This window comes from Enoplosus armatus, chromosome 3 (assembly GCF_043641665.1).
Source record: "Enoplosus armatus isolate fEnoArm2 chromosome 3, fEnoArm2.hap1, whole genome shotgun sequence".
NCBI lineage: Eukaryota > Metazoa > Chordata > Actinopteri > Centrarchiformes > Enoplosidae > Enoplosus > Enoplosus armatus.
This window is the reverse complement of record NC_092182.1, coordinates 19,281,241-19,332,558: the sequence shown is the minus strand read 5'-3', so window position 1 is coordinate 19,332,558 and position 51,318 is coordinate 19,281,241. Positions and strand designations below refer to the sequence as shown.

The 51,318-nt window shown below is 40.3% G+C and overlaps 1 protein-coding gene across 1 annotated transcript; it reads left to right on the top strand.

The window, feature by feature from the left end:
- Nucleotides 1-12,667: 12,667 nt before the first annotated feature.
- On the top strand, nt 12,668-42,052 carry snta1 (syntrophin, alpha 1). Its single transcript, XM_070903096.1, has 8 exons — nt 12,668-12,950; nt 19,467-19,652; nt 37,268-37,463; nt 37,767-37,956; nt 38,218-38,348; nt 38,837-39,033; nt 40,916-41,103; nt 41,792-42,052. Exons 1-8 carry the CDS (start codon nt 12,668-12,670, stop codon nt 41,882-41,884), a joined length of 1,464 nt encoding a protein of 487 aa, XP_070759197.1. The 3' UTR covers nt 41,885-42,052.
- The last annotated feature ends 9,266 nt before the right edge of the window (nt 42,053-51,318 follow it).

Below are 51,318 nucleotides of genomic sequence, written 5' to 3'. Positions count from 1 at the left end.
CAGTAGTAAATCTGTTGTTTTATTTATTTAAGTGTTTTCTGTTTTTAAGGTAAGATTGTAAATGTATATTATCTGTTAGACCTATTTGTAGGCTAAGTATCAGTGAAGCTTTAATGTACCATATCTAGAGGACGGACGATGTTATACTGTATTAAAATAAATTAACAAAATGTTCAGTCTCCTTGCTGCTTTTGCTGTTGCATTGTTGTTAAGGTTATTACGTTTTGTATTTCTCTGTAATGTAGCACAATGTTAATTATAATATTCTTTCTCAGCCCTGGAACTCAAACCATTTTCTGATGCCCCAAAGAAATCTATATCTAAGTAATTAAATGAGTCGACTAATGGCTTGAACTAACAACTACTTTGGTTGGGGGCAGCCCTAGAAACTACATTTCTCATGCATGCAAACACATTCAGACACACACACACATGCATACAGACAGCCCACAAAGACAAGAAATGGTGCAGGGGTGATTCAGAGAAGATCTGCAGGCACCTCTCTCTACCTCCAGCACAGGCAAATTCTCCCACATGGCAAAACACAAAGGGCCCACGTCTGGCAACGCTAACAGCCCGCTCAAGCCAAAACCAATTAGGTCTCTAATGCAAACCTGCAGGGCCCCTTTGTCGTTTATTTCCCCTTTTAATGTCAGAGGATTGGAATCTGACTCTATAACCCACCCCAAAGAAAAGAAGGAAAAAGGAAAAGGGGAAAATTATCGGGGCTTCCAAATTATCCACATGTTTTCGAGTAGAGCTAATTGAATCAAGGGAGAATGGAAATGATTGACTAGTGTGAGCAATGTTGTTCTTTAACACATTTTCTCCCAGTGTACACACAGCATCCCTGCTTCCCAGAGGGCTATTTAGCTTTCTTGCCTAACATCGAATTACTCCAAATAAACAACAATTATGGTAAAACAGAAGAATACACATATTTTATCTTTTTTGGGTTTTAGCTGGAACCAACTTTTTCCAAAACAGGAATTGCTTTCAAACCCAGAATTCATCATGTTTACAGTTTTATATTACAGTACAACCTCTGCTGCTCCCTGGTGGCAACTGTAGCACCATCGTCACCATCATCATCATCATCGCCACAACATCACCATCAGCATTACAGCCATGCCTTTGTCATGCGATTATTTGTTTCTCTGTGGTAAAAAGGGGACCAATTGGAGTCCTCAGGGGAGTCCCAGTGACACATGGGGGCCTACAGTCATGCCCTCGGGCCCCGCTGACCCCACTTGGGTTGCAGGACTGTACTATTGACCCCTGATGTAAAGCAGGCAGAAACCGCAGGCAAAAAGGGAAAAACCTCCTCCTGGCATCAAGCAGCAGCTCCAGCCTGGTTTCACACCGCCTGGTGTTTTTGTCTTAAAAAGCTGTAAACTCCAGATGGTGGAAAGAGAAAAAAAAAAACGTTGCCTGGTGGATTAAGGGCTCCAAATCCTCCACTGAAAAGACACATAGACCGAAAGCTGCTATTCAATCAAATGGGAGCATAATAGCTGTCTTGTGGGGGCTATATAAGGGATAATGCATCCAATAGAGTATATGTTATGCATAGTTTATTCTCACTCTTTAATGGATCCTAATGAGCGTAAGATCTCAGCAGACAAAGGGATGGCTGAGTTTTTGTTCGGTCATTATAATGATTTGATTGGATCTGAAGTAACACATTCAAAGGGTCTTCTCAGAAGACTTAGCCTGCTCTGGGAGAAGAATCAGAAAATAATAGAGTGGAGAAGTTTTGTTTTTTTTTCCTGTCCACATTATGTAGCTTAGATAAAGCCCAGTTCTGCTATGTTTTCATGAGGAGGCAGGGACAGCCTCTTCGGCTGAGATGCTGGTCCTTCATTATGTAAAACACATAAATGAGACATGTCACGGGACATTTGTTATGACTCAGCATATCGTCGCGTGCAGGTGCAAGTATACATACCTGTGAAAGATGTCATGTAAAAGTGACTCAAGTGTGGTGCTTCATTTTGCTCAGCATGTTAAGCACAATTCAAAATGTACTTACAATTTAAAGCACTCGGCATTCCGACCATGCTCCTCGTATTTTTGAGTTTTCTTCTTCTTGGCTGAATGATGGCTGACGCGATCGGTGTTTTTAAAGTCCTTCCGTTTCTCTTCAGCGGGGTCTCTGCTGGATTAAAACACTTTTAAAACACTTTTTGAATTAAATAGAGTGAAACGAAATCAGCAGGAGACGATCGATTCACCAGCAGGCAGCAGGTATCTTATTCTCGAGCGCAGCAGAGAATATTTGTGTGGGCGGCACCGATTGTGAACATTTAACCAGAGAGCCAGTAACGCTCCGTTACAGCCGGTAAACGGTGTCTCAGCAATGATTAACTCCGAGCAGCAACAAGACGACACCACAGCTCAGCTCTCGTAATCCTCACAGCAGACACACTTCCTTTGCCTTGAGCAAAGTCGTTTATGACCTCGGCTTGTTGGTGTATTGATTTTGTTTTCCATAGCCTAAATCTATAGCCTGGAATACCACCACAAATTGTCATTGGAACATTATCAAGGTCAGGGGGAGCCTGATGTAACTAAAAACGATGGATAATATGTGGCTCTAAGGGATGAATCAGCGTTGAACAATAGAACCATGCATACAGTTAAAAACAAAAGTTGGATATCATCTGTTGAGCTTCACAACACACCAAGCCAGAACTCTCCAAACACAAAAAAAACTCCTACACTGTCAGACTGATCTGGGATCTGGACTCCTTCCAGAATCTCACGTGTTATTCTTCTTTACAAGCAAAATATTTGGATGCTGCCTGAGAAGGTTGTGAGCGATACCACCCCCATCACTCACACACTTACACATCCACCATCATCTTTCCACCCCCACCCCCCACAGCCGCCCACATATGCCACACGCTCCTGTCCTCCCCCTCCTTCCCTCCCCCTCCAGCCCCCCATCCTCCGCTCCTGCCAGGCAGCCACCTGCTCTCTGCAGCATGCTGCACAGCTGCTCAGCTACAATAACAAATTAAGGTCCACCGTGGCAGGCAGGAGTCATTACCTACAGCTCCTGCTATGGAAGAGCCAAGGAGCCGTCAGCTACCGCCTCTGTGTGCTGGGATCACAGGTTTCCCCCCTTTTTGTGTAAAGCAAAGGGGCCAAGGGCCACTAATTGTTCTGATGTGGAGCAGAGGACCAGGGGGTGCTACAGTTTTGGGACACAGAAGCCAAGAGTCACTACTTGCTGTGTCAGTGTGAGGAGCATGTCACGTGCTGTCTTCATAAACAATGAAAGGAGAAAATACATGATATTTTTAACAACACATGACCAGATCCCTGCTTATTATTTAATATTTGTTTTATTTTTACCATAATCTATTCTTGAGCGATTGTTTGAGCACTTAGAAACACAGGTGCACATCCATATCCTCAAATTTAATTGGAGTAGCAATAAATGAATCAACAAGAAGATAACACGTTTGACTACTTAAAGCACTTTTTGTTTTACACAAATGCTTATTTTCAGTTACTTTCAAAGGGTGACAATGCTACTTTCTTATAATAATAATAATAATAATACAGCTATCACAGTGAATGGGCTGTATCCAAATGCTTGATTTGATTCCTGCATTAAAATCTTGCAATAAATGAATCCACTTGCGTGTCAAATGTAGTGAAACATTAAATTAAAATGTAAAGCATGATAAAGTACATCAGAAAGGTACAATCCACAGATGAGGTATGGGTATACAAGTTCACAAGCTTTATTAAGTACTGATAGAAGAAGATGTAGAAGAAAAAATGTTAGATACAATTTGCTTTGGAGAAAATGAAGTAAACTCAAAGTTACGTAGTGTCACTTGTAACATTTAAATAATGTTGCCAGTGCCTTCTGTCTTAATGAAAAGGGGGAGAGTCTGTGGTTCCGCATAACAACCACCCACATAGTCTCCAGCAGGTGCATGCAGTAAATGGAACAACACAAGACACAGCAAAATGAAGAAGACAATGTTACTGTGACACCCTGAATAAACTGTAATGACAGTTTATTCTTGGTAAAATATATCAGAAGAATGACTACTCTGTCTCAGTCAGGACACTTTATTTAATCAAGGTTTTAACCATTTATTGCATCAATAACATATTAATTCAAGAGAAGGCTGTCGGGGGGGGGGGGGGGGGGGGGGGTACTGTGAAGCATGCAGCAAAGAATCAGCAGTGGTGTATGAACACCAAACCTATTTATATGGGTCGCCTGGTTGTTTGAATTACATTGTGGCTTTGTATGATTGGACAGTGCACTGTGACTTTTAAATGAATTCTGAACATGCATGAACTACCACAACTCTCCATTGTAGACACATGTCTTATTTCAAATAATTAATTTCTGTATCACAGCAGGATCTTTTATTATTTTAACATGTTACTCCATCCATCAGTACAGTTTAGGTCTACATGTAGTATGTATTCAGTGAATTGCTCATACAATGAATCAATCCAGACTAAACCTTTGATTGTGACAACAATGTCCTATCTAACTCATCTTGTCAACCAGCTCTGTGACAGGTTAACAAAGAGATGACTAGTCAGTTAGCAGGAGGCTGAAGTCAAAGAAGAAACAGGCTCAGACGGTGGTGGGATTTGCTGTGGCCATTATGGTCCCTCAGTGTGACAGCTGGCCGTTGCCCCCCTTGATCGCCTTTCAGCGTCTTTGTCACAGCCCCTTTAATCACACCAGCAGGCCTGTTACACAGCAAATCAGCTGACCTGACCTACTGGCGGACTGTCTGAACGTATAACCTACTGAGCTGTAGCAAAGTTTTTACAAGACGTAACCCTCTCCCGTAATGCCCAAGAATTCAAACCATGCAAACGAATGTACAAGCATTTGGCCATTTTCAATTCAAAGTTCAGTTAAGATGTGTAAATAAAACGTCTAGGTGACAGCGGGTAATTGTATACTTCTTCATATGGACAAATAAAGAAGCTATAATCAAATATTTTGATATTTATATTATTTTTTATTATTTTATTGTTTAGTTTTTTGGCCTGCAACTTGAGGTTTTGGTTCATTCTCCCAGCTCTCGTAGTGGGCAGCTGTTTTCATCAAATGCTCTAAAAACCTATTGTAAGCTAGCTGCCCAGCACCTAACAGCAGACAGAGAAAGTTAGTGACTTGTAGCTGGTGAACATAGTGAAGCATTTAGCAGCTAAAGAGCCAAATATATTGGAGTTAGATAAGACCAAAAATAGAGCTAGAAAAAGTGAATATTGGACTGCAAACACAACTCCAAATGAATGCTAATGTTGCTCACTCCAAATGTTGCTGGATGTGTAAACTTGCAAGTCGCCAAAAAATAACTTTTTAAGCAAGCAAATTAAGCAAAACAGCTCACTTTCAGTCCAAAATCAACCAGTTCCAATGAAATTGCCACAGCAAGCATTGGCCTGCACAGGCAACTTTGATGTACTATGACTAATTGCAAACATGAGAATGCTAACCTTTGAGGGAAGTCTAAAATGGAGGTAGCTGTAATATTAGCTGTGTCACACAACCTGCGCGTAGTCTACGTCACCAAGCTTCAAGCACCACCTATTTTGAGAGGACACAAATGGATTTTGCTGTGCTATTTTCTGGTGTGACAGGACACGAACACAAGTGAGATCATCATCATGAGACCCGGCTGTGTTTCTCTTCTCTGTTTATAATCGCTCTGTATGTTTAATAAGCCATGCTGTGGAGAAGCTGCAGGTCTTTCTCCCATCCTGACCCCACACGTGTTCCCCTCAGCTTCAAGAGGAACTGGCTGCCCCTCCTCTCTGCCGCTGAGTTAAGTAATCACTGCCTCGGAGTGATCCGACAGTGCCAACAACACTGTGAAAAAGATGCCGTGAATATATGAGCCCACACATTTACCCTTTGCAACCCTGCTCACTTACCCTCTCCACTGTACAGTGGTTGACCTGACAGATTCTTAATCCCCGTGAAGGAATGTTTTCTCCAATTATTTGCTCTTTCACTTCACTGTACTGAGTCAAGAGGGGGCAAGTCATTAGCTGGGACTGTTTACCCTACTTTCTCAGCAGTCGTGCCATCTGCGTGAGCTCTGTAGGTTGCATAAGGCCTGGCAGATATGACACCTCCACAAAACCTGTTCCCTTTTATCCATTGTTTCAGTCTGCTCCTTCCAATATTATCTTTTCTCTCCCCTGTGCCTTCTTTCTCATTCTCACTATTGGCTTTTCATGATTTCACTTGTAGTGGGAAAATACAACATATCCCTTCCTCACCCTGAAGAGTTTATTTTAGGTCACAGGTATTTGCTGTGGTGCCCTTTGACCATAGCAAGGGACCATAGACTCTGAAATTCCCACGGCACACTCTCTTCACCAATTATCTTTTCATGATTTATTTTTCCTCACCTATTGTACATCTCCCTCATCTTCTATTATGTACATCCCACCCCTCCTCTCCTCCTCCTGTCATCCCCAACAGCTGACAGACCAGACCCTGCCTAGTGGTGACACTTCACCCACGCCGACCCTAGCCAGATCACTAGTCCATGTGGGAGCCAGAGCCAGGGCCAAGGCCAGGGTTTCTGCTGGGGGGGAGGCCAGCAAGATGGCCCTAGTCATCATAATCATTCATAGCCTGCTGGTCCTTCTGTCCTCTTCCTCCTCCCACTCCTCCTGTTTTTTTGTCCTCCTCATGTCAGGGCCACACGGCACGCGTATCAGCTGAGCCCAGGATGGTCGGAGTCAACGGGGTCAGGTGGCAGACGCCTGGTTAATTCTCCTGAGGCTGCAAAGTGCTTGCGTCAGCTCATACAAACAGACACTGAAATGCACAGATCGCACATGCATTCTCACAGATGCACACTCACAACATTCATCGCACAAAATAAGACTGTAGAGAGAGCATGATATTATTAGCAAGAGCTGAATTGTTGGGGGGGGGGGTTGATGAGGGTGATAGGGCATTGGGTCCGTCAGACAAACAGATAGATCGGCATTAAGAAGGAGGAGGGGAAGATTATAAACACATGACCAGATGGAGAGAGAGATAGCCCTATTATGTAGATCCTTCCATCCCTCAGCCCTGTCTCCTCTCCTCTGCTTGGATCCCTCATGCATATATATACCTTTACATTATTCAGTAGGTTATAATGAGAGTAACTGAACGTGGTGGGGGTTAAAAAAAATGGTCGCTGGGCGGTTTAGACAGCAGAAGGTGGGCCACAGGTGTACAAGCCTGAGACTTATTCTTCTGTTTGACCTCTCATTATCACCCCCAAGTTCTCATTCATTATAATCCCATGTCCTCGGGTGTTTAGGGAGCAGCGTGGTGTGTCTGTCTATGGCAGTCTGTTCACTGCACAGTCTGTCATTCATATTTTCAGAATAAATTATTCCATATTTTTTAATCTATTATTGTCTGTCCATCTGTGCTCATTTTGACCACATTTCCAGTGACTTTTCTAAAGGCTCGGCAGGTGCTTATCAATATAATGATTTACAACTTTTCATCAATCATCTGACTGTCACTTTTGATAGAAATCTTTGCAAAACCCTACTGTCACATCTGCATATCGCTCATCTCCCTCTCAATCTATTCATCTTTTTCTCTGTGATCAGTTCATCTATCTATCCACCAGCCTGTCCTGGACGGCCTGTAGCGGAGAGGTCTGGTCTGTTGTTACAGAGGAACAGGTGGGGCAGGCTAACAGTCAGCACAGGCTTGAATCACACACACACACACACGCACACACATGCAAGCTGCAGGGAGGCAGGCAGTCAGCCGCTCAGACACTGGCCCATATGGTAGAGCTCTGGAGCTGTTGCCCTTTGCAGAGTAGGGGAGGGATAGATGGAGGGATGCAGAGATGGTTGGAGGATGGCAGGAGCAGGAGGAGGCTGAGGAAAGCGGGGGGAGGTTGAAATTAATCAGCAGGCCACCCCAACTGTCCACTGTCTTTGGGGAGTTGAGACATGCATATATGTGGCTGTTTGAACCGGGGGTGAGGGGACGGCAAGTGGGGGGTTGTAGTGTGTTCAGTTGTTTGAGAGTGTGTGTGCTTTTTTTTTTTTTTTTACTATCTCACTTGATTTTATTTATTTAATAGAAATACAAGAATTCTTTAACATTTTCAACTTTTGAACACCCAGTGCATTAGCCTCAGCACATCCCATAAAGCCTTAATATTTACACAAATAAATAGATAATACATTTTAAAATGGTCAAATAAAAATAGACATAAATTGAATTATATGTAATGTGAAATGTTTTCTAAGTGGGCATAAAATTCTTGTTTTAATTCTTTGCTGATCTTTTACATACTTTGTCATCTGATGTAAAGAGCATGTTAATGTTGTTACTGGCCGAGGTGGAGTTAATTCTAAAAATGTCATATATGTTCTGGTAGTTAAATCTATAACAATGCCTCATTTTGTAACTAAAACTATCAAATAATTGTAGTGGAGTAAAAAGTACACTACTTCCCTCTGAAAGGTAATGGAGTGTAAGTATAAAGAAGCAGAAATTTAAAATAGTAACAGTAAAGTAACAGTACCTCAAAATTGTACTTAAGTACACTATGTGAGTAAATTTTGATACTACACAAACAACTTTTCAGTACCATACATGACTACATCAACTCCAAATTACAAATATGTCTTTCTATGAGAGGACATCTATTCTTTTGTGTGTGAGACATCCTTACAAATCCTGTTGTTCCATTAACTGAAGCCTTGAAAAAATATTAAGGCCTGGTACTGTGAAAGATAGGCTGGCCACCTGCCATTCACATCACAAAGGAACAGACTGACAGATGTACAGACAGGAGGTCAGATGGTCAAACACTTTATCATAATGCTAAACATCATTAGGTAGATGCACTGCTTAAGTCAAGCCCTGTCGTTGAAGCCCCCCTATTCATTGTTGCTGAGCTGTTTACGTGTTGTTCTATACATGTGCTAAATAGTGCAAGTGTTTTTGTCTGACCAAAGAGTTGTATAACAGTGGTGAAGGTTTATGGGGCAACAGGGAAGCATGTAAATAAAAACTTCATATATGCAATTTGTTTCCTCTATTAACTGAATTGAGTTTTCACCACAAACCCATCTTGTACGTTTTAAAGAGAGTCTGAACCTTAAATTGATTTCTGTGGCCACTAGAGGACCCAAAACACCACAACCTGACAGACATAGACCTGATTATCACCTCAAGAAGTTGTAATGTTAGTGAACAATGACTTATGTACACATCCAGCACGTAGCAACGCCAACATTTATTTAAGTCCAATATTCCTTCTCCTTTTAGCTTTTCTTTGGATTTCTACCGACTCCTTGGGGAAACATCTGGCTCTTTAGCTAGCTAAATGTCAGCTAAAAGTCAGGTAAATGCTCCACTGTGTATGGTCAAGAATACGGTCTAGACCTGCTCCATTTGTAAAGTGTCATGAGATGACTTTTGTTGTGATTTGGCGCTATATAAATAAAACTGAATTGAATTGAATTGAATTGAATTGCTAACTTTGTCGTTTGGTGCAGTGCCGGCAGCATACTGTGGGTTTATCATAGTTGTTTTTTGCTGAAAACAGCTGCCTGCTGTGGCTGGAAAGAGGTTAATGAGATCGCTGAGACTGAATCTTTCTTTGTGGACCATCACCAACGATGAGCTACAAGAAACTAAAAAGCTCAGAGTTGGGTAATAATTCTGTGAGTTTATCACTTTGAGTCACCCCTTTCATATTACATGGAGTAATTTGATTCTTTGTTATTATAAGTATTAAATATATAATTTGTCTCTTGTACAAAAAGAGTTTATATTACATTATATTATACATTACATCTTAGTTTGAGTCCGAACAAAAAAAAACCTTCCATGTTCTCAATCAAGTTGTGTTTTTAACTGCTTGACAATGTTCATCACGACATTTATATTCAAAGCAATTGAATATCTATGAATTCATTCATTCATTTACAATGTTTAAATCAATTAAACCAGCTGTTTAAGCAAGTACTTAAATCAGCCATCAGTAGTAAAACATTTTTATAGGCCTAAGTGCTAAAGGGTTACATAGTCTTTGCACTATATTACACATGAATAACTGCTCTTATTGGGAAAGACAATGCCAATGCCTGTTCTGCCACTCACACTCCTTGAGTAAAAATATCTCTTTAATGTTTTCAAAATGAACACTTCTTTAAAACCTACATGACTTGAGTTCTATGCAGAGCTGTTTACTTAAAGACGCATTTCTACAGGACATATGGTTAAATACATAAACTATAAATAATAACTGTGATGCATTTAATTCTGGGACAGATTGTGGTGGTGTAATGTAGTTGATGACAAAGTAATTGTATTGTTAATCTTATGCTCAAGAGATTAATGTATATATGACATATATTATTATCAATCTGTGAAAATAATGTATGCCTTAACAAGGTCAAATAGATTACAACCAGCCTGGTTTTAGATCAAGAGACAAATGATGTTGATATCTAGCAGAAAGCCAGAAATGTTGGCCTTAAAGCTGTTTTTGACTTAGTTTCTTTTGTTGTTTCTTGGCTTTCAAACAAAGGTAGAAAATATTGAATATCCCTTGCCAAATATCTGCCTCATATACAAACATTTGACCTTGTCTGACAGCAAGCTATTTATGTCTGTCTGTCTTGTAGTAATGGAGCCATTTAATCACTAGAGGGAGACAGAAGATTGGGAACCAACCTTTAACAAGTCTGTGTTGAGCAGTTTGTAGTCTGCACGTTATGTTCAATGGGTACATGAAATTGAGTTACAGGAAATAAAATTACAACTCCATAAATACCAAAGTAAATATTAACCAATTATACATTAATTCAGCAATTTACGTAGGGGTAGTCTATCTGCTTAGCGGCTTTTATGTCATAAGATTTTAGCAACAGATGAGCATCTTTAAACCGTCTGTATGTGTTGAGAGAAATTTTCAGTCACATATTTTCATTGAGAGAGCAACTGACCCTCGCCAACCCACCCAGAAGAGTGTTTTCTAAAATTGGGTGCTGGAACTTCTTTGCTATTTCACCTGTTGTGAAGCAGATGCAACACAGGCTGCCACACACACAGCTGAAGGGCTGGAAGATTACTTGCAGATGCAGTAGAGCATAGGAAATGTGGACTGCTTCATCAGCGTGTGCCAGTGACTCACGCATGTTCTTAATGTCGACTCTGCGCAATTAAGTGCACCTCTGCTGAGTCACCAAGACAGTGCAAGACTTATCCATGTTGAGCTGGAGTCAAGATCAAGACCAAATGACTTGGTCATAACGAATTACTGCTGAAATGATGGCTTATTACAAATCAGTTTCAAACACATATTAGACAGCATTTTCAGTGTTTTCCATATTATTTGAAATGTAGGTTATTGAAAGAAAAACTGAAAGGTTACAACTAGATGTTTGCACAAAGTTAACTGTGCATGAATTACTGCAAATCAACAATAATTGATTCTCGTTATTCAAAATGTAGTCTTGTGGACCAAAAATAATCGGAAAATAATCAGAATCAAGGCAGATAGAAACTGAGATCCCACTGGTTGGTGCATTTTTCTCCAAAGCTCTGTAGCCCCAAAGACAACCAATAGCAAACTTCTTAGCCAATAACTACATTTGTTTTCTCTTGAAATCTTTCTCTTCACTCTTAAGGAGTTCCTGGTCCCAGGCACATCAGGTCCTTTGGTTTTGGTCTGTAGCCAGTATTGATTCAGCTTTGTCAGTGCTCATATTCTGTGCAGCCAACTCATTTAGTGCCTACCGGAGGGAAGCTTTGGGCTAACCACCCTTTAGAGAACATCATGCTTGTCCGATTTTGTCGGGCATTGATTGGGAGGGTTTATTTTCCACAAGGAGTTTAACTAAGGAGCTGTTGTTGCCACAGCAAAGAATTGGCATGGTACTTATGAGCTGCTGTCATTTTCGTCTGCTCTTTCAAGGCAAAATCAGACTGAAAGTTTTCTTTATTTGTGAATTATGTTTTTGAACGAGAACTAATAAAGATTTATTCTTTGTTTTAAGCTGAGACATCCATACAGCAACATGGTACATTTATTTTACTCCGCTGTTTACATCACATCCATTGTGAGAATGTTTTCTGTCAGCAGAGTTCAAACTGACGACGATTTGTGGATTTCATGCCTGATATGAGCTGATCCACTGGAAAGGCGAAGCAGCATCTCTGGCCTGGGAAGCACTATTGATTTTATTTCCTTCATGACAGAGCGTCTGTATATATCAGTGCAGTGATTTTGTGTGTGTTGGGCACATTGCAAATTAGATCTGTGATCTGAGCCTGAGCGGTTCAATGCACTTGAAATAAATAAATAAATGAATGTATCAAAACTTAATTATGTGTGACTCAACCGCACACAGTTCATTAATGGAGAGACTCAACAAGAAGCTCTTTGAACTTTGAGTGTGTGTGTCAACACCGTTGCTAATCGTATCACCCTCAATTAACTTTACTTCTTACTACTGGATAAACCTCTTTGGAGGGGTACAAAGTCGGGGGGGGGGGGGGGGGGGTTGTGTGTGTGTGTGTGTATGTATGTATGTGCCCCCTACCCCAATCCCTCCACCCCCTATCTCTTTACAGGACTGCCAGCCCGTCTAGAGTTATTCCAGGAATGCGTTGAACATGGCTGCCGCGATGAAGGCGCAGAAAACGGGACTGCTGGAACTTCGAGTGACCGTGGACCGCTGGATCCGGGTGTTGGCCACACTTACCGAGGACACGCTGACGGTAAACCCCGGGGAGGGTGCCGAGGAGCCCGCGAAGCCCAACCCGAGTCCCGCCGGTGCTATCAACGGAGACCCCCCGAACCTTAGCTCGTCCCCGGTCCCGGAAACCATCACCAACGTGAAGCGCACCGTGCGAGTTACAAAGCAAGATGTTGGAGGACTCGGAATCAGTATCAAAGGTAAGGCAGTTAAAGAAGTGAACATCTAAACGGCTAAGTTCAAAAACGGAGAGTCAATGTCAGTTATCACAAGTTTTAGCAAGGAGTTTGAGTGCAGTTTCTGTCAACGAGGGCGAAAGCACAACCGTCGACTTGTCAGTTAACGTAACTTAGCTAACTTAAAACTGACAAGTCCCACTCGTCTTGGGCGGTTTAGTGTAGACAAATTCTTATTCGCATTTTATCTCACATTTAAGACATTGAGGGCTGTTGTTCGCACAGAGAGAAAATGACAGCTGTGATTATCTCAAGCCGTGCCTCACCTCAACGGGGAACCATTTCAGTGTCCCGGAGTCACCGGAGAATGAAATTAGCTTCTGTCGTGCAACGTTAAGCTAAGTGACGTATTATATAAAAAAACTCAAACTAACTTTGTTAAGTTAAGAAACGGAGCAAAACACATGTTAACTTATGTTATGTATATAAGTTATATGTAGTACTCGTTTTGGGTAAATAAATAAATCCTCAATTTCCGTGATACATTACAAAATCAGATGCTTCTTTCCTCAAAACACATAGACAAGTAGCTAAATGTCTTAAGAGAAAATGTATTTAACTCTAATACCAACCCTCATTTTTGTTGTTGTCGACTCACCAAAGCCAGAGGATAACGTTAAAATGAGGAACAAAATACTTCCAGCAGGGTCCCAACGTGTTATAAACCAAGACAAACAATTACACATCAACTGTGTGCAGTTGTTGGATTAGAATTTGATCATTATACCTCTGTTTTAAATTTGAGCCATATATCTAAAGTACTATATTAAATAATAATAAAGTACTATACAGGTGAAAGTGAAGTCACAGAAACAAGAGTAAATCCATCACTGTATATTTCTACAAAATATGAACTACTTTGGCTTTGTCTTGTCTGATAGTAGTTACACCCGCATTGCTCCTATAACCTCTCAATAGGAAAAGGTTGTGACCTCTCCATATCTTACAAGCCAGGCTTACATACCTGTGCTATGTACTGTGCAGCCTTTTCCTTCAACCTGCAGAAACAGGCTATTATCTCAATAGTGATCTCAATGTAAAGAACACTAGGAGGGTTGAGCATTGGGAAGTTATGTAAATACAAAAGATCAAATGGATAGCGCAGTGTTAATGCAGTCTGAGAAATATTTAGATTTTATTTCGTGGAGGTGACCAACATTGTTTTCCAAGTTTGTTTAGTTCACATTTGGTAGGCTGTTTGAGCAAGGTACATTCAAGCCCACATCATTTACTTTGCTTCCTTTATGATACCCTTTGCATCTTTTTATCGCTATTGCAATTTAGTTACCAATTTCATTTTAATCTTCCTGTGGTTCCATCTCCCTGGCTTAAACTAGACATGTTTGGGGTTATGATGGTGAAGTTGTGTTCTGTGCCACTTACTGTGGGTTGTGATTCAGGCACTGTCACAACAATAATGGTAAATAATCGATCGGGTCAATATGATTGACGGTTGTGGACTCCATTGTCATGTCGCATGTAGCTGCTGGTGAAATGCAAATTTTAGTTCCCCCCACGCTGACACCACCAACAACAACAGAGCCAGCCCTTAATGACATAAACGTAATGTCCATCTCTGTGGAAATGGGTAGCTTTGAAAATCAGACAGCATGTTATTAAAACAAAATCATAGCTGGCACCGTGCTGGGTTGTCATTGTTGTGATGCTGGTTGTTCAAAGGCAGCGATGAAGAGAGGGAGGAAGAAGGGTGTAGTAGAGGGATAAAAAGAGAAAGGCAAAGGCACAAAGAGCATGCTATGGATGAATCCAGACATGGAACAAGCCAAAGAAGTCAAATGAAAAGAAAGGGAAAAAGAATGAGAGAAGAAAAGTGTCAAAAAGAAACTGGGCGAAGCAAATGAAAGAACAGGGAAAAAGTTGTTGAGGGCTAGCTGACACCACATTGTGAACAGCTGAGAGGATCCCACAGCAGGCAGTTGACATTGGCCAAAGATGAAAGCTATGTGGCTGGGAGTGGAGTACTCCACGAGTGTTAATTTTAGGGAGCCCACCCCAGCTTGCAGGAAAGCATGGAGGCAGTCAACCTTTACTCTCACATGTCTAAATTTAAGAGGAGAGGCTAGGAAGCGAGGCTCCAGGTCTCTAGACAGGCCCACTGGTCAGAGTCAAGTCTGCTTCTGCAGACCTGGGTCTAACACATTTTATTTCCTGAGCTACTTAGATGTGAGCTTGGGACATTTTACCACAATGAGTCAGTCACAGTGACTGTGTTTGGTGAAGCATATCACAAGAAAACATTATTTTGATTTAATAGCTCCCCTGACACTGTTTAAATTGTACCAATGTGTTATATCCCACTTAGGCGGGACGTTGTGCACGTTAAAATCAATGTAGGATATTTAGGGCAAATATTATGAAACCATAACTCCTTTGTCTCAGACCTCCTCAGATTTGCACATAGACAATATTTTTTGTCAGTTAACAAGGCACAGGTGCAGTGTTATGCAGCCGATCTAGTATTAAAAAGGTATTCTCTCCTTATGCGGCTGTGCACGTTCATCAGGAATATGCAACCACATTATTTTGAAGTTTTGAGTTAAATCTTTTTTCCTGTTTGCTCCAGTGTTCATTAGCACTGCATGCAGCTCTGCTGATGAAGTTTGTTAAGTGCTGATCATACTGAATCCTTTGAAAGGGAGCATTATCACAACAAACACATTGTTAGCACAAAATTACCTAATTAGGTACATGTCAGTGTTGTATCAGTACCATTCATTTACCTGTCATGTAGTGGCTCCACCCCACCTCCACCACCGCCAACCCCCTGTCAACTGAGTGACAGGCTGCCAGCTGGAGGGTACTGAACTGTGTTTGACATGAAAAGTTGGAGGAAGAAATGTAGGGATGGGAAGGGAATATGGGAGGATTAAGGGTTGTGTAGGAGTGGCAGAAATATTGACTGTATTTTTCCTGCAATATGTCAAGGATGTTTATTCAGCAGTCATGCCATTAAGAGGCATTTCAGACTGGAAGTAAACCTGTAAGTATGTGAAGGGAGGAAGAGAAATAGAAGGGACATATAGAGGTGGAAAAGAGTTACTATGTAAAGTAGGTTACTTGTCACTGCTGTTGCCCCTCACCTCCTTTTGGCTGCCCCAATGTTGTCAAAGATGAAGGTGAAAAAAAACATCTTATATCAAGCCATTTTGTCTTTTCATTTATTCAAATATCTACTATCTATATGTGCCTACATTATTTTGGTGCAGATGCCAAGTCATTTTGACACCAGTGTCATCCTCTCATCACTTAAAGACTGACTTTGATGTCTCCATCATCCCCTGGCTGACTCAAACGACCAGGCTGTCTTCTGTTGTCCAACCATTTACATAGATTTCCACCATTCATCAGGTAAAAGGAGATAGCATTGCAGTTGGTAAAGGGGGAAGTGCTGTGGTGAGCACTCTATTAACATGGGTTTAGTACATGAGATATTAGCATGTCAGTTTTAATGAAGCTGAAAGGTCACTGACCACATCCTGCAAGACCCAACATCTACCATGCATCAGTGAGTTTTCAATTCAGTTCATTGAGTGGTTGGATCAGCAAGCCAAGCCGTAATATGGTATGTACTGTAGTTTTAATTAAGTTTTTATTCATTTTTTCCATTTTAAATGTTTCAATCTCCAGATGAGTGCACATCAGGGAACAGTTGTTTGATTATTTACTGTACAATAAATGTTCAATAAATACTTCAAATGAATTGGAGCTATCCTTCCCAATAGACCCGGTAGTCAATAACTGCTGGAAGTCTAGTGTTAAAGCTTTAAAGCCTTCATGTAGACGATTCAGACCATACGTCCGCAGTTTGTGTATTGCTAATAGCACTATGGAGACTTCATGTACTGAAAGTAGATTATTGAGCAATGTAATTCACTACAATTTATATGGTACAGATTGGGGGCAAAGGTAACCTGAAGGTTAGAGAAGCAACTTGTGACTGGAAGGTATTCAAATTTAATCCTCAAACCAGCTGGAGCAGGACACTGGTCTCAGAGAGCAGCAGACCATTTAACCTGACATTCAGGTGTATATCAGCATGACTCGTTGGGAAACAAGCTGTCATTACTTTATATCAGATTCACGTGTAGTCACTTTTTTTTCTCATATTTCATTTGAAACGTGATGTTTGAAAGTGGCAGCTCTTCTTTTGCAATGTGTTTCTTTTGCTGACCTACTGGTAGACCAATACCTCCAAAAAGCTTCTACAGTTGGCATGGCATTGTAGTGATTGCATGTGTCCCTGTATAATCTACTTTATCTGTTCCTAAAAGGGCTTCATGTCTTCAGTGTGTGGCCAAGTCAGCAACTTTCCACACAACTCTTTGTAATAACCTTCAAGTACATGTTGTCCTGTCACTGAGTCTCATCCATGTAAAATGTGTGATTGATTGCTCTTGGGGGGAAAAAAACATTTAGACTTTGTTTTTGGATCACTTGGTGCTGACTCATCAACAGAGCTGTCTGTGGGATTGCATTAGCACAGGACAGTCTTTTATTTTTAAATCATAAATTGATAATTTGTTACAATGTCACCAAAGGACATTGAGCTCAGGGTGCTTTAAATACACACCACTTATACCGACAGAGCCAAACAGTTTGGCTCTCCCTACAAACCCAACACAACAATCTCCATTTGTTAAAAAAAATTGGATAAGAGCTCAGACTTTTTAAAATGTTTCCTACAAGGTAACACAAGGCAACTTTATTTCTACAATGTATTTCATATATATATGGTAATTCAAAGGGCTTTACCTATGACACAGTGACAACAACAACAACAGACTCAAAGTCAAGAAAATAAAAGTGAAAAAAGCTAAATTTGTTTTGCACATCTCAAATAAAAAAGGTAAGGGTGGAATAGTCCGATAACATGGCGTCCAGTACATAAACCATTGGTTAGACCTAGGAATATAGATATATATAATATAGTTGATAGTGTGCTTATATCTTTTTGGTCCCTCTGCAGGTTCATCCATGCTGAACAGTCAGAAACACAGTGTTACAGTGTTAGGCACTGGCTAAACCTGTATATGAGGGTCTCCCCCACTGCTAAGCAGTGTTCAGTATTGTATTAATTTAGTTCTTGTCTGACAGTCACAGCTCCACTTCCACCTACAGCTGCAGCTGTGCGCTACAGTGCTTGAAGAGACAGAATGTACGTTCTTGGAAGAGTGCAAGACGTGTACTTTTCCTTTGCACTGTACAGAACTTTATTCGGTTGTTGTTGTCATAGGAAATTCTGCAAATTGTCTGTATGTCTCAAGCAGTTATTCAAGTTCATGATTTTGGTCGATACTCTGATTCAAAGTTTGAGGACATATATTGATGATAACCACCACCAACATTTCTGAAGGTTCATCCCTTCACCTCATCTCCACTTTAAAATTCCTATCAACACAACATGATTCAGACTCAGTAAGCACAGGGCATCACCTCACTTCTCATTCATGCAGCACACAACTATCTGATGCCACGGAGCAGTCAAGTAGCTGGTAAATCCCTCTTTCTCAGACTTGAACAGCATAGTGATCGACATGTCTAGTAGGAGTGTGTCAGCTCAGCCCTGGGGTTTTTTTTTCTCAAGAGCACCATAGTGTGGCCTCCAAAGGAAGATACATGAGTTAAATCCCAAGGAATCACCCAGAGGAAGCAACCTGTAGAAGATGTATTTGAAATGAATTAAATATAATCCGCTTTAAGATAATTTCTCACTAGCCTGAAGGCCAGAGCCCAGCTGCCAGCTGACATTAATGACGACATTTCTCATGAATGAGTGGAAGCCCACAGCAAGAGGCAGATCCATCAGCTTACTAGCTGACCTTCATTTGACGAGAGAGAAAAGGGAGGGAGAGGGAGAGATGAAACTGCAGCAGTTAGTACAGGAGGGTAATCGCTGCTGTCTGTGTCTGTCCTCATGTGCTCCCTGCAGTTTGGGGGGGCTGAAGTCACCTTAAATCAAATATGAGGAAAGCAGTGGTTGGAATCAAAATAGGTGTGGCATGCATGTTGTTGTATTTTGAGTTACAGCTACTCATCTGTCCCAGAGTTTTCTTGTTGTACAGCTAAGTTGGTTACATATGACATGTAGTTACTGGACAGTTAGTTAGACCATGGACATCTTAGCATCAGTATATGAACACTAATGAAGTTGGCATTTGCACCCAGCACCATACTCCACAGCCTTTAATAACACGGAATAGTCGATTTTGTTAGTTTTGTTCTGGAGCTCTCAGTAAAGGCACTTGCACTTTGCATGGATTATGTAAGTAGAAAGGAACTTTATTCCCAGCTGCTCTGATAAAGCTGATCAGGAGTCAGAAGTTGATGGGTTATGGTTGCACTGTGCAAGTATGAATGTATGTAACTGTATAATGCAACGTGTGTGTAAAGCAGCAGGTTCCTGAAAAACATACAAATGACATGATGAAATGACAACATTTTCCCCTTCTTGTCATGCAGGTGGGAAGGAGAACAAGATGCCAATCCTCATCTCAAAGATTTTTAAGGGCCTGGCTGCTGACCAGACGGAGGCGCTTTATGTTGGTGACGCCATATTGTCAGTCAATGGTTATGACTTACGGGAGGCCACACACGATGAGGCTGTGCAAGCGCTGAAGAAAACTGGCAAAGAAGTCATCCTTGAAGGTAACCTGTTTTTCATTCAGAAAAGAAATCAAACCCAGAATCAACTCTGACACTTTTGTATGTCCGTTGTAGTCTTTCTTTCGTTGTCTTCTTTCTATTTTGTCTCTGCTTTGCTGTTAAGACGTTCTGCAGAGTGACAGGAAACTAGGAGTTATCTGTAAGACACATTTGGAAAATGTGTCACAACTATCTCTGTTGCATTATAAAGTACAAAATTCTTGTCTTTCATGAGAAAGAAGGAGCACCACCACCTACTCTGTCTGCACTCCTCAGCTCCAAATAGATACACAAATGGAAACGATGGGATTTTTTGATAGTTGATACATTTCTCCGGCACTTTGGTTGATTTTTCCTTAAGGGCCATACATGATGAGCTGAGAGGTGAGACGATCTGTTAAATCAGAACTTTGATCAGACTTCCTCGGAAACCTCCAAATAATGAGTTGAACTGAAACAGCAAGAGGAAACCAGAGACTCAAAATTCAAGAATATTGTTGTGGCTCACACCTCTGAGCATCTCAGCATGCTAATGAGCAGTCTCTCAGAACATAAAACACTTTTGACACTGATAGAAAGTACTTTTAAGTTCATGTCAGAAGTGAGAACTGTGGAGAACTTACAGACTAAGACCTGCTGTGCATGGTAAGGTTTGCAGTGGAGTCAGCAGGTGTTTGTAGGTGTTTTTCTTTCTAACTCATTCACATGCCAGAGCTAATGTGCTGTATCTCTCTCTCTGTCCTTTTCTGTCTAAGTCATTAGCTGGATGTGTTTGTATGTGAACATTTGCCTAAAAGCATCAGTCCACCAGCAGGTGCGAACAACATGGTGAATCTGAGATGTGATCTTCAGCCGTGAGGACAGGGAGAGGGATTAAAAACAATCTTTCCTCTTGCCAGCTGATTGCATCACAGGAATTCTGCATCTCCCACCAAGCTGACTTCAAGTCACTGGTTTGCATTATAAATTCACACGCTACAAATGAGTGTCTAAAGGCAAAGGTTGAGTGTTTTATACTGGATGTTTCTATTCAAAAAGAATATGTTTTCATCAGGAACCATAAAACTAGATGCTTTGCTGTTTTGCTTTTATTATTCCTTCTATTGATCTGTATATTCTCTGTGTCAAAGTCCGTGTTTTGAAAGAGAGCTCACCCACAGAGCCTAAGCACAGGCTAACAGTTATGTTCAGTGATGTGAGTCGAACAGACGCTTCAGACCGTAGGCACTCTCAATGTATACTTCCAGATGAACACCTTGTGCGTGAGAAACAAACCCTGGTATTTATGTATTTGCAAAACAAAAAAACAGTTTCAATAAACTGAAATAAGAAAAACACGAAACATGACATAAACCTTCCGTTTGAGAAAATTAATTTTAAAACAGGAACACTAAAACCAGAGTTCCCAGTTTTCCATGTGGCGGCGTTTCTGTGGGTTAACTTGCACAGTGAGCTAGCGCCAGTAACTCCAGTCAGCAGAGCAGATACAGCTAGAGCTACAGCCAGGGGAAATCATTGCAAATCCCCCTGCCTTACTTGTCCACAGTCAGGCAGAAAAGTGTTGATATCAGACGGCTCAACCAGTGCTGCTCTGTGATCCGTCGTGTCAGGAATCATTTCATGGGTTTCCCTTCCCCCTGAGGACCTGACAGAGGAGTGAAGAGACGAAAGAGCCTTGGAGACTCACTGAGGGCAGAGGGTTGAGAGTGTGTGTGTGTGTGTGTGTGTGTGTGTGTGTTCAGTGAGTATTTCTTGATGTCCTGCGATTCCTTTGCTCGTGTTTGTGTGTGTACGCCTGTCTGACCTGGAGATTGCAGGACGCACATCTGTAGAGAGAAGCCCTGGAGTATTTTTAGGGAATAGAGGAATTATGGTTTCTGGTCAAAACTTTAGGGCTATGAGCTTTGCTGTTGCAGTTTTTAAGACTCAGATTTTATTTCAAGACTATTTGTGCATCATAAAAATACTTGTGAATACATATGACATGAAGTTCAAGTACAATGTTTATTTTGGTTTTGGCATTTTATCAAGATAGACCGAAACACAGTCAGAAGCAAACTCCTTCTTGGCAACGCTACAGTGTTAAAGGTCAGGGTAACAGTCTTTCTTACATGTGCACAGCAACAAACAGCCACCACTGCTGTGCTCAAGGCAGTTTTCATCGCTCTGCGAAATTCATAACACAGACGGCCTTGACTGAGATCAAGGAGAAACTGCCTCCATCACATTACAATATCTGGAATAAGTGAACACTTGAATCTGTCAGATAAGTACTTTAACAACAGTACTTTAAGGCAGTTATATTAGCGGCCAGATTGACATTCTGCAGGATTTTTCTTTTTTGACACTTAGAAAGAAATATTTTTAATAGCCTGTATTAAGCACATTTCTGCTGGCTTTGATTAAAGCAATTTTGATTGTTGCAGCAGCACATGTAAGGTATTAATGCTGAGCTCTGCTTCATACCTTTAGCATAATAATCAAGGTGAGGAATGTTTTTAATACAATGTATTTCTTTCAGTGAGTTTGCACTGATTAAAAAGCTGTCTCAGAATTGTCTACGTGCAAAAGATTAAAACATTGGAAAACAAGGAGATTGCTTATTAGATTGGTTTTGATGAGGGTTAAGGGTTTCCAGCTGCGCCTATGTGGCACACCATTGTTCACGTAATAGTTTTTTGAATAAATAATATGATTTTAATGTCCCACACAGTTGCTTAGCAGCCAACAGCAGAAGAAAGAGGCAGCACTGGGTAGCTCCCAGGTGTGAGTGTGAATATGTGTAAAACCATCCTCCTCTTGCTTTTCCCAAACCTATTATCATTTGTGCCAAGTCAATCTGTGTGTTTGAAAGGGGAAAAAAAGTAGACTTACTATATGTTCCCAATAGCATGCCCTCTGTTCCTCTTCTTCTGTGTTCCTGTCGCACTGTACATCAAGATGGTGATGGAATAATCAATGTGTGTGTGTGAGAAAGGAACAGTAAACACCTGAGAGGGTCAGATAAATATAACAGACCAGATGAAACCATAAAACCACAGCTGCCTTCATTTCCTCCCAACGACATTTACAGCCTGTGTGTGTGTGTGTGTGTGTGTGTGTGTGTGTGTGTGTGTGTGTGTGTGGGCGTGTGAGCACATGTGCCGTGTCCATACCTGCATGTGTGTGTGTTTTAATAGAAAGCAATCTATTGCATCTTCAAGTGTGTGTATGTGAGCAGAGAGGAGAGGATCATAGGTCATGTTGACATCTCCCCAGTCACACTCACCTTATTATCACACCTGAATGTGCCGTTATAGTAGAGTTATGGGTTCATTTCACAGGGGGTTGTTGTCAAAATAAATTGGGAGATTTATATGTCAATTTTGTAAAAATCACAGTATGAGACCATCGTCAAGCAATTAGACATGGCTTTATGGAGCAAAAGGAATAAATGCGAAATGAAAAAGAAACTGGGACAGAAGTAAAAGAGACTGCAGACATGTATGAAGCAGCTCTACAGGGACTGGATGAGCTTCACTATGTAGCACTGGTCTCTGAACTGCCCCACTGTGTTTCTACCCTATTTTAATTTGGATCCGACTCTCACTGAAAATGCATCCATCATTGCCACCAGCTTGCCAGCCAAGACGAGACGCGTTCCTGTTCCTTCCTACTGTATGAAGAAACCATGGAACAAGGAAAGCATCCGTGTGTGAAAGAAATGATGGGGGGTAGGGATAGTTCAATGGTAAAGCTGTTCCCTGGGCAACCAATGTCTGTCAGAAAAGCCCACACATAGTCAGCATACAACCACATACTTACACACACGCACAAGGTGTGAAGCAGAGAGGAAGGATAAATGGGCTACAAAGGACAGGTCGGGACACTGAGGGGCAGATAGAGTGTGTGTGTGAGTTTGTTTATGGGGACAGGTATATGACAATGTGTGTATGTGTGTGTGCTGTTCATGTATCCTACGTGTCAAAGTGCTGGTACACCATGTTTGGTAGCGTTTGGTAGAATGTAACGTTCTAACGAGTGAGCTGGTGAGGCCTGTTGTGCATAGTCTTGAGATGACCTCGTTAGTATACCAGTTTGGGTTACTGGTAGCATACTTTACCTTGTGGGTCAGTGGCTAAAGGCTGTGGTATTTTCGAAATAAGCTAGTTTGTACGACATATTGTCCGACCACATCTGAATGCAAAAGGGTTTCAGCAGATTCCAAGCGGCTACACTCAAAAGGGGGGACGAAAGACCTGCCACCATTGAGAGGGGCGAGATTGGGATGCAAATGGGAAACAGTGCCCAGTTTCTCCTGTTGTTTGTACACACGTAACATGATGGAACTAGTTGTGTAAAGAAGAAAAAGAGAGCTTAAGAGAGAAGTAAAAACTTGAATACCAGATTGAGAAAAATACTGTGATCTCTCTTATGTACATTAAGGCACAAGCAAATAATTGGTGATTAGCACAATGAAGATAAAATACTGATTCTATCATCTTAAATGACTGAAAAGTAGAATAATTGTATTTGTTTTGCATTTGGGGAGCTTTTCCCTCTTGGCACTTAAAAAGACAGAAATGCACCATTATAAAGTACGTTTTGGCATCAGTCTGATGAGAAAGTTTGACGGTCTTGTTCCATGTGGTTAGGTCTGATATCCAGGGGGACAAGTCTGTTTGTGCGTATTTGTGTGCACATTGAGAGTGAGGGACAGAATGAGGGAGAGCTAGTTTCCTCTGCCAAGACATTTCTGGACACTGCTGGTTCTTTCTGTCCTCTCCTTTTCATTAAGGTAGTTGTGCTCGGGCTCAGTGCACACACACATGGATTAAGTAGGCTTAGTTGTGGAAGCTTTCCCTTGTCTAGAACTTCTTTTAGCAGGGAGGGTACGTGTTTTGGACATGTCTTGTTAGCTGTATCAAGTCTCATGATTTCTGTTATCTACATTGGCTGTTGGCCAATGTGTAAGCATGAACTATTGATCAACTTTGTACAAAGTCCAATGTGTTTGGGAAAAGTGTGTCACATTTGAAGCAAAACAAAACAACCAAAAGATTTAAAGATGTAAATATGTCATTCTCTTGCAGTTCAGTGAAGATATGTGAATATATTTGTTGGTGTAAACAAAAGCCCAACCTTTAATATATTTAACTGTGGCTGGCGAATGGATTAAACAATTCAGTGACAGTAAATGTATAATTTCTCAAGGTTATCGAATAATTTTGTTTGGTTCATTGAAGTTAGCACCACAGTGAAGCAAAACATTTAACCTGCTCACAAATTTAATCTCACTTATTGTCGAATATGATCAGAACCTTTTGCCCGATGGTGTTAAGAGTTGAACCTCAAAACCTTTGTTTCAAGGTGTGTTTGAAAGATAGATCTTATCTTTAACTACTGCACTAATGACCAATGATGGAGGATGTTGGAGAGAGCAGCGCACTCATAAATCAGGTGCAATATTTTTATTTTCAATTCTATAAATCAACATTTTGTCACATTTTGCCTTCTTCAGGAGAAATGAAACCACCAATCCTGGTGATTGAAATCAAAGAGCTCACAGGGCAATCAACAGGAACATAGAGGACATAGAAAGGTAATTCATCAGAGACAGGTCTCCAGAATGTATTGCTTAGTTTGAATTTTTGCATCTACTTTATATTTAATCTGTGACTTCATACTTTGCTGATTCCTAGATTGTGGACATATGAACATTGGAGGCCTTTCTTTGCAATGATTTACTTACTCTATGTGACCTGTTTCTATGGTCATATTGATTGCTCATTGATTTGAATCACCTGTTCTATACTACTATACTATACTACTATCTATACTATCTATACTATATATGTCACTCAAAATGACTTGCAGTGTTTACTTGAATCCTAAATGAAGCAATATGTGTTGACACACAGATGCATAGAATTAAAACTAAATATTTAATCATTTATGAGTGTGCAGCTCTCTGCTTAAAAGAAGATAACCATCAGAGACAAACTCTGTTGAGCTAGACGTGTGTGTGTTGCCACACTGTTTAGATCATTCCTTTCATGCAGGCTATATTTTGAATCTGAGTTACAGACTTTAATGTGAAGTCCCTGTGGACACCGTGGTTGCACTATTGACTGTATTTAATAAATGTGACTGCATCATTTCTCTATAAGAAAGTGCGTTCTTACCGCTTTAAAGGAATGTGTTTCAGGAGTGCTGGAGGTGAGATTAGATTTGAAGAGGTTCATTTGTCTGTGATGAGTGTTAGCTGAAGGATGCTTTGTCAGCGTTCTCAACAAGAGCTAACAGCAAACTTACTCTCTCTCTCTCTCTCTCTCTCTCTCTCTCTCTCTCTCTCTCTCTCTCTTACTGACATGCACACAGCTCGTGCTTCTCCTTGCATCAGATCCTTTAACTGACTGCATTTGTATTGCACGCATGCATTCATACATACAAGTTGTGTTGATCTACAGCTGCAGCACGGTGCCCCTGTTAAACAGCACATGTCGGGTAGTCACTAAAGATCTTCATAATATCACTTAAATATTGTCTGGGTTTTTAATACAAGGACTGGACAGGCAGCCCTTCAGAAGGCTGAAGAGTGCAGACTAGCAGTTTAAGTTACATTTTGCTTTGAGGACTAAAAATCGTATTTCCTATCTACAAATCAAGCTCTTCAAGGACATGTGTGAATATAGCCCCTCAAAAGAAGATACATACCATATGGTCTTTTTAAGCAAGGCCAGCAGAGATACAGTATATACTCCAGCCCTATCTCCCTGCACTGATTCAAGTCTGGTTAAGTGAGTGATTTATTGAGTATAATGACTTTAGGGTGTAAGGTTTAAAGCTCTTCATTGGGATACAGCGTACTGCTGTTGGCTGAGACTGTCTGCACCATTCATTCTCTGTCTAAACTTCATTTTGTACAAGTTCCAGTTCTGTTACTGAAGCAGCACATGCCTCAGTTCTGTTGGCTGTTCACACATAATATAATCTGTAAATAGGCTGTGCACATGTATGCAAGCACATGCACATGAATGTGCACACACACACACAGCCTACTACTTCTACCTGCACTGCTGATTCAGAGGGTGGCCCATGTGTCTTGGACAGGTAGCCAGGGAGGCAAGTGAGATTTTTTTAATTCACAGTTTCTAACTGCGAATTCTCAGGTGGTGTCTTTGGGCCAAGCTGCCTCAGCCCAGTCAGAGATGTGAGAGTTTGGTGTTTCTGTGTATTAGCTAATCTGCTCATCTGGTGGGTGGCAGCAGCATGGCCTTGTGGTTTGGAGTGTTCTCTCCAGTAGCCCTTTTGTTTGACCATTTGTGTCACCAGTTTCTCCAGGAATGCACACCCCTTCTTTTGCAGACACTCTAGCAAAAAAGTGTGTTTCACTGGGAAATAGGAAATGGGAGTTCTCTAAAAGGCCATTTTACACAAATTTACAACAAGAACGGTGCAGATGGATGGTGTGAGCTGATTTGCCTCTGCTCTCATATACATTCTTTCTATTTATATTGTAATCGGACATTCCTCAAATTGATATCGTACAGTCTGAAACAGCTTGCAACCCAGATTTTATTAGACCCATCTCGCACAGTGTGACATGCATTAAACTTACACCATCATTGTTGTCGCACAGTCAAAAGGCACCATAAAACATCTTAAGATCTATTGTTACTCTTGGTTCCACTTAATCAGTAGCCCTTGTGTAAGACACTGTTGTCTGCAGCATGAGAATCATGTCCTTTTCTCTTCTGAGTCAGACCTGCGGGATTAGTACATTCCTCATACTGTCCCCCAACATTGCCTGGATAGTCATGCTGGATTGGTACAGTCACTGGTGTGTCCTCTGTCATAGTGGCTCAGTCTGCTGTCTTTGTCACAGTCCTTGCTTTGCTGACTTCCACTGCCACCTAATGAAATTTTTCCTCAGCAAAACATGTGTGCGATAGTGTCCATTAGACAAGGTCGCAGTGTTATCTGTTGCAGATAAAATTACTTCTGTCATAACTGGAAGAGCAATTTAAAGCCCTGGATTGGACATAGCCTTTTTTATTCTTCCTCTTTTTTCTTAATTTGACCTGCCTGTCAAATTTAATTGCGAGTTGAGAAGTGCATCTGCATGTGGCAATATTCCTGTGTAGACCATGTGAAACCAAACACGGATGGTTTACTGATGAGCCTGTGCACAATTAATACATACATGGTGAACTTGACTATGTGATCAGATTCTCAACTAGATTTTTTTCTGTCTGCTTCATACTTTTGGGATATGTCAGTGACGATATGAATGTATGAACCCAACCAGTGTTGATACTGGATCTACATGTATGATTGGAGGAAGCTTTCGACAGTGTGGTAGTGTGTCAGCCCTGCTTTAAGCAAACATGAGCGACGCCAATAACTGCCTACACTAACGTACAGTTGTGCCATTGACATGCATGTACTTCATCACCTAATTAAAACTTTCTGGCTCTCGCTCCCGTGACAGTATAATTATTACTTTAAAAATAAACCCCTTGAAGCCTGACTGAATCCACATCCCTCCAGTTTCTTACTAGCTATGGGATCTTTTTTCTCAATGCTCACTTTGCTCTCTTCTCCTCAGCTCTGATAGTCTTGATAAAAAGAAAAATCTTCTTAAGTGACTTATTTAACAGTAAAGAGATAAGGGCTTTTCTCTTAATTTCAGATGTATCACTATCTAGATATAGAATTGTTTTGTAGAGCAGTTCGGTGCAGAGTGCAGGTCCATTAAGTCTTCTTTAATTGGCAACGAAATTAAATTCTTTTTGATTTGGTGGTTCAGTTGACTGGTGTGTATTTCAGGTGACCTTCACTGATCCAAGGTAGTCTCATTTGGAGATAAAAACTTCTTTTTGCCGTTATTTTGTCTTTCATGTGGGATGAGTGAAGTTGTCTGTGAAAGTGAGGAATGAGACAGTATTTGTGAATATGAGTTTGGACAGAAATGTGACGCAAAGTTGCCTGTACATTTTCAGCTGAACAGACAGAAAAATACTGTAGTTGGCTGGTTCTCTTCTGTGTACATTTGACGCCAACACACACAAACAGACTTAAAGACACAAACGTAAAACTTAAACTTAAGTTGCTGACTTTATGTTATAAGATGAGCTCACTATCTTAAAATAATGCCGACTTTGTGAAAGAATACATTTCTACTCATTAGAATATGTGGTTCAATAATATTCTTTCTTTACACTGACCTAGATAAGTTGATGTTTTGCCCCCTTTTGCCTGCGCTTGTCGTCTTTCCTGGTTGAAAAACCTTCAATTTATGATTCCTACATATCCACCAAATCTGGGCCAAGGCGTACTTGAAAATACTTTTTTGTGTTTTAGTGCCTTCAGGTAGCACATGTGTGGGTCTTCTCAGGACGCAAGAAGGTGTGTGTGTGTGTGCTGTTATTGACAATGTGCTTGGCACTTTCTGAGAACTAAATCCCACCCATCTGGTGCTCCAATTCTTTAAAGTAAATAATCACTAATGTAGCCATCGCTCAGGAAAGTCAAACATTTTTACTTTCTTGCTGCAAGTTATTTGGAAAAATCCATAATAGTGGCACATATTGTAAGTATTGTTTCATGCCAGGATAGTGTTGCTGTCCTTAGTGTATGGTAAAAGTGACAAAGAATGTTAGCACAGTAATATAAATGCTGAATTATTGGCTTTGTTTTCATGAAAAGTGAATTCATAATTTGTTTTTTCTTTCAGTGTTGCAAACATGCTGCCACTATGCATTACTCTCTTTAAGACTTTGGGTAGAAACAGTCAAAGAAAGACCAACAAAGTAAATTTACAATGTGTGTATTAAAATCAAGTTGTCAGCGGATGTAATCAGGGAATAATTACTGTCCACACCACTCATCTTCTTCTGTAGTCTGGGGTGTGTACTGTAGCTGTTTCTGCCCTGAGCCTCTGTATGTATCCCTGCTGTGAAACCTCTAACCCCTGGACACAAAGCTTGGTTCCTTTTCCTTCAGAGCTGCTGGCCCATGAGGACATTGTGCTTAGACTCAGCGAGGGAATGGATTAACCCGCAAAAATAACATAGCTTTATTAAATCACAACTCTCCCTCAGACCCTCTCTCCCTCTGTGGCGTCAAGTTTGCTTAACAGGCCCTCTCTGAACCCCACTGCCCTGATCCGGGGCCCCTGATAAATTGGTGGCCCAGTCTTTGTGCCACTCTCTCGCTTCATTACAGGCTCAGACTCCACTGAACCATCTCACAGTATTGTGCAGCATGTGCATGTTGGGGATGGAGGAGGAGGGGGGTAGAAGGCATGGGAGGGTGTGTATGCAGCCATTTTTCAGAATAAATGAGTTAATACATATATAACACAAACAAATAAATAAAAAAATAATAAATGACTTTTTCAGCTTTTCTAAAAACTGCTGATGTGCCAGCCATCCTAAATTCATTATTTGTTGTTAACTTTTACTGCTGCATTTTCAACAAGGCTACTGAGGATTTCATACACTTGCACATAATAACCCACTATATTGTCTATGTTTTATGCATCATTCTACCTTAACTTTTCAGTGACATTTATAAAGACAGTGTTCTTTCAAAGCCCATGGTTATTTAAAATTGAGAAACAGAGGTTGGCATCACTTTCATTTTCCTCATTACGAATGACAACGAACTGTAAATGAGGTTCATAATTCTCACAGCAAGTGACTGTTTTCAATCACATTGAGCAAATATACATGAACCTATAAATGGAAAATTGAGTTACTTTGCAATTCAAGCAGGAAACAGATCTCCAGACGCAAAAGGAAAAAAAGAAAAAAAAGAAAAAGTTGGAAAGTAAAGTGGAAATGTCTGCAGCTGAACCTCGCTTTCACTCTGTTCTTGTCCTCTGCCAGATCCTGTTCAAGTTTCCTTCACTTTCACTTTGTTGAATTAGGATAATTAACTCTCCTGACACACTATGCAAAGTAATCAAATCTGTGCTTTGGCAGTATGTGAATTAGTTTAAAAGTCTGATTTGGTGTGCTCTGCCCTCTCTCTCTCTGTCAGCCTCTCTCATACCATATACCCATACCTTCCACACACCCCCGAGGTTGGCATTTATCCATGATTTTAATGAGATGGGCTATAGGAGCGATGAACTTATCTAAATCATTCAGAACAGGGGAAATCGTTGGCTGACTGACGCTGCCAGAAAGAGACGAACATTAATCAGTGAAACACTGGGGACACATAAACCCATACATGAGCTCACAGAGATCACTGACAGGAGGCAAATAAAAAAGTGTACATGCATGCCTCAAAAGAGACATAAACACCACTTGAAGGTTTGGTGAGTCAGAGTAGAAAACAAGCCATGCATTTCTCTGCATTATTGAGCCTGAATGATACTGATGCCTGATGTTGATGCTGCTATGGATATCAACAAATCTGATTTGGTTTATGACATACATAAGTTAGAATTGCTGACAAATACTGAACCTAAATAAACACTTACATCTGCTACCATATATAACTACATTACAAACATTTATTAAATGTTTGTATACCGCTTGTATATACTAAATTGATAAAGTGTACCGGCTTATGTATGCTGTGAAAGATGTTACTCAGTGACAAACCCACAGAGAGTTGTCACCAAACTATGGAGATGCAGTATGCAACTGTTTTTAGCACAAAACGTTCAGATGAACTCACTGTACACTACCTGCCCAGTATCAAACAGCTGACAGCAGAGAAATGTAACGACTAGCTGGTGAACATTGTGGAACATTCAGCAGCTAAAAGGCAAGATTTCCATTTGGAGTTTGTGGAGATCAAAACCAGGACTACTGTAAAAGGAGAGTGAATGTTGGACTCACATTCATCAGGTGGAAAGACACGTCTCCAAATGAATGCTAATATTTTTTCATATCTTTATAAAGTGATGGTATCTCAATGTCCTGTTTACAGCTTGTTGTGTGGCCCAAAAAAAATCTATTTGTCTGACAAATCAAGTTTAAATGTGGTATTACATAAGTAATCAGCGGGGCATTTTACAGTTGAAAAGTAAACTTATTAGTGCTCTCTGGTGGGCAAACATTGTAATGGCATTTCTAAATTTGTCTGAATATCTGTCATTTCTGCGCTGCGATTTCTGTAACTTATCCGCCAACATATGCGCTCATGCGGCCTAAAAGGAGCTCAGATTGGCTGGTAACAAAGTCCATTCTGTTGTATTGGTCGGGCTCAAATCTGTATGTGTTGCTGTTTGCTTGCATACGTTTGTTTAATAAATCTATAAGATATAAGCAACATCTCTCTAGTTGTTGCATTCTCTTTTGCACAGTCCACATCTTAACAGACTCAAAACATAAAAATCCTAATTTTCTACACCATTTAATTTATGATTGGCAGACTTATTAATAGCTTTTTTTTTTCTTTCTTTTACCTCGATTGACCTCAATGTACTGAATGAAAACAGCAAGTGTTCCATAGTGTTGCATAGTTATTTATTATGTTGTTTTGGCCCAAGACATCTTTCCTCGTTGGTGGTGTAACATTGGGACATTCTTCGCCTGACATGGTTTACAGAGCCAACAGCATGCTTCTGAGGTCGCTGACTGGCCAATGACATTCCAGCTGCTCCCACGGTAACCAGTGGCGGGGGCGGGGGGGTTTGACCACCAAGTCAAGAAGCATGTTAATGACTGCCAACTCTATCAGCCTGCTGGTTTTCTGATTGGATACATGTAGAACTCTCAGACTCCTGAAACCATCAGAGTGTGTGGATGCGGACAGAGGTTAATGTTGTGTGGGTTTGTCTGTGTGTGTGTACATATATGTATATTAGGCCATCAACACAATGGAGAATATGTTACATTTTAACTTGTGCTTTGGCAAATTTGGACTGTCCAGGGAACTGGAAGAGGGAAAAAAAAGGAAAAGGTTTTCAAACCACCATTAAGTGAATTGTGTCAAAACTGAATTGGCTGAAAATGTCTGGTCAGGATTTGTGAGGTTCAATGTAAAGACTTTAGCAGGAAAAGCTTAGTGGCAGATTCTGCAGAAGAAGCAAAGAAACTCCTCATACACACAGGCGCACGCACACACACACACACACACAGTACAAAAGTAGTTTCACTGGCTGCCAGATAAGCTAAAGTAATAACAGTGCCATCTCAGCTAATTTTAGCTCTGTATTGAATGTGCCGCCACTGGTATTCATGGCAACGTTTCTGGCTGAGCTTAGCTGTATGTTCGGTCTCTCAGTGTTGCCTGTCTCGCTCTGTCTTATTCACAATCTTCTGTCTGTCTCTTTTCCATGTTGTTCATTCCTTTCCTCCTCCCCCTTCGATTCTCCATCCCTCCCTCCTCTCCTTTTCATTCACTCTGGTTGAAAGCTATCTCGTCCGATTTGTTTTGTGGGGCCACAGCTAATGCCTGACATTTCTAATCTGGGAAACACTAATACGATCATTTCCACATCAGGTTTTGGAGAATAGCAAAGCCTCTTTAGAAAAGTAAATATCTCCTTATACCTGCTATGATTGGTGTTTTCCAGCAGCCTATTCTGCTGTGCAGTTTGCGCAGCATGAAACACAGACATGACCTCAGTATTACATAATAAAGAGTAATGACCACTGAGAATAGAACACTGTTTACATGCCAGATATTAGCACCTAGAGCCATGCTTGCTTTCTCGCTCCTGACTTTCTCCAACAAAGTTGTTACGAAATGTATTCAAAGTGCAGCGCTAGCTACATGACTGAGACATCCTTATCATGAACAGATAGCTATAACTGAAATGCCTGTCTTCAGCTGTCCGCCTGCACTGTGCTGCCACTCGCAAGAGGACTCCATGGAGAAATCCTGCAGCTCTTTCCTATTCAGTGTAGTTGCAGGGAGATCTTCTGTGATGGCTTCCACTTGAAACAATAATGTAGGCAATCCCATTTCCATTCCCAGTCTTGTGGCCTAGCCTGCCATATTGAGATTGACCACATCAATTTTGAATGGCCTTGGTCCAGCAACAAGGAGGCAGTTGGCTACCCTGTGGTACCAACATCAATGGTTTGGCACAGGAACAAATGGACAGAAGCTCATTTCCATGAAACATTACGTATGCAAGTTGACAGCTACTTCAAAGCTGTAGCTAGTACAGATTGGTTGCTCACTTCTTGATACGTGTTCTCAGTCTACACATCCCCAGTATGTCTAGTTTTGTCTACAAATGCACTTTTTTTTCTTGGTACATTGAGCTGATTCTGCATAGTGTAAATGAGGCGAGTAAACAAGTGAAATTCTCTGGCAGAAAGGGGAGAAATAAGCTTTTATAGGCTCTTCAAATGCATTAGGGTGATGTGAGTGTGTATGCTGACAGGTTCATACACAAAACATAGCATCAGGGGGGCATAGAACCAAAACCAAAGTGGTAACTGGAAAGAGCCATTTCACACTCCTTAATACCTTACTGGGATACATGTAGGGCTGGATAAAATGTTCAATATCAGTGCCGATATGATACCTGAGTTTTGGTCCCAAGACCAAACGAAGCAAAGCTTGTTACTTTGAGGAATACAAACCCTTTCTTCATCCAACCCAAATGTCAGAATTCTCAAATGTTAAATATTATTTAAGCACAAGCCGCATTAATAGAAATTTGCCTAAATGAAATAAAACTATGACTTAAATCAGGAATCTGTCAATGTAAAAAAGAATACAAATCTGAGCTTTCGGTAGTCTGTGCTACGGACAGCAAGTCAGTACCAGAAACGTACTGGGACGTGATCCCACACCATTAATATATTACTTTGTGTGCTCGTTTGTGTGTGTTTGCACGTGTATTTACCCGTACTAGTGTGTGAGCAAGTGTTTGCGTTAAACTCAGACTGTGTGTGTGTCGTAAATGTTTGTCCCAGGAAACCATTCTGGTAGACCATACAACGGACGGGATGCTGTTAAAGAGCAAAGAGAGTGAGAGTGTGTGTGTGTGTGTGTGTGTGTGTGTGTGTGTGTGTGTGTGTGTGAGAGAGAGAGAGTATGTGAGTCAGGCATTTTCAATGCTCTTAATCCACAGTGGGGGAAAATAGTCATTCTTCTCAATGATTGTTTAGAGATTTGAAAGAAAAACCTTTTAATGGTGAAAGGTTTGTAGCTTTCAAATATTGAAACAATCCACTTCCCAAACCAAACTGAAAAGGAACTGACCTCGTCTCTGAAGAGAGGGAGAGATTAGAGACAGATTAGAGATCATTATAGAGAAAGAATAAGAGTTTTCAAAAGAATAAGAGTTTGCAGATGGGAAGACAGTGAACATTCTGCTGACTCTGAGGAGCTACTGTATGTTTATAGTTTTCAGCATTTAGGTCATGCCCTTTTCTGCAGCAACTTAAGTCCCTGTCAGACGCGTGCTGTAATCCCTAAATGCTCTGCCAGTTTTAAATGCTAGCGTCATATTTGAAAAAGAAGCTGTCATTTTTTCCATAAACGTCGTTCTGGCAATTTCCTTAGTTTAGGACTACGTAACATTTCTGCAACATTTTAAACTCAGCCCACGTGTGAATAAATGCAGATGCTTTGCCACTAATAGTGCTAATTTGATTGCTGAATGTAGCACATATAGTTGGAACCAATCATGGGAGACAAGAAAGTGACTCTTTACTGTATATTCTGGGTTTTTGATCATATCACAGATTTTAAAATGGCTTGTTAGACTGGAAAACAGACTTTCACAAGCTAAATGCGATACACAGTTATCACAATAAAATGTGATAACTGTCGTGCCACCGTGCCAAGGACGAGATAACAAGTGAACAGTCTCTTGCCTTGCTCATCATATATAACTTCCTGTGGTGCCTCTTCTCGGTTCTGTCCTTTTGAACAGAGTCAGTATGCGTGAAAGCTAAAAATCACTGAAACCAACAGATGAAACAAGCGGTGTTACAGATGTAATGTCTGAGAGCAGCTCTATGGTGAGTTGGAGTTTCTTCTCCTCTAAGAAATTTCAGACGGACCCTTCTGAAACTTTTGACCTTCTCTTTAATCACTGAGTCACTCTGCCACCTCCTGACAGAGGACAGGAATACAAATCTGAATTACTAGTACACTGTTTATAGTGAAATAAAACCATAAAAGACAAGGAGCCGCTACACAGTCCTATATATGATGTACTGCTGATGTTTTAACAAAATAAATGTATGGCTGCCTGTCTGCCTGACTGGCTGGCCCGGGCTCTATTTTGGGAGTAGTGGAAGACCCCTGTCTCACTCCTGTTGTCCTGTGCTGTGACTCTTTAACTTGCCCTCTGGCTGCATGCCTCTTGCACTGTGCAAGAAGAGCACTTCACACTTCCCCAGTGAAACTAGAGCTCTGCCTTCAGCCCTCAGGCTCATGCCTTGCCATGTCCTCTGGGCTATTTTTACTCTAGCAGTGGCTACTTCTGCCAAACCCATACCACAGCCTACTGGACTGGAGCTGGGGCCATGTGTCTTTCTATGTGTGTGTGTGTGAATGTGTGTAGGTGTATGTAGGTGTGAGAGTGGTAAAACTGTGCATTTAAAAAGAGATGTGAGTAGAATAGAGCTGAGTGGCAAAGTAATATCGCAAATTAATTTGGTAACACTAGATTATATCTACTATGTATTATTATGCTATGGTGCTTGGGGGTTGGGCTAGTGCTCATGGACTGCAGCTTTCCCTGTTTGAATCTGGCCGGGGACCTTTGTAGCCCATCTCTCTCCCTCATTTCCTGTCACCCCCCCCCCCCCTTCCTTCCTGTATTACTTACAAATAATTATAGGTTGCAATATTGTAGTTATTGGGAAACAAAAGAAAAAGCTGTATTTTTGAAGAACTTAAAGTAATTATGGTCCAAATTTTGTAATTAGGGGTTACTTGGATACTGGATATGGTCATTAAGGTGGATTGTAATTATTTACAAAAAATAGGTAAATAATTATTGGTTAACATGTTTTTAAGAATTACACACGAGTCATGAAATAATGTAGGACTACTGTAGTCATGTGGAAACAAACCAAGAAGAGCAGAAATATTTTTTAAATAATGTGGATCAGATTCAATAATAAACCACATGGGGAAAATGGTGTAACCAGACTACTGAATAGTTTGATTTCTATCAGAACATATTTGGAATACCCACAGTGTAGTCATGTGCTCTTAACCTTCCTGTTCAGTTTAGATTTAAATAATAATCTAAAATCTTAAAATATTTAGAATTTGGGTTGTGAATTCCCCAACACCTCACTCGTGCACAGCTGGAGGAAATCACATCCCCTCTCTGCCTCCAGCTGGTGCTCAAGGCATGCCCACCCATGCCAGAATCCCCCACATATAATCACACTATCTGGGTGTTTACTTTAGGAGGACACCTGGTTATATTTGCCATGTTAGGAATTGCTTTTTCTTCATAAAAGACCATGAAAAGCTCTACATAGTAGCGGAGAAAAGTGAATTCTTCACAGATTAATTTCTGCGCCAAGTTGTTGAAGTGCTGCTACAGTTTTCAACTCATCTCTGAACCTAGAGGCTCCATATTCATAACCCAAATTGCTTTTCTCTCCTTCCTCTGTCCTCTTCTTCTTCTTCTGCCTGTCCGCTTTATCTAAATCTGTCTCTTTCACACTCTCGCTCTGCTTCAGTGAAATACATCAAGGAGATGTCGGCCTTCTTTAAAAGCTCGGGGTCCCCTGGGGCCGGCCTCCCCTGGGACTCTCCCCCCTCTACACCTCAGAGGGGCACTGAGCTCTCGCCAGCTGAGGTGAAGGAGCCCCGCAGCATCCCACTGAAGATGTGCCAGGTGTCACGAAAACAGTGCCCTCCGGACACAGAAAACAGGTACTGCGTGTTAGAAGTTTACAGCTTTACGTAATATTAGATTTTTAGTTCATACTTAATTTTCAGTTCATTTCTTAAGAAAAAAAAAAATCTTGACATACCTCAACCTGAAAATAACAAAAAGGCTTACGGATAATATTGTAAAAGGGACTTCTTACCCCTCACATATTCTCTTTGTTAATATCTGAAACTTCCTCTCCACCCTCAAGCTTTTCTCTCTTTTCCATTTGTCCTTTTTTCCATGTCTCCCTTTTGTCTCTCTGCATGCTTCTCTCTCTCTCTCCCTCTCATCTCATCTGCCAGGTATTTCGAGGTGATTTCATCCAGCAGAAAGAACTCTGTGTTCCTGCGGGCAAAAGACCCAGCCATGGCCCAGTCCTGGTACAATGCCATCCAGGCTGGCACTGCCAACCTTTTACCGCGAGTAAAGGAAGAGATGAAGAACATGCAGCCTGGCATGGAGGTTAAACATCTGGGCTGGATTACAGAGCAGGTATGCAAGAATACAGACGTACATGGCCCATACTGCAAGTCCTGCTCTGCCTCATGTTGTTTCTTTCATGGTGCTCTGTTTTTGAATCTATAAGTTATATGCTTTTGTGCCATTTTTCATGTATTTCTGAGGTAAAGACAAGTTTCCACTCTGGAGGACAATAAAATTGAATACTATCTGAAAGAGCATGCAGCAACACAGAAATATATGAGTGAGTTTAAATTATTTCTTCAAACCTGCTTAAAACGTGCATGTGTGCAGGTGACCCAGGGTCCAGAGAGACCAGTACTGGCTGTGCTGACCGACAGAGACCTGCTCCTGTATCCGTCCTTGCCTGAAAGCAAAGAGAGCCTCAGCAGCCCCACCAAGAGTCACCCGCTCATTGCTACCAGGTTCACACACACACACAAATGCCTGCACATACATACCTACAGCACATACATTGCTAGATATTAACACGCCACTATGCTCTCTCTGCTTCTCTCTCTCCTTTTTCCACAAACACATTCACATAACGTAACTCATGCAGTTGGCATTTAATGAAGTTAACACATCCGTCCTCCACCCTGAGCAGCCCAGTTTTGTGTTAACAGACCCTCCCGTGGCTTTTTTTGGCCCAGTCAAAGAGCACACGCTCACTCTTTCCATAAATGGACTATTGGACGTTTTGTCACGTAACGTCACATTCATTGGAAAACATTAGTGGAACCAGAACCTATGAGTCATTTCTTTTTCCTCCCTTCTTTCTCTCCTGAGCTCTCCACATCTCACGTTTTGCATCTCTAACACACAAACTCATTTGCTCTTCTGGCTTATCCTTTTCTATGAATCCCCTCTTTCTCATCCAGGTTCTTCTCACACTTTCTCCTCTCCCCTTTAGACTGGTCCACTCTGGCCCAGGAAAAAGTTCCCCTCTCCTGGACTCTGACCTCTCATTTGGCCTACGTTCGGGCACTAAGCAAGGCGTGGAGACCCATGTGTTCAGGGTGGATTCTGCCAAGGAGCTGTCCACCTGGACTCATCTGCTGGTGGAGGGTTGCCATAATGCTGCGGAGCTCATCAAGGAGGTCACCACGGGTACAGATTTGTTTGACTCCCGGTTCCAGCTTCAGTCTTGCTACACAGTTCCTCCACCTACGAGTAGAAATTTCAAATTTTGTTCTGAACTATCAGAGGGCACAAGGAATTTGCCAAAAATAATGTTTGATTGTCTTTGAGTGTGGCTCGTCTTTGCCTGAGTGAGCAGAGAATGACACATCCAAGGCTCAAGGTTTGACTCCCACTGGGGTCACCCTTTGTAAAAATGAATCTTCTCATAGTTCTCTATTAGTAGTTTGAAGTGAGAGCCTGTTAGTTTATGATGAATATTAAAAACAAAAGTTATTATTTGTGTGAGAAGGATTAACCTATAATAACTATGTATATACAAATACCTGACCAACAGTTTTTACATGGTAGGCAGATCATTGTTTCTCAATAAAATCCCCCCAAAATTAAATAAAAAACACTTTCATTTTGCATCAACAAAAAGTGCTCTCCTCTAAGGCACAATCCATGATCTAAATATGAATAAAAGAGCAGTCCCTCTACCACAACTCCAAACACAACACTGCTGTCACTCTAAAATTGATTGACAGATGATACAAGAAGTAAATCTTAGCTGCTAAATTTTTGGCGCTCTGATCTACTGAGAGTCAAAAATGACGGTTATATTGATCGATCTCCTCAGTCACATCTATGAATGTACCTCAAATCCATTTAATCCAAACAACGTGGTTTCAACGTGGTTTCTATCCAACATAGACACATAATACATAATAGAAGCCTGTCTCACAAAGCAGGATTAGGAGTTACGATTTTATTGTTTCTTGCACAATGACTCAGGGACTGTAGTGTTTAGCAAAATGTCCTCAATCTCTTTTCAGATTCCTTCTGGCTACATGTTCACAAAAGACTTTTAGAGGTTTTTAGAAAGTAAGTCTTTTTGTAATAGATTTTTATGAATTTGTTTCAGGTACAGCGGTATATATGGAGTCATGTCTGAGTAACAGTGCAGCTCTTTTTACTTCCATTATTCAGATTCTGCATTTCAGTCATCAAAGGCTCTGGAAATTTAGTAATCCTACTTTGTGAGACAGACACCAGTTCACATACAGTGCAGTGTAGTAATGCTGTTACACTGCCCTCTGCTGGTAGCAGCGGGGTTCCATTTAACTAAGCTTTAGACCAGGGGTGCACACACTTCTTCAGCATGCGAGTTACTTATAAAATGACCAAGTCAAAATGATCTACCTACTATAAAAATGCAAAACATATATTTATTTATAAATATATTGAGTATTCTTTATATGTACAATATATGTTGGTGTACCTTGCATAACTGCATGAACCCATATTGCACAATATAACTCTGTAAATTTTTTGTCATTACCTTACTCTGATGACTTGCACTGAATGGAATCAGTCAGGGATGCATTTTGCCGCACTTGGCGCGCTTGTACGCGCATGCGTGGTGACCCATGTGTCAGAAAAGATCAGATGTCAGACTGGCTGCCCTGTATGTCAATCAAGTGACAAATTTCATAGTGAGGATGGATGATGGGCTGACGTCTATTTTTTTAATGCCATGCGATCTACCCACACTACCTTTGCGATCAACCGGTAGATCGCAATCGGCGTATTGGGCACCCCTGCTTTAGACCTATTCTCTTTTCTTAACAATAAGCATTATTTATCCTTTCAGTGCATTAAGGTGTCACATTCACAGGATACAGACAATAATTCTGGGCTCTGTATCAACACTGTAACACTGAGCTCACAACAAAATGAGAACACAAGAAATATATAATATAAATTCAGATTTATTTGAGAACAACTTCAGCTGAGCGCTGTAAAATAATTGCATTACCTTGCTTTGTTCCGCCTCTGTGTAACCCCTGTTTTTTTTCTACCCTGGCAGCCTGTAGTTGGAATGGGAAGGAGTGTACCCTGGGAGTGCACATTGATGAGGGTTTCACACTATTCACAGAAGAGATGGGTGTCAGGAAAAGTATTCTACTCCAGCAGCCCTTCGAGCGCCTAAGAATGTCCTCAGACGATGGAGTTCGCATGATGTTCCTGGACTTTGGAGGCCCTGAGGCCGAGATTGTAAGTTATCATTTTTCCATTGGACTTTCTCAGTATGTAGCATTTTTATATATATGCCAAGGGTAGCTATTGTTGTTATCGAACATGACAGTTGGTGAGAGTGTTTGCGATTGAAGGAAATCTGAAGTATAACCACATCTATAAGCTCTAAAAAACAAATGTATTAATAACAGTTATTTTGACAAAATGATAATAACACAAGGTCCACTCACTAGCCTTTTGCAGCGCTTTCAACCACATTTCAGGGTCTTCATCAGTGGATGGAGTTTGCTCAGTTGTCATGGAGATAGCCAACTCTGAACCATCTGAGTCAACAGATAAAACTTGCTGATGAAGACCATGACATGCAGTTTAAAGCTCCAGAAAAAGCTAGTACTAATTACTATTTCTAAGGTCATGAATGAAATTTCACATTAAAATCACAATCACTTACCCATCAACATATTGATGTTTAAACATATTTTTAACAATATTTAAATACTTGTTCACTTGATACTAACGTGTTTGTTTTGTATATTTTGAACATGTAGAAATTATCATTTAGCAATTTTCTATTCTAAAAATTTTATCTAGCAACATATCAAGTTGTTGACGATGTAATAAAGTGGGATGTACAGCATGACAAAGCTTATATTCTGTTTCATTCTGACTCTTTTCCTCTCTCTCTCCATCACATCTCTTCTTTCAGCAATTGGACCTCCACTGTTGCCCCAAGACCATAGTCTTCATCATCCACTCTTTCCTGTCTGCTAAGGTCAAGCGGCTTGGCCTCCTGGCATGATAATGGCCGACCATCCATAACATCAACAATAGGAATATTCAATAAAACACACAGCCCGGAGGACTCTGAAACACCAGAGGATGTGTCCCAGGAGAAGATGCCGACTAACCCCTTCTTTTCAGCCTTCCTAGGCCTTTAAGATTATGATCTCTGGTCAGGCACCTCCTGGTCTTTCCAGGGCAATGAAGAGAAAAGTGCACCATTGATGGACCTTTGTTTAACTTGTTGTAAGGTAAAGAGAGGTTTTGCAGATGGCGAAAGTCAGCAGCCATTTAAGGGATCTGAAATCTGTCAAATCTGTTACGGTAGGTCATGACACTTTATGATGGCAAACTGTGTGAATATGACAGTCTGCATCTTAATGTTTCTAAGCTTGAAGTCCCAACCATTTCATGTTTTTTGCCCCATTGTTCAGTTTTGTTTTGTTTCATGAGTCACGGCAGGCCTTTGTCATGAGCATCCTTTCATCTTTCAATCTTTGCTTTATGTGCTGTGCGCAGTCATAACAAAAGTTATTTCACAAATGTCCTGATTGATGTTGGACAAACATTTTTTTTATAAGGCAGCTTCCGTGGAGTGACAGAATGACATGACTGATCACTTCATGATCAATAGTCTGTACTGAACAATGTACAGAATACAACTATAATGATATGCTTGTTATGTGGATGCTTAAGTTGCCTTTACCCTGAATTGTCATGAAAGAAGCTACATACTTTTAGTTTAAGACAACTTCAAAATGCCAAATCATATTTTTTTTCATTGCAGCTGAAGAACTTCTTATTTTATTTTCCTCTCTGTCTCCCTCCTTCTCCGTTTTAAGTGTGCTCATAATCCATGGCCTAACAAAGAGAAATGACTAACAGAGTATATTATAAAAAGCTTTTTTAATTATGATTTAATTTAACCAATAAAGTAGATAAAAACCTGTAACAAACAGTTTCATTTCATTTCAGCCCATCTGAAGTACAAATAAGAGCTCTTGTGTTTTTATAGTCCTACCGATAAAGGTTGTCCTATAATCATGCATTGATAGATGACACACAGTTGGCTGAATGAGTGCCAGTCCAGCTAAGCTACTTCTCCTGTATGAATAAGCTTTCAAGTACAAAACAAGTACAGAGTTTAGCTCTTAAATTAACCTATTTTGTAGTACAGTGTTTTTGTCTGTACTTCATAATTTAATCACCAGAGAACAAACAGGCTTCATCAGAAAGCGCTGATGGTCCATTTTTACACAATTTGTCCAACATTTAAATATTAATTTAACATATAAAAGACTTTGTTTACATCATAAAGTGTTTGATTGTTTTCTTTACTATTTGTGTCGACTGAACATCCACAAATTGGGGCCTTCTCTCTCTGTGTCCAACACTAAACAGACTTGTATTAATATATGTTTCAAAACTAAAACTTGTTTGCTTTCAAGAATAAAATGTATTATATATATTCTTATTTAAACAAAGGTGTGCCTTGCAGGGTTGTTTGTATATAAACATGTAATAAACTTTGTTAACTTTTATTGTTTACGTTGCTTGTGCTTTATTGATACCGTATAAATGTCACTCTTGATTTCTTTCATTTGCTTCTCTGAAGATCTAAACTATAAACATAGAACATATCTACACTTGGTTTAAACTTTGTTCAGATATTAAACTGAAAATCATATTGAATTTGAATCTGATCTTCCGATTGGTAGCTTATGGGTTAAAGCACTAATGCACTAATAAATATTACCAAAGGATGAAATGTGTAATGGGAACGGTGTCGTTTGTAGTGACAAACCCACTTGACTCTACAATTCCCCTCAACTCCAAAGAGCTTTTTAGCATCTGTCAGCTCTTTGTTTTGGTTTATCAGCCCACAACTTTACTGTCACCACTCTCATAAACCTCTTTTCCAAAAAAGACTCTCCTCTAAACCCACTGTGCACTACTTACCCATCACCAAAATGGCAGACAGACACAGTTAGCAACTAGCTGGTGAACATAGTGGAGCATTTAGCAGGTTCAAGTGCCAGATTTCCCTCAGGAGTTGGTGCAGAGCTGGAAGGAGAGTGCCTTACGTTCATCAGGTGGCCAGAAACAAGATGCCAAATGAATGCTAATGTTCTGTGTCGGCTGTAAAAAGGCATCAGTATGCTAACATGTGAGAAGAACCACCATATAAGGTCAATGTTGTTATTTCAGCATGTTCTGCACTGCCACCAAGTGGTGAAAAAAACATCAAATAAAGCAGCTTTAAAGGTCTTTGGTGTTAAACTACACGCCGTAGAGAAACATGGATTTTGTGTTGGTTGGACCGATAGATCTATCTATAGATTTATCTATCTATCTATCTTTCTTTCTGTCTAGCTATCTGTCTGCTGTAATAGCTCTTAAAGAGTCTTGTAAAGTCCTTTTTGAATCAGTCCTAATGCCCTTTTCATATCCAGCTGCAAGTTTTAATGTCATTTCTCATGGTCTTTAACGAGCCGTTCCAATGAGCTGCTTCAGACAGCAGATCTAGCCTTCACGCAGTCTTTATTTAACAGTCCCAGTTGGTGGTCTGACAGTTTTATTAAGTCCAGATAGATCTGCAGAATGGGCAGAGCAAAGATGATGATGATGAGATGCTTAAGTCAGCGGGGTGTGTGATGGAGACAGTTAGGCCTGCTGCTAGCCATTGTAAAAGAAGCAAGCAAACAGTCCCCTCTTATATGCTTTTACTGCCATGAGGCAGTGTTATCAGTGAGGCGCAGATGCTGCTTGTTACTGTGTCTGTGTGTGTGTGTGTGTGTGTGTGTGTGTGCTCGCATATGCTTTTTAAACACACATGTATTTGCATGTGTGTGCCTGAACAACAAATGGAAGCGGGAGAGTCTAGTAATAACAAACTGTGAGTTGTATATCAGCCTATCAAATCAGAATAGAGTGTTCACATTTGATCATATCTTCTCTCTCCTCTCTCCCCTCCCTCCCCCATTTCAGCTCTCGCTCCTCTTGTTGAGATGTTACCATGGTAACGGCAGGGAGCGCTCAGATAGGCTGCGTCCATCTCTTTCCCCTGAACTATGGTTTCGCTGCAGAAATTGCCAATCAGCCTCTCAGATCCGCTGGAGAGGAGGAGGAGGTTGTGTGAATATATTTTGATTAACAAAAATGGAAGGGCACTTAGGAGGGAGAGGAAGGGGGAGAAAATTGTCAGAAAATATGATGTTAGTAAGTGAAGGGGCTAAGAGAAAATGTTGCACCAGATACAATACACTCTGCAATCCCTTTTTTTTTTTTATTGAAGCCTGGAGAGCAAACATTATTATTACGTACAGAGAGAAGGAATATTGACTCTAAATAAGATTGGAAAGGCACTGTAACATTTTGCCAATCGGGCATTATGGTTTTTGTTTGAATTTCCACAATAACCAGGATTATTGTGTGAATGTAGACGTACAAGAATGAAAAGAACAGAGACTTGAGAGGACACCAGTCAAGGTGTGCCCACTCCTGTTTAAAGGACTGTACTGGAGTTTTAGACGAGATTTGATTCATACTATTTTGTCAAATGTCGTTTTTGTAACATGATAATATGGAGCAGACATTTCAGATCAATCAATCTACACTATCAGCCAACAATAAGGCATCCGTGAAAACATTAAACACACTGTGATAAAACTGGGAACCTATTCACAAATGTAGAAAACACACCCAGGGTTGTACATATAAATGTGCTAAAATGTGCTCAAACACTGGTATGATCCAATGTTAGGAGCAGTGTCCCTTAAGTAAACACAACATAATTGAAAACTTCGAGAAGTAAATTCATCATGTTGTGCATTTTGGCACAGTTTTCTGCACTACAATCAAATAAACATGATTATTATTTGAAAGATAAAAAACCATGCACCATGCATCCAGCTCCTGCATATAAAATGTTTTCATAACTATTGCTTTGCTTTCTTTCTCTCTCTTTCTCCCATCCTGTAGACCTTCCCAACTCTGGACTAATGAGGTTTTATGGCCTAAATGCTTCATGGCTTCGGTAAAAATAGTCTTACGTGTGTTTCCACACTCACAATCAGTTTAAGTGATTACAATCTGTGACATTTTTACTAGTTCTCTTTTAACTTTTAACATTTGTCAAATTATTTGTAAAGCTAATAAACTACACATTGATGAATAGTTTTTATTTTAATAGAAAGCAATCAAAGTGGATATGTCATTTTTAAATGACTAAATTATTGTCCTCTTAAATAACTGGATTCTGAGATGGCACAGGCCCAGCATTTCCATTTGGCATCATTTTTACATTTTATCACTCCATTAGAGCAATGAAAGAGAGAAATGACCAACAACTATTGGTAACTATTGGTGTTGATAAAAATCACTAGAACAACTACTGCCTCTATCACCTCCCTGCTAAAGCCATTATCACAATCATCAATATAATCACTATCATCATCAGTGCTGTCAACATCGTCATTATGAAAGCTGTGAATCTTGTCCGAGCGTCTGATTGAATCATCACACTGTACACAGACCAGCAGGCTTTCTTCAAAATGCAGTGCTTAATCAAAAGATCATGTATGGTTGTGAATACAAATGTTCTCATACAACCTTTTTGCCAAACTCTTGGCTCTGTGCACCTGAGATCGTGCTGGACTGTAATTAAGTCCATTTACAGGTTATACACATACATTTACCTACACATGCTTGAGCTACTTGTACTGTACAGAAGTTTACGTTAGATTTCTACTTCACAACACTTTAGAGGCAAATATTCTACTTTTTGGCGTAAAATCTGGTTGTATTGTGAAATCTGGTTTGGTTGTAAAATCTGAACTAAGTACAAATTTACAGTAACCAGTTATTATAACCAGTTACAGATTTTACAACGTTCATTGACCTTATAAAGGATGTTTTTTAATGTTATATACGGTAATTAAAATTAGATTCACCTTGACCAGTTACACTACATGCTAAGGTATCAATAATAACAATCCAACAGAATAAAATGTGATATAAAAGACAAACAGGGGACACAATTTGCTCTGAGGTACTTTTACTTTTGAAATGGAGTATTCTTACAGTGCTGCGTTTTACGTTTACTGATTTTGGTATCAACTTTTTGTTATTTTTTGATTCGTTTTACACCGTTCACCGATTGCAGGCAAATAAAATGCAGGAAAACAAATAAACAATAAAGAAAAAATAGAAAAGAAACAACAAAACATGCAATTGACCCACCCACACAGTCCGAGCAGTGGTTACATCATACTCTGCAGTGTGTATCACAGCAGGCAGATGGCAGTAGAGTATTGAGGGAGGAGAGAAAATGTCAGGTCTGACAGGTTTTAATGTACGGCAGAGACAGTAGGGGTCTCTGTCTCTCCATACAGAAGAATCACAAAGAGAGCATTGGTGTTCAGTGGGGGAGAGAGAGCATTTAAGCTTTGATTGGTCCTGACCTAATTCAGAACAGGACATCCCACAATATTCAATACTATATTTCTTGTTTTTTTTTTTCCCTCTCTCTCTCTCTCTCTCTCTCTCTCTCTCTCTCTCTACCCTATCTTTTTTTCTCCCTCTTAACACAAAAGGACTAGAGAGAGGAAAGAGGGCAAGAGATTAATACTGAGGCTCGAGCTGAGCAATTCATATTCTAAATGGAAGAGCATGTTATCTATTTTCTCACACTCGTTCATTGTGCTTTTCTTCCTGAGAGGCAATCGAATCAAAGCAGGACCCAACAGGAATCAAAGCAGGACTCTCAAGGAACTGAGCAATGGCGACAACATTTAGTCCAGGCAGAACGTTTCAACCTTACACAGAATCCAAAAGGAAACAACTGCGCAATCACTTTCACATCAACTCCTCAATAACCATGTCAAATATGTACAGAGGGATGGGGTGAGGCTAAAGCTGAGTCCTCTGTCATTGGAAAGTCATTCATCCAAGCTTAATCAATCTAGGTTGTTTGATTCAATTCAAACTGCCTCCCAGGCAGAAGACGAGAAGGAAGAGAAAGGCAGAAAATGAGAGTTGAGCTGAGCTGACTCTTTCTAACTTTGACAAGGCTCCTCTCCATCTCTTGTCTCCTTCATTTTTTTTCTTTCTTTCTCTCCATCGTTCTCTCATCCTCCTCCTAGAGGCAGGAATTATAGGTACTCATTTCATGCTAAGGCATAGCTTGGATTTCTTTTTTTTTCTCCAGGTACCAGTATTTTTTTTAATATTGTTATTACTACTGTATGTCTTAAAGAGCAGGTTAGGGTTATTAAATATGCCAAAGCGAATTGTATTTTCGCTCAAGTAAGCTCCTTGGAAATATTCCATCAGGGCACCCTTTTATTCTTTCCAAATGTAGTTATGAATTTTAAAGTAGACTTGTATTACTGGAGGAGAGAGGTGTGTGATCAGAATACTGAGCAAAGCCCAGATTGGAATTCCTTGTTCTTGGAGCATTGAAAGGGAGACTGTTGCTGTCAACAGGAGAGGTAAAAAAGAAAAAGAGAGAGAGAATGGGGGTTAATATTGGCGGCTGGTGATGACAAGCACACTTAAGTTGTTTTTTCTGTATTTGAGGCAATGTAAAGTGGCCACATTGCTTTCAGAAAGGTGTTGCATCAAAACATTGCACAAATGAGTGCATGAATACAATAACTGATAAGGACATTTGAATAAAAATGTTCATTTGTCAAACAAAGCTGCACATTTTTATTGCCTCCAATGCTTTCTAGGGTTGAAATATTTTTTTCCACAGCAACACAATCATATAGACATTCAGATCCAACACCACCACCACCACCACCCCATCCCATTCTGCCTTCATTTTTTGGTATTCATGAGCATATGCTCCTGTGTGAAGTCCCCTGTCAATAAATATGCACAGTCTTAATTGTTCCCATCGTAATTAGACTACAGTTCTGTTCTTTTTGGCTCAGGTGTATGTTAAAGCTCTTTCTTTTGTTTGTGGTTTGGCACCTCTGATGATTTCCATGACAATCATTTGAGTGAGCGAGGAAGCGAGAAAAGGGGAGAGACAGAGAGAGAGAGAGAGAGACAGAGACAGAGAGAGAGAGAGGAGGTGAGAAACAGTTGCTGGAATAAAGCCCCATCTCAATCTGAATAGCTTATTAATAGAGCTGGTCCCAGGCAAACAGATGGCAGCTGCCAAAAACAAACATAGAAATCACAGAAATGAAAACCCTAATTCAATTAGGTGGGAAGCATTCCTCACTGCAGCAGTTATTGAGCAGTTTCCATTAATTTGATAATCCATTTTTTAAAAGAAACATATTAAAACGTGCCTTTTCCAGAATGTTCTCCTGTGTTATCTGAGGCTGACAAGAAGAGAAAGAAGAGGCCGCGAGCTGCATGTGTGTGGGTGTGAGAAGAAAACAGGATTTAAGTCATTACTGGCTCACGGTTAACAAATGCAATTAAAGTTACGAATGAATGATTAAATTGCAGTGTTTTTTTGATATGAATTTGTGGTTCAGATTAAAGGACTCCACCAGATCAGTGAGATGAGTTCTTTGCTTATTACAATCTACAATATATTACCGTCTGAAAGAAAGGGAATAGAAAAATCAATAGGTTTTTGGAGGTTATGGGTGATGCTGTGGTTTATCCATTACTTAAACATAACGTTATACTGTGTCATCATCTTTGGGATTGTTTTAATCCTATCCACATTCGAGTTTCGGGACTCAGCATACAGGAAACAGTGGAACATCTAGTTTTTAACCATGCTAGTATCGTGGCTTTATGGATGGACATGCCTGTCGATCGACTGAAATATCTCAACAACTACTGAATGGATGGCCATGAAATTTTGTATAGACATTCACGGTCCCTAGAGTATGACACCTACTGACTCTGGTGATCCTCTGACTTTACCTCTAGCACCACCATGAGGTCAGAATTTACATTTGTCCAGTACTTTGGTTTATAGCCAATACCTACAAAACTAATGACATTCCCTTCAACCTGTACTTTGTGTTTGGTGATAATTAGCAAATGTTGGCATACAAACGCATACAAACTAAGATTATATTTGGTTAACATCAGAATGTTAGCATTGTCATTGTTAGCACGCTAACATACCAACATTAGCACAGCTGCAAAGAGCCGCTAGGGTGGCCGTAGACAGTCTCGCTTTGACACTAATATGTTTAGTATACAATTTAGACAAGCAAACATTGTTTAACATTAAGTTTCTCATTCATGACCTTGGAAGCAGCAGCTGACAAAACAATCATTCATTTAATTGCATGAAGATCATGTGATATTATCAAAAGCTCCTGAGGAGCTAATAAATGGATCTTGACAAATGTGGTTTTGTCAAGTGCTTTTTCTAGGGTCAAGAATAAACCTTGAAACTCAACTTTCAACCGACATAGACAAGAAGTGCTCAGAAAATATGGAAACATCTGCATTTCCATGGCAATTGGGCAAACTCCACGTGCTGATGAAAATGGTGTTATATAACTGAAAGCTCTAGAACTGCTAAGGTGAGATTGTTAAGTCAACTGTTAAACATTGTTATCAATACATTAGTCAGGGATGGAAGATTTTGTAACTAAGTCTCACCTCACAATACTGCTCATTTTCTTTACGAAACGTAACTGCTGCCTGGATTACAATCAGTGGCAACATGTTTTCCTTTGAAGGAAGCACTACGTTCTCATACTGGCCGCAACTTGTTGGGAGGTGGTCTGTGGGAATGGTGGGCATACGAAGTGCAGGACTTTGACACTGCAGACTGGGTGGGCATACATATTTAGAATTAAAGCGCTTCCAGTTAGGGAAAGATTGTGGTTTTAGTTAAATGTTAACAAAGTAAACACGTCCTGTACCATGCTTCAAGTCACTTTTGACTATTTCAATATTTAACCGATCTGACATGATCTTTCCAAGTGCTTTAAATGCCTGAACACAACTGCAAGAATCTTTGATCATGCTTTTGTTGCTACAAGTGGACATTGTATTGAAAAGCAGATATGGTTGGACAAACTGTCAAACATATGTTGCCTAACTGTTTTGCATTTACTCATTTATGAACGTGGACAGATACATTTCATTCAACATGTTTTCTCATTATATTGATAAAAAAAGCAGAATTCAGGTGCCATTACATTTCTCTCAAAATGTATTTTCTGCTGCAAATTAGTAGTATATAGAAGTAGCAGGTTTGCATCTCCAGTAGCATTTAAAATTCTCACAGAAGTTAAATTCGTAATGGCCATGCCCAAAAATTCAGCAGAATACTGGTTCCAGTCTCTTGCATACTTAAAAACACTCTGAAGTCTCTGAAAACTCATCTGAGCCTCATTGCACATGAACTCCTGACCTTTCTTACACTCAGGTGGTAAGTCAGCTCATCGTTGAAAAAGTTATCCTGGTACAACTTCACCTACTGCACCGACAAGATTGAAAGAAAGGATGGGTAACATT

Coding starts and splice junctions, on each gene's coding strand:
- snta1 (XM_070903096.1), top strand. CDS start 12,668: ATGGCTGCCGCGATGAAGGCGCAGAAAACGGGACTGCTGGAACTTCGA. Junction 19,653..37,267: donor CAAAGAAGTCATCCTTGAAG/GTAACCTGTTTT, acceptor GCTCTGCTTCAG/TGAAATACATCAAGGAGATG. Junction 41,104..41,791: donor GAGGCCCTGAGGCCGAGATT/GTAAGTTATCAT, acceptor CTCTTCTTTCAG/CAATTGGACCTCCACTGTTG.